The sequence below is a fragment of the Littorina saxatilis genome, linkage group LG1 (genome assembly GCF_037325665.1).
Source record: "Littorina saxatilis isolate snail1 linkage group LG1, US_GU_Lsax_2.0, whole genome shotgun sequence".
Classification (NCBI taxonomy): Eukaryota; Metazoa; Mollusca; class Gastropoda; order Littorinimorpha; family Littorinidae; genus Littorina; species Littorina saxatilis.
Genome location: NC_090245.1, coordinates 83,175,571 through 83,247,659, shown reverse-complemented (window position 1 = coordinate 83,247,659; position 72,089 = coordinate 83,175,571). Strand labels below are relative to the sequence as shown.

At 39.9% G+C, this 72,089-nt stretch overlaps 3 protein-coding genes across 4 annotated transcripts in view; 1 reads left to right on the top strand and 2 right to left on the bottom strand.

The window, feature by feature from the left end:
* Positions 1-10,772, top strand: part of LOC138981782 (small conductance calcium-activated potassium channel protein 1-like) — a gene marked incomplete in the record, with an annotated part of 255,085 nt that extends 244,313 nt beyond the window's left edge. Inside the window, 2 exon segments of the mRNA XM_070354861.1 lie at positions 4,936-5,037; positions 6,112-10,772. Of these exon segments, the coding sequence (XP_070210962.1) occupies positions 4,936-5,037; positions 6,112-6,423 (414 nt within the window).
* A 5,744-nt stretch (positions 10,773-16,516) lies between these two features.
* Positions 16,517-40,299, bottom strand: LOC138981766 (organic cation transporter-like protein). Of its 2 annotated transcripts, XM_070354851.1 has the most exons (13): positions 40,163-40,299; positions 39,488-39,760; positions 33,809-34,023; positions 31,694-31,797; positions 31,309-31,435; positions 30,536-30,738; positions 29,818-29,960; positions 29,203-29,392; positions 26,260-26,394; positions 25,328-25,413; positions 24,543-24,660; positions 19,988-20,060; positions 16,517-17,242 (listed from the first exon to the last, which is right to left on the bottom strand). In XM_070354851.1, exons 2-13 carry the CDS (start codon positions 39,627-39,629, stop codon positions 17,060-17,062), a joined length of 1,719 nt encoding a protein of 572 aa, XP_070210952.1. In that variant the 5' UTR covers positions 39,630-39,760; positions 40,163-40,299; the 3' UTR covers positions 16,517-17,059. The 2 variants fall into 2 exon arrangements, with proteins under 2 accessions (XP_070210952.1, XP_070210946.1); XM_070354845.1 differs by having other exon boundaries at positions 39,488-40,292.
* Positions 40,300-48,478: 8,179 nt separating this feature from the next.
* On the bottom strand, positions 48,479-65,699 carry LOC138981755 (BOS complex subunit NCLN-like). Its single transcript, XM_070354834.1, has 14 exons — positions 65,411-65,699; positions 64,874-65,064; positions 63,647-63,791; positions 62,573-62,751; positions 60,968-61,071; positions 60,612-60,700; positions 59,180-59,304; positions 58,118-58,308; positions 57,126-57,243; positions 56,710-56,873; positions 55,779-55,832; positions 53,967-54,045; positions 53,588-53,688; positions 48,479-50,983 (listed from the first exon to the last, which is right to left on the bottom strand). The coding sequence occupies exons 1-13, from the start codon at positions 65,583-65,585 to the stop codon at positions 53,620-53,622; spliced, it is 1,683 nt and encodes a 560-aa protein (XP_070210935.1). The 5' UTR covers positions 65,586-65,699; the 3' UTR covers positions 48,479-50,983; positions 53,588-53,619.
* Between the last annotated feature and the right edge of the window lie 6,390 nt (positions 65,700-72,089).

The window sequence follows — 72,089 nt, the reverse complement described above, 5'->3', positions numbered from 1 at the left end:
AGACACAAAATAAGGCTACCTTCAAAATTCTGTAGAGTGTTGCCAATTCGTTTCCAGTGATTTGCATTTGAAATGTTTAAATCATTTTTATATGGTGCAAGTTTAAAACGTTTCAAGGTTAGTTAAATTAGCTTTTTTGACTGGCTTGTGAGAAGTCCTACATTGGCGCAAACCTTTGGTGTTAAAAAGGACACTTCGTATTTGTCAGCACAGATTAAAGATGATAATTTTATAGAGGGTTCCAGCTTCAAGTTGCTGAAAGTCCAAAGCAACAGAATAAATAACAACAACAAAACTGGAAACAAAAGTATGTTGAACCTACAGATCAGTAATCATTATTACAGAAATAACATGGGGTTGTTGTTGGATTTTCATGTTTCTTCAACCTATTTGGCGCTTTGGGACCAATTCAATTTAGTTCCTTTCTTGGCAGAAGTTATGTATACAGCAAAAAAACCATCTGCAGGTGGAAATAGAATCTGAAAAAAAAATATTTTGATTTTGAAGTTTAAAACGTTTTAGCAAAAGCTACCAAACTTCAACACCAATGATATATATACCAAGAAAAAAAACATCAACTATTCGAATGTACTGAGAAATAACTTGACATCAACACACGTTAACAGCAATTATATGTATCCATACACATGCTGGGAATGCAGCTGACAGTAAAAGCCACAGATTTTGTTTGAGTACAAAAGGAAGACAGTTTATGCAGAAGCTACTTGACATGAACCAAAGTCAGCATAGCATAAACAACACCAAAACATCCACAGGTTGAAATAGAAGCTGACCAGACAACACGTCGTTTCCTTTCCTTTTTGTAGAACATGGGGATGGCGGGTTTGCACCGGATGCCCAGTGTATACATCTCCATACCACACGTGGTGTACCAACAGGTACCCCCCGCTCCACGCCCGCCAGAAGCTACAGCGTTATATGTCACACCTCTTCCTCTTTCCTTTGCTTCCATTCGTTTCCATCCCTCCAGTTTTTGTCTCTGATTGGTTCTTGCTGACAACCGATTTGCATAGCGTATGTAAATTATTGTTATAGCACACTTAGGATCGTATAAGGCTTGCGTGCTATTCCTGTCCAACAGAAAAGTCTAATGTAGACAGTTGCAAAAAAAACTAAAAATCCCAGAGTAAGAGATTATGGCTATACTCCACGAACACATTTTAGTGTGATACAAAATGCATGTTGAATCAGTTTTAATCCCTTTTAATCGAGATTTATTGTTACCCATTCGTAAGGGTAACTGTGGTTGCTCTAGCTGTATGCAAATCGGTTGTCTGTCGTGAGTAGAAGTGAATTTGCCGTTCAATGCATTAGTTCTGCTCCTGGTTCAGTCTCTCATTACTCACTCTGTGTCTGTTTGTTGGAAGTTTTCAGGCTGTGTAAACTCGGTAGTTTTGTGGTTAACATGCAACTTTGCATCATGCCTTTGCTATAACTTTTTTTCCCCAGTGTATGCTGAAAACTATCAGAATTCTTTTTGTAATTTGTGGCTGGACAAAGGCTTCTTGACATGATGCTCTGTTGCTACTGACGTCGATGGACGTCTACTTGCATGCTAGTGGCATTATGTCATGTCTAACATACTCACTCTTGTGTGTCTGGTAAATTATGTGGTAGCTTCTGTTGTAGCTGACCAGTGACTGTTGGTGATGTGATCTTTGTTGTCTTGTGAGCTTTTCTGTCCTTGATCATAGTCGCCAACGACACGGGCCTGGAAATTGAATTTCTCCTTGCTTTCTCGTGATGCTTTTGGGGATTTTAGGGTAAAAGGAAGATGTGTAACAAAACTAGTGTTTGTATTAACTTGGTACGATCGGTACAAAAGAAAAAGGTTTCGTCTGAGAAAGGGGACACAGTATAGCTGTGGGTGTGCACCACTCTAGCACAGTTGGAGTACATTTTATTGTCTTATTATCAGTTCAGTAGTAGAACCCGCTAGTGGTTTTAGTTTGCAGACAAGCAGAAAAATGTGCATTTAAAAAAAATCTTTCTCCGTCTGATGAGGAAAATATTGTTTAACTAAGTGAAAATCAGTGTTTCATCATTGTGCTTGACAAAAGGGATTTTTTTCTTATTTTTCTTTTTTTATGCAAATTCTTGATTTGAAAGTTGAAGTTTTGTCATAGCTAAAGAGATAAAAACCTGTTTTAAAAGCAACATTAAAAAGACTTTTTTAAAGCCCATTTTCTGCAAGCCAATGTATAGATTCAACTACGCTCTGTTTTAGTGTTTGTACCTTTGAATCTTACCTTTGATTGTCTTTAAATCCTTTGTAATTTTCAATTTCTGAATGCATCATTTTGTCAAAAACTACTTTTTGACGATGACTCCTTTTGCCTAATTAAAATACGAATGTTAATACTAGATTGTTTATGAAATAAGGCAAAGACATCAAAAAGCTATAATGTTGCCAGGCTTCCGGTCACTTCATAATCATCTTAAATGTTAGTTTCACTAGAATGTAACGCTGCTTAATCTAAATCTAACACTTGCTTCGCGTTACTAACCTTGTGCTTTTCCGTTTAAGTGATTCAGAGTTAAGAACTAAACTTAACAACAAAATCATATTAACATAGTCTTGTAGCTCAAATATTAGGTACTAAATGCATGCAAAACATTGTTGTGCCATAGAATGGGGCCGGCTGTTTGATGGTGTATTATTTTGAAATTGTGGGTTTCAAGTAGACGTGGTTTTGTGTTTTTTGTTAATATCGGACAGAAAGTTGCCTGTGCAGTTTTTGGTACTGAAAAGAATGCAATCAGATTTGTAAGAAATTGTGGTTTGTCATACCTCAATATATTTGAATGCTTAACTTCCCATTTGCATAAGTTTACAGTGATCACAAACTGTATTAGCGAACCTACAAACAATAACAAAGATATTGATACCTTTTGGTTTTATGTTTTAGGGTAGAAATATAATTTAGAGGAGCTTGCTTAGAGAATAGGTTACCATTTTATGTTGTTAGTTGAACCATGTAGGTTTAAGGTAGGTATTGGAAATGTCTGCTAGTGTACACAGAATGAATATTGTTGCAATTTAACTTCTCATTCTAACTTTCACACACACACACACACGAGCTCGCGCGCACAAACACACACACACACACACACACACACACACACACACACACACACACACACACACACACACACACACACACACACACACTCACTCACTCACTCACTCACTCACTCACTCACTCACTCACCCACCCACTCGCTCGCAGCCCGCATAAAATACATTTAATTTTGCGTTTTCGCTTCATTTTTATCTTCTACATGTTCACTTTCAAATTATCCCTTCTTTTTCTTGTCTAGATGACACCCTGACACCTTTCCACCCGAGAACAAATGCTGTCACACACTTCACCGCTTTAAGATTGTGTTAGCACTCGACCCTGGTATTTCGCATCCCTTCCCTGCTTTATTCACAACTGAAGTCTGACCATCAGACTATCCCGTTATATCCACATCCTAATTGGTATCATTGAACTTGGGACACCGTCAATTTAAATTATGTCTAAGGAATCTTCAGAAACTTTAAAAAATATAACTTTGCGAACAAGAATGCAATTTTCCTTTGAATTTCGTTGAAGTTGGAGAGTTGGCAATGTTTTTGTTCATTAATGTCTCCAGAAACAGTCATAGTTACAACCTACAGGTATTCAACACAAATTAATCCTAACTTGTGGAATATACTTTTGGTTGTAATGCAATCATTAATTGACAAATCAAAGCGAGAATTGGCTATGTCTGTCAATCCAAAAGAATACGAAAAATACACCGACAGTAGAAAACTTATTTGAGTAAACCTTCGTGTAAATTGTCACGGTCTGCTTCCTCCTGGAAAAAAATGTTATGCACGCACACGCTGGTTGTTCTCTGACTGCATAGTACTGAGTATAGTTACTGAATTGTTTTGTAATTTGGTATTACTTTTAGGAAATATCTAACAGCATCGAGGTAGGGTTTTTTTTTATTTCAAGAAAATTCAGGTTGTGTTCCTAACCGTATTACAAGCATGAAACTGACTTCTAAAATGTATACACTCAAGAAAAGAAAATAGGCAAACGACAAGCTAGACTCATATTTACGGTTGGGAATAGCTGATAGTTGACATACGCTGAACCTTTCAACCAAAAGGCTTTCGTCAGCAATTACATGGGGGGGGGGGGGGGGGGGGACAAGTAAAAAAGGAATAGAAAAGAAGAAATTGAAACCAAAAAACGATACACGAATCGAGACCTGGCGTAAAAATGAATAAAAGAAACAAGGCAAATGAGATGTACTCCTCTACTGTGCTTAGTTCAGTGTCCCAAGTTCGTGATTAGCGATATAAACCTTTAAATAAACACGCCTTCCTTCACTTAACTCTTCATCACACATTTGTATTTAAACCATCCCTCTTCCCTACCCTCACACAGTTAGCTTCTGAGTCGGGCGAGCTCATCAGAGGGCCATGACAATATTGCCTTTTCAGTTTTGACCGTGCTCGGAGGTCCGGCAATGACCTGCAAGATGACTGCTTTGTCTGTCTTTGAGTCCAGATGCTTTCTATGCTCTCGACAGGTCTCGGCTTCTGGCCTGCAAATGGTGACTGCATGAAGGCTGCAGTGGCTTCTGGCTGACAACCCTTACACTGCTCAGGCTCTGCTATCAGAAAAAGGACGACTTGTGGGGTGGCAGAATATGGGAGGGAACGTCTTTTTCACGGACTGGAACACATACTAATTTATTTAATTATTAGCGTAGGAGTGACTGTATTCTTCTGATATTGTACCGCATCATGGTAACTGGGATGGGTGTATTCTTCATGTGGGAATGACAGTGTTCTTCTGATATGGTACTGTATCAAAGGAACTGGGCTAGGCGAGTGTTTTGCTCATGTTTGTGTTCGTATTTCACGTGCAGACGCAAACCAACATCCAGGAGATGGTTACAGACATGCACAGCAACCAGACAGCACTGGAGAAACGGGTCAACAAAATCGAAGACAAGCTGGCCACGTTACAGGTACGCCACTAAAAGGAGAGAGAGAGAAAGAGTTTACGTTATTGCGTTCGTTTGAAATCCAAATGTAGTTGACAGGCAGGCTTAGATGTCCTAAAAACAAATTTCTATTTGGATGTATTTTCTATCTAAATGGATAGTAAATGTGTGTTATTGTTATCCAGTCACATCAGAAGAGAAACTTAACGGACATTTTCTGGTACACTTAGTATGTCCAAGTCATGCACAGGAGAAGCTGTTTGCTGGCACTATAAAAACATATATATGCGAAGTGTATCATTTAGAATTACTTGAAAGCAGCAACAGGTATATATACTTGCTGTTTTCTTTTATTCTTTTTGGTTTGTATAAATTGTTATGTTGAAAGGGAATTAAGATGCTTTAAAACTTTGTTGAAACATACATGTATTTATTAAATTCATTATCAGGTGACAACACAGCCATGAAACAGGTCAATCATTTGAGTCAGTTTCAAACATCAGGACTGCAGTTTTCTTTAAATGTCTGTAAAAATTCGAAAGCGGTCATAGTATTGCAATGGAAGATTTCCAGCGTTACACCTTCCAATGGCCGTATTTATTTATCTTCTTCTAACCTCCAGTTTCAAACGTTTTTGTAAGCATTGTAAGCAAAACTCAATTTTGAAGATGGAACAATTCCGGATGCATAAAGCCTAATGATTCAACTTTCTGATAGAATTTGAGGTGAAGATTTCATCATGTCATATCATAATTTTCTCGGCTTGTAGGCTGGATAAGCCTGTTGTCAACTATATGATTGCATCTGTAATTTGTTCATTTGTTCTAGGCTGGACGAGAAGGAACATGTTCATAGTCACGTCCACGGTCTTCATTTTTGTGACGCTGTTCCTTTGCCTTGATCATTTCTCTTTCTGCAGTTATATAAGAAGCAGCATCCAGAGAATTGTGACCATCTATCATCATCAATTTTTGTTGTGTATCTTGTTCCACCACTTTAAAGCCGGATAGGTCGAGGTTCTGGTGAATGTTACGTTTGGACTACAATTAAATGTTCTATAAACTCACCTGTGTACTTGTGTATGCCATCTGCGTTCAGATTCACCTAGATACATTGCCTGAGTTGATCGCGCGGGCACTGAGGTCCCAGCTGCAACCAGAGATGGAGTACCGGCCTAGCAGCGGTGGACACATCACACCCTCAGCCTCCAGCGGTCCCAGGCCTCTTTCCGAGTTCACCGGTTTGCGTCGCTTCCAAGGCTCAGGAGCGGCACGGCAACGCAGGCCTTTCCAAACGCAGGCGTCCTTCGGTGGCTTCAGCAATGTGGCTACCCACTACTACAACACCCCTGAAGGTGGTCCTAGCCCCAACCTGACGGGTCCCAATGTAGGCAGTGACAGCCAGTTATAGCAGACGGAATGTTAGGGGAAAACAAAACCTGGACAAGATTGTGCAGTTGTGGATTTTTTCGTAAACCTTGTTGCCTCCTTGCCTGTCAGAGCTGAGGACGATGTTCAAGCGATTTTCCCAACAAAATCGTTCAGCTATGACATGAAGTATTCACCCACCCGAATCCTACGCCCTCCACTGCTTGGGCTATCCGGGGAAGATCTGCTGCCACAACTATGCACCCGTTGTGAGAAAGCGATGCACAAGGCCAGCATACAAGTCTACATTACTAAGTATCACCCAAGATTCAAACGTGGAAGCTCTGTATAAGTTCCACGTCTATGGGCTCAAAAATCCACTACCTAATGCTCGAAACATGAGGATGAATTTCAGACAAGAAACTTTGAATTTGAGTGTAAAATACAGTTCCTCAAATAGGAGTTTTTGCTGGCGAAAAAGCTTTGTCCATCCGACTAAGTGTCTCGACATGCCAGTCTGCAATCATCATGACGCGAGCAATATCTCGCTAAACTGATAAATAGTTGTGCGGTCAAAAAGTTGCACAGAGCTCAAGGGTTTTCTGAAATGGTATATAGCCCTTGCAGGAGCAAAATTCAGCAGCAGCCGAAATCACCTGGCTCTGTTTTATGCTGGGGTAGAATGGCACGAAAATGACTCTGTGTAGACAAAGAAAACACTCCTTAATGAAAGTCACTTCTGGCTGCCAAGTTCTCAGGAAAGTACTGTTCACCAGGGACGCGGGCTGCCTTGTGCAGGCCAGCCTGCAATCTGTTGACGCGTCCTCTGCCCACCTCAAAGCTTGGGCTGGCCGAGAAGGAAAATTAAGCCGATCGTACAGACAGGTGGCGTGCTCGATCATAAGAAACACTTAACATGATGTTGTCAACAAGGTGTGGAATCTTCACTATCCGGGCATTATGATCTCGTGAATGTCTGGATGTTGACGCTTTCTGATTGTCAACGTTGCAATCAGAAGATGCCACACATAAGAAAACAACTCTCTGAAGACGTTGAAAATGGCAGTCTAAGGAATTTAGGTGTACAGTTTTGAGTGTGTGATAAACTCCAGTGTCAGGGTGTTCATGTAACTGCGTGATCAGGGAGGTAAGCGTGCGGTTTCCTCTCAGCAGAGACTCAAATGTGTTCTGGGTAAAACGGGAAGAACGGTTCCCAATGTGTGGCTATGTAACCCTTCAGATGTTCCATGAGTGCGTGTCTATGGTATATTGTTTCTTCACCACAACTCGATCCTGAAGGTCCTTAGACAAAGAGGGTTCGATCGTCATGTAATACGTATCAAATATTTTTACACCTATTGTTGTAGCTCTCAAACAATGTTCAACTTATTGCTAAGGACTAATTGTGTTTCAATAACTTATGTTTGATTTGTGAAAGCGTTTTATCGTAAGAACATTTGTAAAAGCTTTCACTACAAAGATTACGTGCGTTCGTGGTGATGCTTCCATCACAACCCATTTCGAGGTTAAATTTAGAAGGTGAAATATTAGGTTCAGGGAGTCGTTCAGTGGCTTTTAAGCTGAAATAATTACAGTAGTAGCCGTATTTTTGCCCTATTTAAAACCTGCATATGTTTGTTTTGTACTCGTATCAAGAAGCTTGAATAACGTAGCTTTAAAATCTGTAAACTCATAGCGGCTTCCGACTGCACTAATCTCAGTGGAAAAGAATATTAGTAGTTCTTTAAAAGCTGACATCAATTTGTTCTAGATGAAAACATGTCATCATGTCACTCGTTATGCAGGTTTGGTGCAGGATGTAATCAAATGTTGTAGTTTCCTTAATTTGTCAGAACTTTGATTCAGGTTGTGGCAATGGATTCCTGTCTGCTTCACACCAAGAAGATGATTTCCGTAACAATTAATATCAAGATGAAATTAATACATCAGACAAACTTTTTCTGAAAAGTTGCCGTAGGGAGAAACAGAAGGCCTGATGCGTCTTTGTACTGTTTTTATATGTTGCATGTTTGGTTATGACTTGAGCGAATTTTGATTACAATGCAAACGAATAATCATTTAAAGATGCATAGAAGATTGTTGGTCAAGCAGAAATTGAGTTGTATCGGATAGAATGCAGAAGGTGCCATACGTAATTACAGTAGCAACTACATTACCTTTTGTTGTTTTCGCTTGACGTCCTCAAACCAAAATTCGTTGCGGCGGCCATTTTCCTTTTCAGGCTAAGATCACCAAAGCGTGATTTGTGACGTGCTGTGAGTGTATCACGCGGACGAAAACAACAGATTATGGTTGCAACACCATGTTTAATGACTTTATGATTGGAACTTTAGTGTATAATAGAGAGAAAAAAACTGTACAAGCAATGCAGAATAATCCAAATATTTTTAGGAATACAGTGGACAGTACGGTTGAACCTGTTTTCTCAAGTATTTTCACCCTCCATTCCTTGGAACAAACCGTAAGAATGGAGTGATGTTTGGATTCATGTTTTAGAAAACGCGTATTGTGTTGGTAAATAGCAAAATCAAGGCGTTCAGCGTCACAGCTTGGTCTGTAGTCTGATTGTGATGTAGCTTATGTAAAATGTTAGGCCTGGCGCTCACCTATGTAACTTCAGCAGGACAGACGACGTACTGCCGATTATCCCAGCCCGCTACACGTTGCGTGAAAGGAAAACAGGCCAAGTACTCGTCATAATCCCTATCGCAGCATCAATAATATGCAGTGCGTCGTCTGTGCCGCTGAAACTGCGCAGGTATATTCTGCCCTTTATGATCATGTGGGATGATGGACACTGAGTCAAAGGAGTCGCCCCGTCTCCGCACAGCTAATGTATACAGTATTAGCAGTGCAGACGGTACGTGGTGATACTTGCAAGATGTACACACTGAGTAATTACCGGTTCAAAAACTGTCTTTGGCAGTACAACTGACAAGTGGAAGCTCTCCATCATGGCAAGGAAAGATACGCTGTTTCTTGTTCGTTCTCAGGCCAAAACATTGTGAATATTATGTGTGACACTAAAACCAAAGAATTTAGTATGAAACGAACGTTATAGGTTGAAACGAACGTTACAGGTTCAAAGGCCGACAACCTTTCCCAGACATAATTGAAAAGGTCAAACAGCCTGCCTGTTCCCTGGTGCAAAACTTAGATAATTATTTTGCATGTGCTGTACTGTAGCGATAAAACTTTTGATTTTACCGCTTTCAGGCAAACATTAATAAGATCAATATAATAACTCGAAAATGTTGTGTAGAGTACGACTGCAAGCACAGAGCAAAAGCATACAGGGTAAATTCGTGATTCCTGCACTACTATTACTCACACGTTGATTTTTTTTATTGATTTTTTTAACCAGTCAGTAAGCACAGTAAAATATAAATAGGTTCTTACTTAACTTATCCGATCAGTAGTGATTCTGTATCCATGGCATTTAACTTCAATGATCGATGACGATGAACCTCAGACACTTAAGGACTTGCGTTGTTCATCAGATGTGTTTGATGTCATGTGCAATTTTCAGTCACGTGGCCGAACGAAAAGCGTCAAAGATGATTGGACGAGTGTTAGGAGAGTGTTGCGGGCGATGAAGTGTTTGAGTTCAATAAGAGCGTGAATAAGGCTTGAGCCTAAGCCTGCAAGCAGAGTCGCTTGTTGGCATCTGTAGGCACATGTAATACACCGCAAGGAGTTGAAATGCATATAAAGTTGTACATAGTCCTTCTTCTGTCCGTGTCCACGACGTTCGTTTTCCTGTGTATATTGCGAACTCTGTGATATGATGTGATTCTTTCTGAAATGACGTGATTCTTTCTGATGTGATGTGATTCTGTCTGTGACGTTTGGGCTGAAAGTGTGGTTCAATCCTGTCCAAAGCCCACTTCAAGTCTTCGGCGATGAAACGCTTCAAGACCTGTGTGTGTTTGTGTGTGTGTGTGTGTGCGTGTGTGCGTTTGTGTGTGTGTGTGTGTGTGTGTGTGTGTGTGTGTGTGTGTGTGTGTGTGTGTGTGTGTGTTGATACGTGTACGTGTGTTCCCGTTTCTTTGAAAAACCTGTTTCCAGAACGTTGTGGGTCTGTCCACATTTTCCAATCCATCTTGTATCTGTTTACATATTAATTGATTATATATACACTTTAACATGTCGGAATGTTGTTTGAAGGAGGAAAGTGTTTTTCTCGTGTTCATGGTTATCCAACAATTCGTACGTCTTTCATTATAGTTATCGTTTTTGATCTAAATCATTAATTGGTGTGCGAGGGAAATGTGCGGGAAATTATCACTTTTTAAAAACAATGAGGTAAATTGATTTGCATGACAGAGACTGATCTTGTAATGATGTATTAACGATGTCCATGTTCCATGCCTTTACAACACATGCACATGTATACGCAAGAACTTATAATTATCCACTTTAGTTTAATTGTTTTTTTATTATCCTCATTATCCGTGGTAGGTTTAGTCCGAGAATTGTCCTTAGTAATAAAGCAATCACACGCGTCCAAAAGAAACGTACCCACACAACAAAAGCTGTTTGCTCTGTTATTGTCGATGCAATTTTATTTTCGAGCTAGTTGATATTACGGTTTAGTCATCGTAGATATAGGGTCAACGAAAGTCAAGAAATAAAGAAAGAGAAACACTCTGGGTTGTTTACAATAGTCAACAAACATATAAGCAGTTAAAACGAATTAAAAGTGGTACCGTTTCTTTTGGACGCAGTGGCAAACTCCTCAAAAGTCACATTCCTTCTCGTTTACACGTTGATGTGCAGTACCTCAGATCTAAGAAGGCGTATATAAGGAATAAGAACATCCCTCCAGGGCTAACACCTTTCCGGTTCTCGCCGGAAATCTGGTTTTTGAAAACTTTTAAAACCGGAAAATCCGGTTTCTTAAAGTAAAACTTTGTTCTTTGTCCCTACAAGATAATACCACCAAAAAAAAGCCTCCGCTTCTGGGGGGGGGACGCCGCCGTGGACCCTGGCCTTTCAGGTTTTTCACTTTTTGGGGGTGTTAGCCCTGTCCCTCAGCTAGAACCCATTCCAAAAATTGTACAGCCTGGCTGCTTTTTGTGCACACACAAAAAAATCACATTGACAAAGGTGTCAGTGAAGAAATTACTTCAGCAAAAAAAAAGTCCGCTCCGCACAGAATGCAGCAGGACTGTGGATTGTTGGTATGTTTCCAGGTGGAAGGAAACTCTTATTCCTTGGCGCGTGGAGATGTATAAGCTATATACGGGAAGGAATATACCTATACACCACACTTTGAAAAGACGTTACGGTGGGCATTGTTGGAATATGTGTTGAAATGCAAAGGCATGAACAATGCACCGTGATGACGTTCCACGTATAGGAAATATAATGTGGACATTCTTTCTTAAATGGCCTTTCTTTTGCACTTCTCTGGAATCAGATTTATAATCCATGCCAAAAACCACAGCTAACACCTCTAAACATTCCGCATTTTCTGTACGTTATCCCATGTAAAGATGTTTTTTTGTTCCACACACAAATAATGGTATGTTTTTGGTTTTTTTACTAGTTTAGATATTAAGAAAAAATCGCGTACATAATAGCTGCTGCAGGATAGTAAATAAACAGTATATATCAACGTCCTTTCTTGAAGGCTAGAAAAGACACAAGCTGTAAGATAAGTTATAGTGTTAAATAATATAGCTAAAATGTTTGTGATAACAAGACAAGAAAACTTTGATAATGTCTATAACTATTACTGTATCAAAATTACATGTACTCAATATCACCGTCTTCGTATCAGTTAATTTTCCTTTCTAAACCTGAAATACTGGTCGTAAGCTAGCTTTACAAAATTTGATTTTGTAAATAACTTACATATTGACCAAAGCGATTAAAACGATTCTGAATTCTCTGAGTGACCTACTTTTTGTGCCAATGCAAATCTTAAGCTCATAATCAGTCTACACTGAGACGGGAAAAAAATGACTTGTTCTTGCATGTCACTGAAAAAGTCCGAGTCTTGTGATAAGTACCTCTCTACTGCAGAGTCAAAAGCGCAATATAACCTAGAGGGTAAAGTCACCACTAGCGTAGTATTTCATGATAATTGTAATGATCGGACGTTTGTATATAGCGGCGGCGTATGAATAAACCAAGATAACGTGTAGAGATGAAAGCGATGGGAAAATATTCACTCAGCTCTTGTACGGTGTCGGTCTCGCCAAAGCAATAGAAAGCGATTGGTAAATTTGATTGAGTATCGCCCGAAAACGAGATCGTCCCATGAATTTTGCATTACCTAATTCTGTAATGGTTGCTTTCTATTTACCATTATACCTGACCTATCAGAGAGAGAGAGAGAGAAGGGGGGGCGGCAGAAAGGTTTAGATAGGTATGTTCGTGTGTGTGTGTTTGTGGGGGGGGGGGGGATTGGGAGAGTGTGAGACTGTGTGTGCGCGCCGCGAGGAGGTGGCGAAAATAGAGTGCGTGTCTGTGTATGTGCATGTATTGGTGAACTGCAGCATGCCTAATATATACACATATGAATACTAATTAACAACAACACATTTCTATATCAAAGAGTAATTTGATATCTTTCAGAAATACTCCCAATGGGAGTTCTTTGAGAGTTTTATCAGCGGTTGTCACACGCACCATTACCCCCATCCCCATCTGTTTTCCTCACAAATTTTAAGTTTTAAAGTGATTGTTAAGGTAGCATAAAATCATTACTGGACATGTGTCTTATGGCTGCGGTGAGTATGTGCGTATGTGTAACATAATTATAGGATAAAGCTGTGGGCTGAGAGGGGAGGAGGGGCCAGTTGCAGTAAGAGCGAGGGATAGCAAGAGAGAGTGAAAGACAACATGAGGGAAAAGATAGATACACTTCCGTTCTGTCATATCTATCTAACGTCTGTAGCCTTCTTTCGACATCAGCATTGTCAGTTATTTCCCTTAATCGGAATGTTTTTTTGTTTTGTTGTTTCGCAATCTATCGCGTAAACAGTGTGTCTTGGTTTCCTTTGTGTTAGTTTTGGTTAATGTTGTGTGTGGTCATGCAGAATACCTCGTGCTTCGTTTGTGATTATTTGTTGTTGTTAGTTTTTTTTTCTAATTTCTTTTTGCTGCTGTTTGCAGTTAGCTATACCGGCAACATATTCAAGCATTTGTTAAAAAAATCAACGTACAAGTGTGTTCTCTTTTTAGATATTAGCAAGTCCGAAGAATCTTACAAAATTTTATACGAATAAGGGTTGGGTTCCCTGTTATTCTGCTGAGTTTAAATACCACACCAGAATAAGATTTTGTTTTCGTTGAGATCATTTGTTGTTTAATCAGTAACGCATATTGTTTCCTATTTTCTCGATGGTCTATGTCATTTCCATGATAGGCAAACAAATTAGCGTTATCACCCAGAGTTTGCATTAGTAGGGGAAGGTTGCCTGGTATGGACCACCTCCGGTTCTGACAAACTAACGGTGCTAGAGCGCTCAAAATAATTTCATTCTCCATATTTACCCTCTGTGTATAGCTTGCACGTGTCAAAAAAAGTTGCGGGGGCACAAACCACAAAACCGTTAGGCTTTTTCACTTTTGTACACTTCTGGCAGCGTTCACTTTAAATTTGACGCTTATATTGTACAATTGTGAATGTTTCTGTTTCTAATATTTGCTGAATGTTAATCAAAGCTAATTCGCTCTAATTAGGCCCGACGATTTGCTAAAGAGAGAACACCTACCAAGCACAAAATGAAACTTCTTCGCTGCAAGAAAACAAACTAGTTATCAGCATAAAACAACCTTCCCCTAAGCCAATTCTTTTAAGTGCAACTAGGTTGCAATAGATGGGTGTCAAAACACTTGATGTGTATTAATCCAGTGTGAAATATGATAAAATTTATAATTGTTTCAAAAGGTATCTTGCTCATTAAGATGACACATCATTGCATGTGGCGCAATACCAATCATTCCTGTTGATGACATAATTATGTAGCTTACGTCACAATCCTTGTCGTGGAATTACAGAAGGTGCAGTTTCACAAATCGGTCTTGAATTTTGGCACGGCTGCTTCGCGCATTCAAACAGAATCATGTTCAAAGCGTATACGAAAACTTGGTGAGCTCTGTTTTTTTGCACGCTAGCTTATACGAGATAGAAGGCATCTCAAAAGGAAAATTAATAATTATATGGAACGCGGTGATTAACGAGCTTCAGCGTGCGACATCCTCGGTGCTAGCTGTCAGTTTCTTCTGGATAAGGTTTTCCATCAGAAAACTTGGAAGAATATCAATGTAAAAGACTCTTTGAATAAAAGTGACATCCTATACAAAGCTGAAACCCGTCAGAAGCTGTCACCGTAGTATCCACTTAGGTCATGTCACTTTTAAGGGGAATAAATTCCAATTGGTTTTGGTGTTAGTTATTTTTGAATATGTCATACGGCTTCAAATAGTTTTGGCATGGATCCCTCCCAATGTCGGAATCCAGGGTAATGAAACATGTGGAACAAAATATGTTAATGCTTCGTAGCTGCTGCTAAAATCTAAATGAATTTGTGAGACTGCAGTTGTGTAAAACCATGGCCAGGGGTTATGGTCTTATTTGCATTTTTCAAGTACAGTTCTTTCTATTGAATCCATCATATATCTTGGCTGGTCGTCAACTTCAAAGCTGTCATGATCTTTTTTTTTATCTTACTGTTCATAGTTGTCTCTTCGGCCACGAATTAGAAGTATTTTCAAAATCTACAGGAAGTTTTCTGTTTCTCTAAATTTCACGCCACACGATTATGAAACATGTATTACTTTCTGATGACGATGAAAACATTCATTCAATTTCTTCTTTTCTTTTTTTATTCAATCAAAACCTGCCAACGACTCACTGCATGTTAAACTTTGAGGTCAGTGTATTCGAAATTCTAATACCTTCGAAAAAACACATGTCGTTTATTTTAATCCTTTTAAAAGTTTTAAAAAAAACTTGCAGTGTTTGCATATCCTGTACTGTCGTTTATTCTTGGTTGTTTTGAGTGACCTTTGCTTTTTCACAAGGACTGCAGAGATGTACAGTAAATAATAACTATTATTCTTACCTTACTGAAAGTTTTTCACCTGTTATTACTGAAAGTTTCGTACCTTTTGATACTGCTTATTTTCGTTCCTGCTTGTTGAAAATTGCTTGATCAAAAACTTGAAAACGTGTGGCTGCGGTTATTCCCGTTTCTTTCATTCAAAAAAGAAATTTACTTCCATCCTCTCTTCTTGTGTACAGTACCTCCGTTATTTGTATATACCGCCAACTTCAAACTGTCTCACGTTGAAAATAAACTCAGACAGAAAGAACAGAGAGACTTGTGATTATTTCTGTTCATGCTTGTGTCCGTCTTTCTGGATGTCTGTTTTTCTGTGTGTGTGTGTGTGTGTGTGTGTGTGTGTGTGTGTGTGTGTGTGTGTGTGCCTGTGTGTGTGTGAGTGAGCCTGTGTGTGTGTGAGCCTGTGTGTCTGTGTGTGTGAGGGTGTGTGTGACTTGTGATTATTTGTGACCCTCCACCACGAAATGAGTCGCATGTCACCTCGCGCGGTTCTGCGCTAGGCTTAATAGTCCGGGGAGTGTCTGGTAACAGTGTGAGGGTCACCTTAGTCACAGGCTTATGACTCAAACAGTTTTCGCTCTTTTCTAAAACGGTTTTCACCACTGGATAGAGCATAAAAAACTCTGTAGGAAAATGTACAAATATGAAAATCATGCAAAGGTGACATGCGACTCATTCTGTTGTGGAGGGTCACATTTCTGTTGATGTTTGTGTCCGTCTTTCTGGATGTCTGTTTTTCTGTCTGTGTCTGAGCCTCTGTGTGTGTGTGTGTGTGTGTGTGTGTGTATGTGTGTGTGTGTGTGTGTGTGTGCCAGCGTGCGTGTGTGTGCCAGCGTGCGTGTGTGACGGTGGGTTTGTGTTTGTGTGTGTCTGTGTGCTGCCTATGTTCTTGGTTGTTATTATTTGCTTTAATGCCAAATGTGTTCTCACAGAAAACATACAAACGTCTATTGCTCACTCAACACATTTCACATTCGCACACAAACCAATAGTTGATTAAAGAAGTACAGATTTATCAGTTTTAAAGATGCCAGCTTCGCACAAACAAACACACATAAACACGCACGAACGCACGCTCACACACACACACACACACACACACACACACACACACACACACACACACACACACACACACATTTAGAATAAGATAACCATGCCAACATTTAGAAACGTTCATGTAAGCCGGCTTACTATAAACACAAGATAAACAGTACTTCGACTTCAAGTTGATTTGTTTTCCATTGAAGAAAATTCTAAAGAATTGAAATGAGACGCTGTAAATAATTGCAGTAAAGATAAAGCAAACAATATCTGGATATCAAATAATGACTATTTTAACTGAGTGGAATTTGCACAGGGTTTTTTCTCGCCATAGCAAGGGACAAAACTCATGAGAAAATTCTGGTTAATGGAGAGTGATGTTCACTCAGTTATTCCCCATCAATACTCGTTCCAACACGCTTTGAACCTAACCAAAACTGTTTTGGGTGGTTTTTAATTTCACACGTTCATAATAGGCTTATATACGTGCATCGGACAACAGTAACACTTCTTTCCTTGCCTCAAAAGACGACATTATTTTGTCACTGTTGAATTTCCATCACCTTTCTCTTCCTCCGCTTGATACCAAAGTTCGATGTCTTCTACTGTGTTGGGCAGTTCTCTCCCTTTGGTTTCCGGTAAGAAGGAAATGACGACAACAACGAGAAAGCACAGACTGCTTATCAGAGCGCCGGGAGCCCACACCGCTATGTCAGCCTGCGTAAACAAAAACAAGTAGTCAGAAACCAAAAGCTGAAACGTATTAACATAGACAGTGATCTCTCTCTCTCTCTCTCTCTCTCTCTCTCTCTCTCTCTCTCTCTCTCTCTCTCTCTCTCTCTCTCTCTCTCACGTAAAAGACGGACTGAATACACACACACACACACACACACACACACACACACACACACACACACACACACACACACACACATATATATATATAGAGAGAGAGAGAGTGAGAGTTCACACACACAAAATCGCTATCACCTCAGATTGAACCTACTCTGGTTGCAGAAATGTCAAAGAACTAGCACTAGCAAATAAAATAAAAAATCGGAAAAAAAATCAGTTGCAAAGTTCTTAGTTGAAAAACCATTGCAATTGTAACAATACATCAAACTTGGTCATTAAATTTTGACGTCATGTTCAGGGTCATGTCAATGCAAAAAGGAGTAAATGATTCATTTTAACTCTTGAATTTGTCATCCGATCTTTGGCCTTTAAAACCAAACTTACAAACCGAACGTCAATGTAGGCCTAAAATCGGAATGAGAAGAATTAGAATCTTCTGAAATCGCATACTTTCTGCCAAATCTTAAAAAAATCTTAGACTGGTAAGGCCAACAAAAAAAAAATTGTCTGTTTCTGGTAACATGGCTAAACAAAATAGGGTAGGTAGGTAGGTATTTTTTTTTTTATTATTTTTTTTTTTACCTCAAATGTAGACCAATAAAACTAACTTTAAAAATGGCGCAAAGAGACTGGATTCACTATACATAGAGACAAGACACTCAACACATTTACAAATCTGTGACAAAGACTGAAAGAGTATGACATGTTTTTCTTTGTTTACCTGGTCTGATATTTCCATGATGAAACAGAAAAGAAGAATTGAGACATCTTACATCTTGAGTTTGGAAAAAAAAAGTTTAGGGTTGGCGCCGAAATTTAGGGTCGGTCGGGTGACCAGAAATAGACCTTTTTTTTTTTTTGGCCTAAGGTTCTCGTACACTCTAAACTGAGGTGTTACACTTTTGAACACACTTTCTGTAACGCATTGAACACATTGTGACATAGTACATAGTTCTAGTCACAAAAGAAGCACGCATGGTAAACACTAGTGGTTACAGAACGTGTACTCAAAAGTGGAACACGCACTTCAGTTTAGAGGGTAATTACTGCAAGCTATTATACGTATAAGTTACAGCTCCGTCCATCCATGGTATCGCCTGATATTTTGTCGAGACTGGGTCAATGAATATGATGACGTCATTATATTCTTTCACCCCGTCGAGACAAAATATCACGCGATACCATGGATGGACGGAGCTGTAACGTGTATATGGCATGACCAAAGTAAAGAGAATTTGTCATGGGATGTGGAAACAAATCATTGGAAATTCACCATGGGCAATCAACCCAAGCCTAGAAGTTGTAGAACTATATTTTGTTTCAGGCCAGTTTTGTCCAGTTCCGGAAAAGACATCATGAATTCATTCACCCTGCCGAGATGAAAAAAAATTTATGGATGAAAACGTATAAGCTTATATCCCGTGACGCATCAAAGCTAAATTTTGTTTTGAAATGTCTTCACAGCGTACAGATAACTTATAACGACATAATCGCCTTCACAAGACAGGAAAAACGCACACTTTGTTTTTCGTCTGCTACAAATCTAATCTTGTTGGTTGACGGAGAGAATAAAGCTTCAATCGTACCTTCATCAACAGGAATAAATGCTCAATCCGCTGTCAGTTCGCAACTGAACCTTTTTTTTTCTGTAACTTTTTGGTTAACATTGAAACGGCAATCCAAAAGAGTGTTTCAGCTGTTTCAAGACACAGGCTTAGCTCCTTCTTTTGAGTTGCTTTTCAGTCTAAAATGACACCGGAAGCGAACAAATTGTCGCGTATACTGTCGTCACAAAAAGACGTCATGACAAAGTTACACGCAAAGCGAAAGAGACTTTGACGTCATTTACTTTTGTTCGGAATTTTCCGTCTGTTCCTAGCTTGTCAGTGAAGACCTGACGTGAGTAAGCTTACCCAAAACGTCTTTGTTCTCTATTCACATTGCAGCTGTGAAATAATCAGTCTTGTGTCTCGGTCGTGTAGGTACAGAGTTTGCTTCTGCAATCATTGTGTTCGTGTTGATGACGGCTTCATAAGACAAATCAGCGAATCTATCGTGAGGAAGACGTTTATGTACAAATCACCGAACCCAACCCATTTTGTGTGTGCATTTTTCTGAAGAATAAACTGCATGTGGTTAATTTCATCCGTTTAATGCTTGTCGAAACGAGCCATAAGGCTTTAGAATAAAAGATTTCACGCATTGCTTGGCCATCTGATCACAGATGAGGTCGCAGTTTGTAGGTTGAATCTATGAATCGGCCAGAGATAGATCTGCATTTCTGGTACGACCTTCCAGATTATCAACAGCGGGTTCATGGTCGGAATCAAGAGGTCAAATTTGCGTGGCTCCCAATCATTTCATAAAAGATTTCCATTTTCTTGTTTCTGCGGCTGCGCAAGTTATTTTGCCTAGGTCATGGCCGAACTTTAGGCCTACGGAGAAATATCGCTGGATATTTTCTCCCTAGATTAACAGAGACAAAGAAGGGAAGTCATGCTGTATAAGTGGTTAAAGCACCCTTGGCTAAAGGCGTCTTCCCCGAAATCAAAGTGACAAAAGAGAAGGCCATTAGAATAATTATGATAAATTGTTGGGTCTACTCACCAGATTATTCATGAAAGGGGCTATCATGCCACCGCATCTGCCAGCAAGCGACGCCACTCCAAGCGCTTGGGTCCTTCGATCAAAGCGCAAAAGTATTTTATGGTATATACACACCCTGTTAGCTATGGTACTGGAGTTCTGGTCCTTGATCCTTTTCTAAACTTCCGGTGCGGCACGACGCGATAAGTTTTCTGCTTTTTTCTCAAAGTATACTCTGTTTTACACCCTGTAAGCCTTCGATGCAGTTGTAGACATATGTCAGGTAATACCTCACCAAGTTGTATGGTGTCTGAGGCTGTCGTTGTGGCACAAACTTGCAATGAAATCTTCGATCGGGAGGTAACGTCCCAGGTCTTCTTAGATTTGATGTGGTAATGTCCTTGATGTTTACCTTTCGGGAGCATTATCGTCCGTTTTCTATACATATTTTACAGTCTAACACATTCACGCATTAAGTCAGCTGCTCTTCCCACCTTTCTTATCAACAGAAGGTCCATGCTCCGTGCTCAGACGTCAGTAGTCACTCCATTCATTGTCCTATGTATTCATGGGTAACGTCCTTGTCTTTTTCGCCAAGCAAGGCACAAAAGATAACGTCTTTGTTCACTTTTTGAAAGAACAATTGCAACACTGTTTTGGCCAGTTTACAGTTGATATATGTGTTCTAAAATCTCTCAAGCGTTGAATTGCTTCTAGGGGTACTACAAGTGTTTCCTCAAGTCTACTAACGTGTTTTGGGGTGTTTTCGCATTTCATCATGAAGCCAACAGTTCAAAGGGTGGCATTCAAACTGAATACCCCTTCCCCTACAATACACAATAGCATGAGTATTTCTCTGTTATGAATTCGTTGTTCCTTGTTTCAGCTGATGGACTTCAGGTGTTATCACTGTGAAGCTAAATTTGACTCACTCCGCGCCACTAAAGAGCACCTTGAGTCAACGCATTCTGACAAACCACTCAAGTTCCGTCAGTTAACAATTGATCATGCTACAGGAAAACAAGTGCTAGTAAGCAAGTTATTCCAACATGAAACCGCAGGACCCAGAGAAAAAGAAGAAGAAGAAGAAGAAGAAGAAGAAGAAGAAGAAGAAGAAGAAGAAGAAGAAGAAGAAGAAGAAGAAGAAGAAGAAGAAAAACAATTTCTACAGGCTGCAGCTGCAGCTGCAGCCCGTCTAAAACAACACGGTCTGTTGTCACACTGGATCACCCTTTACGAAATTATTGCAAATGGCATATTGCCAATGGATAATATTGCGCTCCTTCTCTTTCTATATGTTGTGACTTTCTATTCTACAAAGGAAACATGTGCAATGAGATACGCAAGTCAGACCAAAACGTTTTGGCAAACAGCTTACAAGCTTTTTGGTGGGAAGCTTCTCAGATTTATGGGTGGCCCAAAAGGATTAGGTCAAGTTGTTGAAGGGTCTGCTGAATCTTCAGGTAGATGCCTCTCATCTGAGGCAAAGGTAAATTTCATTGTACCGTCACTTAAATGCTTGGAAACACAGAATGTCGGAGAGGCAAACCCTGGGATTATGCAGCAGTGTATAGAAACCCTCTCACAAACAACCAGCACTGTGAAGATTTCGTTTGATTCCAAGAAGATCAATTCGTGTTTGAGCGACAGTCATGGAGACGAGGAAGTCTGGGCCCTGCGGTTTCATGTTTGAATAACTTGCTTACTAGCACTTGTTTTCCTGTAGCATGATCAATTGTTAACTGACGGAACTTGAGTGGTTTGTCAGAATGCGTTGACTCAAGGTGCTCTTTAGTGGCGCGGAGTGAGTCAAATTTAGCTTCACAGTGATAACACCTGAAGTCCATCAGCTGAAACAAGGAACAACGAATTCATAACAGAGAAATACTCATGCTATTGTGTATTGTAGGGGAAGGGGTATTCAGTTTGAATGCCACCCTTTGAACTGTTGGCTTCATGATGAAATGCGAAAACACCCCAAAACACGTTAGTAGACTTGAGGAAACACTTGTAGTACCCCTAGAAGCAATTCAACGCTTGAGAGATTTTAGAACACATATATCAACTGTAAACTGGCCAAAACAGTGTTGCAATTGTTCTTTCAAAAAGTGAACAAAGACGTTATCTTTTGTGCCTTGCTTGGCGAAAAAGACAAGGACGTTACCCATGAATACATAGGACAATGAATGGAGTGACTACTGACGTCTGAGCACGGAGCATGGACCTTCTGTTGATAAGAAAGGTGGGAAGAGCAGCTGACTTAATGCGTGAATGTGTTAGACTGTAAAATATGTATAGAAAACGGACGATAATGCTCCCGAAAGGTAAACATCAAGGACATTACCACATCAAATCTAAGAAGACCTGGGACGTTACCTCCCGATCGAAGATTTCATTGCAAGTTTGTGCCACAACGACAGCCTCAGACACCATACAACTTGGTGAGGTATTACCTGACATATGTCTACAACTGCATCGAAGGCTTACAGGGTGTAAAACAGAGTATACTTTGAGAAAAAAGCAGAAAACTTATCGCGTCGTGCCGCACCGGAAGTTTAGAAAAGGATCAAGGACCAGAACTCCAGTACCATAGCTAACAGGGTGTGATATATGTCTAGAGAACTGTCCCCGTGCTTTTGGGCTAATAGATGAACTCCGGAAATAACTCCGTCGGGTTTGTATAGGTTGTGAAAGAGTGAATAGTACTGCCTTTTGTTGGGGTAAACTTTCCACGCGTGCTCCTTGTCCACGTGTTTTAGACACACCCCTCGCTAGTGACTGGGTTAAAATGCCACGTGTTTTAGACACACCCCTCGCTAGTGACTGGGTTAAAATGCCACGTGTTTTAGACACACCCCTCGCTAGTGACTGGGTTATAATGCCACGTGTTTTAGACACACCCCTCGCTAGTGACTGGGTTAAAATGCCACGTGTTTTAGACACACCCCTCGCTAGTGACTGGGTTATAATGCCACGTGTTTTAGACACACCCCTCGCTAGTGACTGGGTTAAAATGCCACGTGTTTTAGACACACCCCTCACTAGTGACTGGGTTATAATGCCACGTGTTTTAGACACATCCCTCACTAGTGACTGGGTTATAATGCCACGTGCTTTAGACACACCCCTCGCTAGTGACTGGGTTATAATGCCACGTGTTTTAGACACACCCCTCGCTAGTGACTGGGTTATAATGCCACGTGGGAACATTTGCCTAAAGAAAAGCAAGAGTATTCACTCTTTTTCAACCAATAGAAACCCGACAGAGTTATTTCCGAACATTGTCTATTCTACCTGAGCAAAGGTAAAGATACCCAATGCTTATTTTCTATGCAACTAAGGCATCGTGTCTCTAAGACTCCACTTTTGCTCCATACTTGGGAATTTTTACCAAGCGCATGCGCATACGCTGAGAGTCCATGGACATTGACAAAGAGTCTGCAACAATAAGTTTGTCCAAAGAAAAGATACTCCCCTGTATATATACAAAATATGAATATCCCGTAAAAAGTAAATCACCGCCTGTCTTTTGTAAAAAAAAAAACAAGTCGCGTAAGGCGAAAATACAACATTTAGTCAAGCTCAGTCGAACTCACAGAATGAAACTGAACGCACTGCATTTTTTCCGCAAGACCGTATACTCGTAGCATCATCTGTCCACCGCTTGTTCTGAGCGTGTTTTTAATCCAAACATATCATATCTATATGTTTTTGGAATCAGGAACCGACAAGGAATAAGATGAAATTGTTTTTAAATCGATTTCGGAAATTTAATTTTAATCATAATTTTTATATTTTTAATTTTCAAAGCTTGTTTTTAATCCGAATATAACATATTTATATGTTTTTGGAATCAGCAAATAATGACAAATAAGATGAAATTGTTTTTGGATCGTTTTATAAAAAAATAATTTTAATTACAATTTTCAGATTTTTAATGACCAAAATTATCAATTAATTTTTAAGCCTCTAAGCTGAAATGCAATACCAAAGTCCGGCCTTCGTCGAACATTGCTTGGCCAAAATTTCAATCAATTTTATTAAAAAATGAGGGTGTGACAGTGCCGCCTCAACTTTTACAAAAAGCCGGATATGACGTCATCAAAGACATTTATCGAAAAAATGAAGAAAACATCTGGGGATATCATGCCCAGGAACTCTCATGTAAAATTTCATAAAGATCGGTCCAGTAGTTTACTCTGAATCGCTCTACACACACACACACACAGACACACATACACACATACACCACGACCCTCGTTTCGATTCCCCCTCTATGTTAAAACATTTAGTCAAAACTTGACTAAATGTAAAAAGAATGGTTTTATAATTCAAAAACAAAACAAAACTATAACAGAGAGAAAATAAAATACCAAAAATCAAACCTACAACAACATTATATATACTCACCTAAATATGATTTGTGAGACCGACATGCCTATATTATACATATATATGTATACACATGACAAAATTCGAAACCTCATCTAGTGTGTAGCTTGTAAGAGACCTTTATACCCAAATATGCTACAACATGTTCGACATAATACAAATCTGGGCAATTGCACATTCTCACCTCATATTGGTTGGGAAGAGCTCTGGCGTGAAAAAGAAAATGGCGCCGAACATTCCAGATGCTCCTACCATTCCCAGCATAGCCGACACTACTGACAGTGTCCTCATCGCTGTGTTTTCTGCCAGGCAAGGTCAGTATGTTATTTGCTCACTATGCATAGTTGTACTTGGCTTATACAAAGTAAATGGTAGTCATAAAGATTATTAATATTCATCAGTGTTATCATTATCATGATCATCTTTTTCTTCCTCCTCATCTTCCTCCTTGTTCTCCTCATCCTTATCATTAACATCATTGTTGTCACAAGGTAACATTCTAAGCCAAAGTTGTGGCTTGAGATAAAAATAAAAATAAAATATATATATATATATCAAGTCCTTGATATAATATATATCTGGAGCAGCCATATCGTAACTAAGGAGTTATTTCGGAATAATTATTGTTTCATATGTACACATGAACATCATACCAGTCTTGCAGCAGCAGCAGAATAGCTCGAATAAACAGGAACGTACTAACATTTACATTGAATATTGACCGAGTTGTATGTATAAATATTGCACAAGCCATGAATTGAAACAAAACAAATAACACAAATAGTAGTCAAACAAAAATCACATACAGTAATGTGATAACCAAAACCAGAAAAGAGTACAATGAAATACTAATCGTGCGACAAGCTATAATGCACATGCACACACGTACTGCATATAATCTGAAAATCCCACTGCACAATTTCACAATGAAATACGAATCGTGCGACAAGCTAATGCACATGCACACACCTGCATACATTCTGAAGATCCCACTGCACAGCAGGCCCAGCCCTGCCAAGGCGAAAAAAGGTCTCGTGGCCCATTTCCTCCCGACTCTGAGACACAATTTTAAATGTAAAGATACACTCCTTCTTCTGTAAGCGATCATTACACTACAACAGATCTTCCTAGGATTGTAAATGTGATAATAGCATCCATCTATTTAGACGCATACCAAAACCAGCAGCTTAGCTGCTCCTGTGCAGCGTGTGAGTTATTTCATTCCTTAATGTCGCAGATTACCGAAGGTGTCATAAAACTATTCAGGAACAGTTCCAGTTCTGCACAGAAAGCAGTCACAGAGTTGCTTTATGTGTATTTCTTCTGCTTCTTCTGCGTTCGTGGGCTGAAACTCCCACGTACACTCGTGTGTTTTTTGCACGAGTGGAATTTTACGTGTATGACCGTTTTTTACCCCGCCATATAGGCAGCCATACGCCGTTTTCGGAGGACGATGTGTATTTGAGGAAGGATGTTCTTATTACGTACATGTATAATCATGAACAGTTCTGTGGCGGTGTAAATGTTCGCTTTAACGACAAGGAAAATGAGAGATCTTACAGGTACATTGCGCAAAGTGTTGTTTGTGTGTTTGTTTGTTTATTTGTTTGTTTGATTTTTGTTCACGCATTTGGAAGTTGTCTTGGTTTTTGTCAACTACAATATATACATAGCCTATAAAAAATGTCCAACCATACTTTCATAATGGTGATAAACAATAGTAACTAAGAACTCAAAAACTTTCAACAAAAGCCCAAATATGAGCCTATTTAGCACAGCATTGTGGCAAAAGTCGGTCAGGTAAGGAAATAACATTATTTTCCTTAATAGTTAGCAATGTGATGCGACCAAGACTTGTAGGAGCTAGGTCATCAAAAAGTATACACAAATTGATAATCTACCTGTCGACGACCAGGTAGAAAAGGATGCTGGGTGGCAGTTCCATGAGGGCGGTCAGGAAGTAGTTGAGGAAACGGTCACCATGGAGACTGGTGGACATCATGTACAGGGCGAAGAAGGTGAAGGCGCACGTGAACCTGGGAACACAGCAAATTACACAATTATCACATGTAATGCAAATGCACATGAAGATGAAACTCCGACCAAGAATCTGGCAATGAGAATGGTTTATGTCAGGTGGGTGCCAAAACGTCTGCCTGTAAAAGACCACAAGCGCCAGAGAACTGGTACAGGATGTTGCTGATCAAGGGTATGTCGTTGGTTTTGTTTACCTGTGTGCGTGTGTCTGTGTGTGTGTGTGTGTGTGTGTGTGTGTGTGTGTGTGTGTGTGTGTGTGTGTGTGTGTGTGTGTGTGTGTGTGTGCGTGCGTGCGTGCGTGCGCGTATGTGTGTGTGTGTGTGTGTGCGTACATGCGTGCGCGCGCGCGTGTGTGTGTGTGTGTGTGTGTGTGTGTGTGTGTGTGCGTACATGCGTGCGCGCGCGTGTGTGTGTGTGTGTGTGTGTGTGTGTGTGTGTGTGTGTGTGTGTGTGTGTGTGTGTGTTTTAGTATGCGTGTGCGTGTGTGTGTTTAGCTTTTGTTTTTTGTTTGTGCGTGAATAATATATCACCATGGGCGAGACATGGTATGGGTGCACCATTTCCAACAGGAGAGAAACAAGCAGCCAAAGCAGCGGAACCACATACATCGCCTCCCCCAAAGACGGAAAAGGTTGTTCGGTGGGGTAAAAAGGTCATGGCGTGCATTTTCTAGAATGCCAAAGGAGTTATACGTTCGACATATCTGGAAATTAGTCTCCGGGGAGGTCTATTAGATAATAATAATAATTGTCAGTAAGTACTGGTGTCACATGACTGATGTGAACCAGTTGATTGGCTAATGGCGATGCGCTTAAATCTGTTAGCGCACTCTTGGAGTGTGATAACTTTTCCACAGAGCGTATTCTTACACCCTTTGCCAAAGCGAGACTGTACTCTCATCCTCAGAATTAATTATTGACATGTAGCTTATATTCTCCACAATACCAATGATTATGACCATAAATTTCCTGCTTTCCAATTAAAGCAGAAGTGGGGTTTTTTCTGACAGATTGCATGCGCCTGTGCCAACAGTTGCCACTGATCTAAAAATAGAACCCGTTGTGTCTAATTTTTCAGTTTCGACTTGCGAAGATTCCTCTCATAATTATGCCATGTTAGTGGCATGTAGCTTATTATCCACATTACCAAATGATGAGTTAGTATACAATTCCCAGCAGCTAACAGAAAACACAAGTGTTATTCCGATAACGTAGCAGCTAGATCAGCACGTAGCAGACTACACTGAAATACGACTGCATCTGTTCAGTAAATGAATGTTTTCCGAATTATTATTTCAAGGCAAGAACAATCGGAATCGAAAACGTGTAGGGTTTAGAACGTTCTTACCATATTTAAGACTTATTACCAGCCTGCCTCATGCGTGCAGACAAATTTTTGTTTTTGAAATGAGACTCAGTGCCATAGCCTAGCAGACGACATAAATCCCGCTCAGCAAATTAACATGTTAGGCAAATGTGAACGATAAAACGATGGGGATATAATACGTGTAGGGTTCAGAGCATTCTTACTGTTCATATTTAGTACCAGACTCCCCGATGAGTGAAGATACCACACGAGAAACATGCCACATTTATTTTGAAAATGTGCTTACCGTCGACCTTGGGGGTTAACCAATTCAAGGGGCAACACTCTGCACAGTCAATCTGTCGAAGCTCGATGAAGGTTTCGAATCGCAAATAACTAAGAGCACAGTCCTTTCTCCGAGTTTAAATGAGGTCTCTATGAAAGATCATCACTTTTTAGCTCAACGCTACACTGGAATTTACCAACAGAAATTAAAACAAGAGTTTGCGTGTGACGAAAGCACGACACACTTGAGACAGCCCACACAAAAGTAGATCTGACACAAAACCTGACCACACAGTTACGCCTATCCAAATGCGCGTTGCAAAATGTGCGTTTTGAATCTTCGTTTTTTATCTGGCGGTACTGACAATATCGTTATTGAAACAATCCCAGTGCACTAAGGGATTTATAGAGCAAATCTCGAAAATAATTATTGAACTCAGCGCTATGCGCTTCGTTCAATAATGAATTTTCTCGATTTGCTCTATAAATCCCTTAGTGCACTGGGATGTCTCAATAACTTAAATAATAATAATAATAATAATAATAATAATAATAATAATAATAATAATAATAATAATAATAATAATAATAATAATAATAATAATAAATGAGCATTTATATAGCGCAACATCATAACTTTACAATTATGCTCTTTGCATACTGAGACAGCTCTGATGCAACATCAATATCAAACGCAGAGAAAAACTGGAGTTCTGTCCCATTTGACAATGGCCCAGCGGACATGGCTGCATTGACCGTGACAACTCTGCGTGACTGTGGCTTAATCCCCCGAATTCATCTGATCTGCCACCGCCCGACTGATCTTTTGCCAAAACTTAAAAAAAAAAAAAAAAACTTTAAAAACTGGTTGTGAGACACTGTTTGGGGAATCATGAGGTCATCGCTGCTATGGATGACTTATTTCGGCGTCAAGATGCGACCTTATTCCACGAACGCGTCTTGGGGCTGCAGTGGCGCTGGAAAAAGCGTAATGGGTTGGACGGTGCATGACTGTGTGGGAAAAAAGAAGCAACCGGGTTGTCCTTACATGTATCATTCGTGGTAAGGGCCCCGAACTTTCTGAACGCCCCTCGTGCAGCACACAAGTTTTTAATAAGTTGTTGGCCCCAGGGGGCTAAGAAACCACACAGTAACACAAATAATCCAATATCAAACACGCATGCAGGATTTCACATTCGCGATTCAGCCTTACTCACCAAGCAAACCACATGAGAGCCGCGTTGCGAAGAAGCCGCCTGTTTCGGAAGAGGTCCAGCAGGGTCAGCTTCTTGGTCTGTTTTTCCTCCAGCGTGTGCAGAAGTTCTTCGTCGACTTCGGGGATGGAGGTCACTTGAGTGGGCAGGTCTTTGTCCTGGTGTTGATCTCCGTTGGTCAGTGTCTCCATTTCTGTCAGGAAAAAAAGTGTTCTGGTTTTTGTTCATTGTTTTTTCCTTTGGTTTGGTTTGTTTTGGTTTGGTTTGGTGTTATTTGTATTGGTAATTACCCTTGTTTTCCGATTCATGGCTTCAATTAATGCCTAATCCGACATATATACATACTTCTCAGAATTATTATTCGATCAAATTGCTTTGGGTTCTCTTGTACTCATCATTTGTTTTGCACAGTCAAATATCTTATGTAGCAAAATGTTTCGAAGCATGTATGTCTCACATTTTAAAGAATGTGAAATGGTTCCATACCTATCCCCTGACACAAATCAATTAAGCAGTGCAGTCATGACAGGTAAAAGCTAACTGATCAACGACAACGTCAATGTTTCCCTGATGAATCAACAAATTTTCCGTACAAGAAAAGCTTATTGCCAACTGTACCTTCATGGGTGGTTGAGGCCTCCAGAGTCTTGATGACGTGATCAAGGTCTACACGGTTGGTACGTGCCGCTCGCTTCAAAACTTTGAGCGTAGCCTCCTTTTTGCCGTTAGCCACCAGCCAGCGTAGCGACTCGTCCACGTACCTGTAGTCACGTACAAAAAGCTAAGCTATGAATGTTGTTCTTGTCGTGATATTAAATAAAAGAAAGCTCTTGGGTTCACTCGCATTTCAAACAAGTAGATTGTGGTAAGTTTAGTGGTCAGAGATATGTCCTCTTTGGGCGTACACCTACTTGGGTTCACTCGCATTTCAAACAAGTAGATTGTGGTAAGTTTAGTGGTCAGAGATATGTCCTCTTTGGGCGTACACCTACTTGGGTTTGTTTTTTGTCTCATTCTTTCCTTTTTATCTGTCTTTCTGTATTGCTTTCTCGGTGTATAAATTCATGCGATGTCCACGTTATGTTGCTGTAAATGGGTATCTAGATCTGTAAATGATTTGGGGAGGCGAAGACATCGAAGGTGAGAAGAAGGACATCGCCATCTTAAAGCTGGTCCCGACAGAAGCTGAAATCGCTCGCATCTCCCTCCCCAACGACAAATAGCGGTCATAAATACCTGTACGACAACACCCCCCCCCCCCCCCAAAAAAAAAAAAAAAAAAAAAAAGACAAAAAAAAAAGACAAACCCAGGCAAAAGAAAAACATCACCACCTACCACCACTGTCCGACAGCGACAAGGGACATAGCGGAGAGAAGGAACTGCAGGTGTCTCCAGTTGTAGTCCTGCATGAGGTAAGCCAGCAGCGCCAGGGACGCGCTGCACACTCCCCAAAACGTGGACCCTATCAGAGTCTTGAGGGAACGATACTCTGCTGGGAACATCTCCAAGGACATTGTAACGCTTGTAGTCACTACTCCCTGCGGCACATGCAATACAATGCTTTTTTTCTTGTACTTGTGTGAAAGAAACACTGGTAAGCGCACACACACACACACACACACACACACACACACACACACACACACACACACACACACACAATTCTTGGTGACTGCTGCAAATGTGACGTTACCATTGACAGTCTTTTTTTTTTTTTTGCTGAAGCCTTCTTGCAAGATTATGTTTTACAAAAGTGTATATAGAGCTTTCTTTCTTTCTTTCTTTCTTTCTTTCTTTCTTTATTTGGTGTTTAACGTCGTTTTCAACCGTTCAAGGTTATATCGCGACGGCTGTATATAGATGAAAAAGTTAGTTTTTTCTCATTCAAATTAAGATTGACAAAATTGAATAAATGAATGAATGAAAGGTACACAATTATTGCTGTAAGAGAGCAACTTGGAATTCAGAGACAGACAGACAGACAAACAAACAAACAGACACACAGACACACAGACACACAGACAGACGGACAGGCAGACATAGAGACAAGAAAATGTAATTGCAATAATATAGAATATATATACATGTATATAATGCTCCCTGTTTACCTGCTGTAACGCTCCCAGCATAAACTTGAGGACAGCCAGCACAGAAAAGGAAGGGGCAAAGCCAACAGCCACTCCAAATGTGAGCAGCCCCAGCTGCGACAAGACCAGCACCATCTTCCGACCAAACCTATCGGCAAGAATATAAGAGTTCAAGGGTATTGCTTGGCAAGGTAAGAACGATGTCAACATGCTCTGTGGAACAGTTCGCTTAATGGCGGGGTACTCGTTACGAAAACATCGGCGGACGCCACCCATGCAACGGATCGGACGATTAAATCGCTAGGTCAAGGTGTGACCCGGGCTTCACATGAGAGTGTCCAAATACTGCCAAAGAGGACTTGAAGAAAAAGAGACCTCTTTTAAAGTGGAAAGAATATGGGGTTACCTGTCAGAAAACGCTGAGGCAATGACTGCTCCAATCCCCTGTCCCATGATGACAAAGGTCTGCGCAAGTCCTCCCAGAAGCTTCCGGTCGCATACCAAGTCAAACTGTTAGATGAACAAGAAGAATTAACAAGTCGCGTAAGGCGAAAATACAACATTTAGTCAAGTAGCTGTCGAACTCACAGAATGAAACTGAACGCAATGCCATTTTTCAGCAAAACCGTATACTCGTACTATCGTCAGTCCACCGCTCATGGCAAAGGCAGTGAAATTGACAAGAAGAGCGGGGTAGTAGTTGCACTAAGAAGGATAGCACGCTTTTCTGTACCTCTCTTTGTTTTAACTTTCTGAGCGTGTTTTTAATCCAAACATATCATATCTAAATGTTTTTGGAATCAGGAACCGACAAGGAATAAGATGAAAGTGTTTTTAAATTGATTTCGACAATTTAATTTTGATAATAATTTTTATATATTTAATTTTCAGAGCTTGTTTTTAATCCAAATATAACATATTTATATGTTTTTGGATTCAGAAAATGATGGAGAATAAGATGAACGTAAATCTGGATCGTTTTATAATTTTTTATTTTTTTTTACAATTTTCCGATTTTTAATGACCAAAGTCATTAATTAATTTTTAAGCCACCAAGCTGAAATACCTAAGTCCGGGCTTTGTCGAAGATTACTTGACCAAAATTTCAACCAATTTGGTTGAAAAATGAGAGCGTGACAGTGCCGCCTCAACTTTCACGAAAAGCCGGATATGACGTCATCAAAGACATTTATCAAAAAAATGAAAAAAAACGTTCGGGGATTTCCTACCCAGGAACTCTCATGTCAAATTTCATAAAGATCGGTCCAGTAGTTTAGTCTGAATCGCTCTACACACACACACAGACACACACACGCACATACACCACGACCCTCGTCTCGATTCCCCCCTCTACGTTAAAACATTTAGTCAAAACTTGACATCAAAGACATTTACCAAAGTCATTAATTAATTCTTAAGCCACCAAGCTGAAATGCAATACCTAAGTCCGGGCTTTGTCGAAGATTACTTGACCAAATTTCAACCAATTTGGTTGAAAAATGAGAGCGTGACAGTGCCGCCTCAACTTTCACGAAAAGCCGGATATGACGTCATCAAAGACATTTATCAAAGAAATGAAAAAAACGTCTGGAGATATCATACTCAGGATCTCTCATGTCAAGTTTCATGAAGATCGGTCCAGTAGTTTTCTCTGAATCGCTCTACACACACACACAGACACACACACAGACACACACACACACACACACACACACACACACACACACACACACACACACACACACATACACCACGACCCTCGTCTCGATTCCCCACTCAACGTTAAAACATTTGGTCAAAACTTGACTAAATGTAAAAAGTGTAAGAGACAAGGCAGACAGCTTACTTGTGACCATTTTCCTACCCTGTTTTGATTGTTTGCTTACAAATTTAACATTTGGCATTGAGGGCAAGAAGACAGTGAATCAATATTTTCCCAGCTTTGTGGTTGACAGTTTAAGGTCCTCCTTTCCCCCTTCTGTCTCTGTCTGTTTGTCTGTCTGCCTGTCTGTACTTCCTTCTGCCTGTCTGTACTTCCGTCTGCCTCTCTCTCTCTCTCTCTCTCTCTCTCTCTCTCTCTCTCTCTCTCTCTCTCTCTCTCCACTCTCTCTCTCTCTCTCTCTCTCTCTCTCTCTCTCTCTCTCTCTCTCTCTCATGTTCTCTTCTTCTCCAAGAGTCTTATCCTCTTCGTTTCTGTTCTCTGAAATCTTCAGGATAGCAGAGAAAGAGACAAAGACAGAAGGTGAAAAGATATCAACTTTCATAACCATTTCATGTGCAAGGGTTGGGAGATAGTTCAGTCGAGATTTAATTCACAGAGTCAAGTTAGTAAAGACTCTTCTCGGTGTCCAAACACCCCGATGTGCACGCATACGCACGATACAGATCCCAAGTTCACAACAAAAATCTCAGGGTTTGGAAACGCATGCAGGTTAAAAACAAACAAAAATGGTAGCAGCCCAAATGCCCATGAAGTAACGATATGATACTCATTCTAATACTAATACCAAAAGATCTTCACCTCAGTCCGAAAAGACAAATCTCTCCGAAATTCATAGTCGTAGCCATACACACAAGGGTATTGTTGAGCGTCTGAAGAAAAATTGTCGTTGGAGACGGTAATTTCACACTGTCCGTAGGTCACGTGACTGCTGTTGAAGATGAGTGCGCTCAGCTCAGTAGCTTGTGAACTGTCGTTGCCTGGTCCCGCGCACTGGTATGACGTCACATGACGACCTGGGAAAACAGACAATGTCATTACATGTAAATGAACATTTTAAGCTGCTGCAACTAATGGGGTGGTACTCACGCCGCAAAAGAGTGAGTATAGTAGCTTATTCTTTGTAGTTTTTGTTGTATTCATTAATAAAAAGAAATCCTTGTTATGAAGGCCAAAGTAGGCCTGATGTATGTGTTACGTTTTGCTTGTCTTCGTGTTGTGTGTCCTTATTCAAGAAAAACAGGCAAACTTCCGACTCGGAATTCATTCTCAGGAAAAAAGCATTCAAAGTTTATACACACTGAAAGATTGGCATGTCAGGTTTGACCATAGCATCAGTAAATGTCCTGGGCCTGGGTAATTATCCGAATAGACGTGACGTATTTCAATACCTAAGACAGAAACAATGTTCTATCTACTTTTTACAAGATACCCACTTTGAAAGCAAACTTGAGACACAGATTAGAATGGAGTGGGGGTATGAGTGCTGTTTCGCCTCATACACATCTCAGTCAAGGGGAGTTGCGATTCTTTTCAATAATAATTTTGATTTTAAAATAAAGAAAATAGTAAAAGATAAGCAAGGGAATTATATTATCATGATAATAAAGACTATGGATCAAGAAATCACGCTAGTCAATATTTATGGTCCAAATAATGATAATCCACAGTTTTATTTGACACTTCAAGAAAAAATAGCGCAATTGCAAAATTCTAAAATCATTATTGGAGGCGACTGGAATCTTGTTTTGAATCCTTCACTAGATTATCACAATTATAAACATAATAACAATGTGAACGCTCAAAAACAAGTTATTGAAATGTTGGATCAGTTAGAACTGATCGATGTGTGGAGAGAAATTAACCCAGAGACTCTGAGATATTCTTGGAGAAGGCAGACTCCTCCACAACAAGCCAGGCTCGATTTTTTCAACAGAAAACTTGATAACTTACGTGAACGACTCAGATATATTACTCAGTTACAGAAGTGACCATTCTCCTATTATAATGAAACTTGAGTTTTCAAGAGAAAGAAAAAGCAGAAGCTTTTGGAAATTTAATTCATTATTATTGAAAGAATTGAAATATGTGGAAGAGGTAAATGGAGTAATAAAGAAAGTGAAAGAGCAATATGCAGCGTTAGTTTATGAAAGAGACAAAATAGAATGCATTCCAATAGAACAATTACATTATTACAATTTCCGACCAACTGTTTTTGGATACTTTGATTATGTAAATAAGGAAAAAAACGATGGAATATAGTTCAAAAAAGAAAAAAGAAGATATTTGGAAGGAAAACCAATTGGAAAAAGAATTATTAAATTTACAAGAGAAAACAACTCACTCAGAAAAGGAAAAACAAGAGATGCAAGAAAAAAAGAACAAGTCGCGTAAGGCGAAAATACAATATTTAGTCAAGTAGCTGCCATTTTTCAGCAAGACCGTATACTCGTAGCATCGTCAGTCCACCGCTCATGGCAAAGGCAGTGAAATTGACAAGAAGAGCGGGGTAGTAGTTGCGCTAAGAAGGATAGCACGCTTTTCTGTACCTCTCTTTGTTTTAACTTTCTGAGCGTGTTTTTAATCCAAACATATCATATCTATATGTTTTTGGAATCAGGAACCGACAAGGAATAAGATGAAAGTGTTTTTAAATTGATTTGGACAATTTAATTTTGATAATAATTTTTATATATTTAATTTTCAGAGCTTGTTTTTAATCCGAATATAACATATTTATATGTTTTTGGAATCAGCAAATGATGGAGAATAAGATAAACGTAAATTTGGATCGTTTTATAAATTTTTATTTTTTTTTACAATTTTCAGATTTTTAATGACCAAAGTCATTGATTAATTTTTAAGCCACCAAGCTGAAATGCAATACCGAACCCCAGGCTTCGTCGAAGATTACTTGACCAAAATTTCAACCAATTTGGTTGAAAAATGAGGGCGTGACAGTGCCGCCTCAACTTTCACGAAAAGCCGGATATGACGTCATCAAAGACATTTATCAAAAAAATGAAAAAAACGTTCGGGGATTTCATACCCAGGAACTCTCATGTCAAATTTCATAAAGATCGGTCCAGTAGTTTAGTCTGAATCGCTCTACACACACACACAGACACACACACACACACACACACACACATACACCACGACCCTCGTCTCGATTCCCCCCTCTACGTTAAAATATTTAGTCAAAACTTGACTAAATATAAAAATGAACGGTGTATTAATTCGAAGTAAAGCAAGATGGGCATAATAAAGTGTTTAATTTTGTAAATTGGACTGAAAATGGTATACAATATGTCAAAGATTTATGAAAAGAGAATGGAGAGTTTCTAAGTTTTAACGAATTTAAAGAAAAAATACAAGTTGAGACATCCTTTCTGGTGTATTATGGTTGTATCAGCACAATCAAAAGTTATATGCGGAAAAATAAAATTGTTATTGAATCAGCAAAATCAAATAACAATAATACGGCATTTTCTCTTTTTTTATCTGGTGGAAAAGGAGCAAAAATATTTTACGATCATCTTATTCGAAAGGCTGTTAAAAGTATCCCAAAGGCATGTAAAAGTTGGGAAAACCTCCTTGGTACTGAAATTAACTGGGATAAAATTTTCCATAAAACAAAGTAAATACAAGATGTGAAATATCAATGGTTCCAAATTAAAATAAATAATAGGGTTCTCGTGAATAATTCAATATTGAAGGACATGGGTGTAGTCACAAGTAATGTGTGCAATTTTTGTGAACTGGAAAAAGATACAGTTTACCACTACTTGTGGCAATGTGAACATGTCCAGGTTTTTACATTTAGTCAAGTTATGACTAAATGTTTTAACATCGAGGGGGGAATCGAGACGAGGGTCGTGGTGTATGTGTGTGTGTATGTGTGTGTGTATGTGTGTGTGTGTGTGTGTGTGTGTGTGTGTGTGTGTGTGTGTGTGTGTGTGTGTGTGTGTGTGTGTGCGTGCGTGTAGAGCGATTTAGACCAAACTACTGGACCGATCTTTATGAAATTTGACATGAAAATTCCTGGGTATTATATCCTTATACGTTTTTTTTCATTTTTTTGATAAATGTCTTTGATGACGTCATATCCGGCTTTTCGTGAAAGTTGAGGCGGCACTGTCACGCCCTCATTTTTCAACCAAATTGGTTGAAATTTTGGTCAAGTATTGTTCGACAAAGCCCGGACTTCGGTATTGCATTTCAGCGTGGTGGTTAAAAAATTAATTAATGACTTTGGTCATTAAAAATCTGAAAATTGTAAAAAAAATATTTCTTTTATAAAACGATCCAAATTTACGTTTATCTTATTCTCCATCATTTGTTGATTCCAAAAACATATAAATATGTTATATTTGGATTAAAAACAAGCTCTGAAAATTAAATATATAAAAATTATTATCAAAATTAAATTGTCGAAATCAATTTAAAAACACTTTCATCTTATTTCTTGTCGGTTCCTGATTCCAAAAACATATAGATATGATATGTTTGGATTAAAAACACGCTCAGAAAGTTAAAACGAAGAGAGGTACAGAAAAGCGTGCTATCGTTCTCAGCGCAACTACTACCCCGCTCTTCTTGTCAATTTCACTGCCTTTGCCGTGAGCGGTGGACTGACGATGCTACGAGTATACGGTCTTGCTGCGTTGCATTGCGTTCAGTTTCATTCTGTGAGTTCGACAGCTACTTGACTAAATGTTGTATTTTCGCCTTACGCGACTTGTTTGGTCTGAGTTTGAAAAATGTCTGAAAGAAAAATGTGACAGACTCAGACTAACACCAACACTGATATTATTGAACCATGAAAACCACATTAAAACAGACGCTGGTTTTGACAATATTTTATTAACAGCAAAGTTTTTTGTATACAAATGTAGAATTAACAAAATTCGTCCTCGCATGCAAATGTTTTTGAGAGAACTATGTAACTTATATCAAATTGATAAATATGCTCACAATATCCTCATGAAACAAATTCAGTTTATTACAAAATGGAACCCGTACCAACAGCTAATAACAGTTTGATGACGACTGGTGATGTTGTGATTTGCTATTACAATAGCCGTTAAGCATTTCTGATTTCGGGATATGTATGCTTTGAACATATAACAATACCAAATGCCATGTACCTTGTCATATGTGTTTAACTCTGTTACTGCTGCAATTTACTATCAGTATAAGTATCAATGCTTTTAATTTGTCATTGTAAATCTGTGTTTGCCTGAATAAAAAATATAAAAAAATAACAAGTCGCGCAAGGCGAAAATACAATATTTAGTCAAGTAGCTGTCGAACTCACAGAATGAAACTGAACGCAGCAAGACCGTATACTCGTAGCATCGTCACTCCACCGCCCGTGGCAAAGGCAGTGCCCGTGGAATTGACAAGAAGAGCGGGGTATTCGTTGCGCTAAGAAGGATAGCACGCTTTTCTGTACCTCTCTTCGTTTTAACTTTCTGAGCGTGTTTTTAATCCAAACATATCATATCTATATATTTTTGGAATCAGGAACCGACAAGGAATACGATGAAAGTGTTTTTAAATTGATTTCGAAAAAAAAAATTTGATAATAATTTTTATATATTTAATTTTCAGAGCTTGTTTTTAATCCAAATATAACATATTGATATGTTTTTGGAATCAGCAAATGATGGAGAATAAGATAAACGTAAATTTGGATCGTTTTATAAATTTTTAATTTTTTTTACAATTTTCAGATTTTTAATGACCAAAGTCATTAATTAATTTTTAAGCCACCAAGCTGAAATGCAATACCGAACCCCGGGCTTCGTCGAAGAGTACTTGACCAAAATTTCAACCAATTTGGTTGAAAAATGAGGGCGTGACAGTGCCGCCTCAACTTTCACGAAAAGCCGGATATGACGTCATCAAAGACATTTATCAAAAAAATGAAAAAAACGTTCGGGGATTTCATACCCAGGAACTCTCATGTCAAATTTCATAAAGATCGGTCCAGTAGTTTAGTCTGAATCGCTCTACACACACACACACACACACAGACACACACACAGACACACACACACACGCACACACGCACATACACCACGACCCTCGTTTCGATTCCCCCTCGATGTTAAAATATTTAGTCAAAACTTGACTAAATATAAAAAGAAATCCGATCTTTCAATTATATAACAAATATTGACGCTGTCTGGTGTGTTAAAGAAAATGTTCCATTTTTTGGTCATACTTCACGGACAATAAAGTGTTGTTATTGTTATTGTTATTGTTATTGTCTAAAAACTGGACAAGATATCTACACAACCATAACTGTTTATCAACAAGTGTAAAACGTGAGCACTGAAATAAAATTGACAAACAATTGCACTCAACAATCTATCAGAATTCTCCTCGAAGTCAAACAGACAAGCACGCCGAGTAGCAATCATTACACACACGGTGACGAAAAAAAACAGAAGAAAAAAACAATACACTTACCAATAAAGATGTTACCAAGAAGCTGGTAAGCTGAACCGATGGTGCTCAAGGATATGATTGCGATCTGCATCATCTGGTAACGACCCAGACTCCCCAAAGCTCGCAGAGTCGGGTCGATATTTCCATTGTCTTGGCGACCCATGTTTTTTCTTGATTTGAAACGAGATTTGACCCCAAATGAGATGGGTGTGGATCGTTCACGTTTCAGAGAAAGAAAGTCCAATAGAGTATTTGGTAGCTGAATAATTCGACGTACTCAGTCACCCGGTGTAGCTGGAGAAAAGACAAAATATGCACGTTGGCTGCATTCTACTTAAAAGTCTTCTTCGCCTGATGACTGTGTACACTTCAAATTTTGAAGGAAGGCCTAAATCCTTGTTTTAGACCGAAAACATGCTAAAATTCCAAACATGAATATGTGCTTTCAAATAATTGCATGAACACTTGTTTTCTATGAGTTTTGTTGGTTAAAATGAAAACAAAGTTAATGTGTTATAACCGAAAATGTTCGGTATCGTACTAGTTGAAATTAAAAGATTTTAGAAGCAAAGTCGTCATCAGAGTCATCGTAAGCAGTTCATCATGCTTCTTTCTGGCTATATTTCGATATGTATAATTATGTAGATGTCAGTCTGCGTGCTTTTAACCCTATACCGGCATGTTAAATGGCTTTACCAATCACTGGTTTCAACACTCAAGGAAAATCCCACTGGTCATCTAACAAGCCTTTCAAGAACACTCTTCGGTGTTTGCCAATATTGCATCCAGCAAAATGTCTTATACACACAACTGCTTCGCTGGCTGTGTCATAGGCGCAAATGATGTTGAACGTGCAAATTAAATTAAGTTGTTCATACGTATGAATTCTAATGAAGTGCATGATGATGAGAGTGACTCGGCAATCAGTCTTGACGACCTCCTCAAAGGTTGGAAATGTATGTTAATGTATAGTCACGTACACTTTACAACGTAAGACAGGATAAAACAGGGAGATTTTGGCAACTCAGGTACGGCCATAACCACACACACGCATGCACACACACACACACACGCATACACGCGCGCACACGCGCGCACGCAGGCACGCACACACGCACACACACACACTCACACACACACACACACATATACACACACACACACGCACGCAGCCACGCACGCACGCACGCGCACACACACACATCCACACACACATACTATATTATATGTGTGTGTGTGTGTGTGTGTGTGTGTGTGTGTGTGTGTGTGTGTGTGAATTTGTGTGTGTGTGTGTGTATATATGTTTGTGTTTGTATGCCAGTGTGTTTGTCAGCGTGTGTGTGTGTGTGTGTGTGTATGTGTGTGTGTGTGTGTTAGTGAGTGTGTGTAAGTGTGTTTTTCAATATGTATGTCATTGTGTGTTTGCGTGTGCGTGTGTGTGTGTGTGTGCGTGTGCGTGAGTGCGCGCGCGTGTGTTGTGTATGCACGTGTGTGCACGATGTTGTAGGGGGGGGGGGGGGGGGGGGGGGTATGCGCACGTACGTTTTGAATTCTTTTGATATCCCAACCCCTGTCCAGGCCAGTAGCCTAGAATAATCAACTCATGGGCCGGACACGGTCATACGCAACACAGCACTGTTTTATCAGCAAGGTACACACACTGACGCGTGTCGTCTCACTGGACAGCGGTCAGCGGTCAGCGATCAAATCTTCTTCTTCTCGGTCGCTCAGACAGGGACTCTGGAACTTCTGATGAAGTTTGCAGTACAGCGAAGACTCCGCAGGGTGCCGAAGATCTTCTCCTGAACTGGTGTGTCCGCAGGCCATGTTTCTGCTCGTAGTTTCTGGTGGATTGGACAGTGTTGGAGGAGGTGTTCCACTGTCATGTCTGCGATGCCACAGTGGCATACAGGCGTGTCCCCAATGTGGAATTTTGAGAACATGTGCAAATGAAGCGGAGGGGTGGCCAGCTGCACAGTGCGGCGCATTGGCTGCCCTCAGTTTCCCAAAAACACATCAGACACTACCAAACATGTCCTAAATCTTTGCTTGATGTGTGCATTTTTCTTCTCATGACAGTTTACCAGAGTCTAAAAAAGCTGAATCGTCGTGCTATCACGTTTCTCAAACCAAAACACTTTTCATACATGAAGTTTATGGAAGAAAAAAACACCTGCATGAAGTGCACTTCAGGAAAAATGTTGGGGAAACTACAGTTTCTGGGGAAACTCTACATAGGCCTAAGTCGAGTTTTTATACTTTATATAACTCGTGTTTCGACGCGCCGTTTGATACTTACTGTACTGTCGCGTCAAATGCATCATTACGTCATGTTTTAAACAAAGGGAGACGTATATAATTATAGGGGAAAGGCTCCTAATATGGACCGGCTCCTAATATGGACCACCTTCTGTTCTGACAAACTAACGGCGCTAGAGCCTGCGCTCAAAAAAGTTTTATTCGCTGTATTCACCCTCTCTGGATAACTTGCACATGTCAAAAGAGTTGCAGAAACAGAAATCTCAAAACCGTTAGTTTTTTTCTTTTTTTTTTCATTTTTGGCAGCGTTCACTCTGAATTTGCCGCCTAAAACGGACTCGTTTCTGTCTACAGCCAAAGCTTTTATCACACAAAAATTGCTATATATGACAGCTAAAACCGTATTTGTTACATTTTAGCAGTGTTGACCCCGAGTTTCTACTGCAAACAAAACATAATAGCAAAATCTTAACGTATGTGCGAGTCCCCTAATATGGACCACCTTCAACAAATCGAAGAAAATAATAGCTAAAGGCTATTTTCATTAATTCATTAAGAAGCTTGCTGGAAATAACCTATAACTAGCCCTCGAGATTTAAAAAAATGCAACAAAAAGTCTTCTTTTCGTGGAAGTTGACAATTTCACTTATTTTCACTCTGTTTTTGATAAGCTTCTTTAGTTTCCTGGTGTGCTTCAAATAATGCTCTCATCAACCCGAAACAGATAAATCTAGAGCATATTTTAATTAGGCTGACTTGTACACTAAGTTGTATCATGTTATTTTGAAATATAGGGGGCTTTTTACAGTGATTCGTGAAGGCCGCTTCACTGGTCCATATTAGGCGCCCAGGCTCCTAATATGGACCCTTTGTGATTTTTTCTGTATTTAATTTTTGCTGAATGTCTATCAAAGCTATTTCACTCTAATTAGGCCTAACGGTTAACCTAAGAGAGAAGGACTACCAAACACAAAATGAAACTTCTTCGCAAGAAAACAAGCTAGTTATCAGCATGAAACAAAAAGTGGTCCATATTAGGAGCCCTTCCCCTAATTGCTTCTCGTTTTTTCCTCATCTGAAAGTGATTGGGAATCTTAGTGTCGTTGTCTCTGCGGTAAGAAATATTCGGGAAGGGTGAAAAAAGTTGCCCACGTGGTTTAGAATGTTAAAATAGTATGCGAGGACGTTTCACTGAAGATTTACTTGTTCAAAGTGAGTGGCTGCAGCTGGATTACGGTGTACAATACAATACAATACAATACAATACAATAACTTTATTAATCTCTAAAAGAGAAATTACATTGCTGAGCGTTTGTGTCCGTAATAATAACATACATAAAACATTCAAAATAAACATTTGTTCTTTGTCCTGAGAAAATATAGCACATTGGTTATCACATAAGAAAGTATATTAAAAAATAAATTAACATGCATTCACCATCAACAATGCACAAAAGAAAGTCAGCACCTTGCCGGTTATCACATATTGTCTAAGATTAAGAGAGTAGAATGCAAAACAAAATCAACAATACTGAAACAATACAGAACACTGACCCCGTGCATCAGAGCGACAACACCAGCATCTACCGCCCCACCTGAGAATTGAAGATGTGAATTGCAGATGGAATGAACGAATTTCTGTAGCGTGTGGATCTTGCGGTTGGTTGTCTGAATCTGTTGCTCCTGTCTGTCCGTCTACTGTCAAATTCCGGTCTGAGTGGGTGCGAGTCGTCAGCCAAAATCTTCTGTACCTTGTCAGTCAGTCGTCGTTCATGTGTTGATGTGAAATTGTCCTGCTTCCTCCCAACCACCCCACTTGCTTTCCTGATGAATTTATCTAATCTATCCCTGTCTTGCTTGTTGATGTTGCCACCCCAACACACGGAGCCAAAGTACAACACACTATTGCACGTTGAAGTGTAAAACATCTGAAGGATTTCTTGTCTGATGTTAAAAGACCTGAGTTTTCTCAAAAAGTACAGGCGAGAGTGGAGTTTCTTCACAAGGGCATCAGAGTTTGGTTTCCATGTCAACTTATTGTCTATAATCACCCCCAAATACTTATACTGCTCTACCTTCTCTACGACCTCCCCCTTGATCACTATCTCCCTGTGTACATGTTCCCCCCTCCTGTTGTCCATTATCATTTCCTTTGTCTTCCCCACATTAAGCTCTAAATAGTTGTTTTCACACCACCCCACAAACCTATCTACCTCCTGCCTGTAGTCAGAGTCGTCGTCAACAGTCAGCAGTCCGGTCAGTCCAGTGTCTATGGAAAGCCGTTTGGCTCATAACCATTACACGCGTAATAAAAAATAAATACACGCGTAATAAATGATTAATACGCGTGTAATAAATGATTAATGCGCGTGTAATTTATCTTTTTTCTTATGCTATGGAATAGCATAATGATTAAATACACGTGTAATAAATATTTCATACGCGTGTAAGAAATGATTATTACGCGTGTATTAATTATTTCTTACACGCGCATGAAATATTTATTACGCGTGTATTAAATATTTTTTACACGCGCATGAAATGATTATTACGCGTGTATTAATTATTTCTTACACGCGCATAAAATATTTATTACGCGTGTATTAAATATTTCTTACACGCGCATGAAATATTTATTACGCGTGTATTTAATCATTTCGTACACGTGTATGACATTTTTATTCCACGTGCATTTAATCATTTCTTACACGCGTATAAACTATTTCCTGCATGTGTATTTAATCATTTCTTACACGTGCATGAAATATTTATTACACGCGTATTTAATCATTTCTTACACGCGCATGAAATAGTTATTACACGCGTATTTAATCATTTCTTACACGCGTAAAAAATGATTATTACACGCGCATTAATCATTTATTACACGCGTATTAATCATTTATTACGCGTGTATTTATTTTTTATTACGCGTGTAATGGTTATGAGCCAAACGGCTTTCCATAAGTGTCGTCAGCAAACTTGGTTATGGGGCAGGAGTCACTAGAACTTCTGAAATCTGCTGTGTAGAGAGAAAAAAGAAAAGGTGAGAGTACTGTGCCTTGTGGTGCCCCTGTGTTTGTGCAGATTGTGTCTGAAACTGATTGCCCCCCCACCCTAACATACTGTGGCCTGTTTGTCAGGTAGTCCATAACCCAGAGGATGGTGGCTGCTGGGACATTCATGCTAAAAAGCTTCTCCGCCATTAAATGAGGCTGTATAGTATTAAAAGCGCTGGAAAAATCAAAGAACATCAAGCGAATATAAGAGCCAGGCTTTTCTAAATGAGAGTAGATCTTGTTTAAAACATTCAACACAGCATCATCAACACTCCTGTTTTTCCTGTATGCAAACTGACATGGATCAATAAAATCTTTCACACAATCACTCAATTTGAACAAAACAACTCTCTCAAAGACTTTCATACAAACAGAAGTAAGTGCCACAGGTCTCAGGTCATTCATGGTTATCACAGTCTTTTTCTTTGGCACAGGAACAATGCATGAAGTTTTCCATAGGGCCGGTACCCTGCTAGCACCAAGCGACATGTTAAAAATGACTGAAAAAATATAACTAAGTTGCTCTGCACATAGTTTTAAAACTTTGGGCATCATCCCATCTGGTCCCCCCGCCTTGCTAGCATTAACATTCTTCAGCCCCCTCTCCACCTCTTCTTCCGTCACCAGGTGTTCTGTGTGCTGATCAGTCTTTCAAAGCAATCCATGTTGTGGTCAAGTTTCCACGCGTTTCTCTGTTTTCTATCCATATGGCCTTCACATAGGGTCTGTTAATTATATGCTGGGTCACGGGGTCCTGCAAGTCTCGAATAGAAAGACGAAGCAAAACTGTGATACGTGAGCTTACATTTCTCCGTTAACATTACGTTACATTATGCGAGACAGGGAGCAGATTTAGGTTGAATAGTTTTACACAAAGTGAATTTATTAAATTTCCTTGGTCTGAAAGCATGTCAAACTTATATAATGTAGAGGGGACTTGTTAGATATGGATAGGTAAAGCGATAAAGGTGCTACGTGTCCTTACATTTCTCCGTTTATTACAGGAAGTGCCATTAAAGGCCCAGTAAGCCTCCCGTAAACCATCACAGATACGGTCAGGCTTTTACACACAGTACAAACACCCTTTCATTTAAACACTCACCGATTGAGAACATCCTAGGTGCCCTCCGTAAAGAGCGAACAATTTTCAAATAATTTATTTTTGCGTGGTTTATCTTACCCCTGAGCCATCGTGAACCCGTGTGATCCAGTTTCCCTTTTTCACAATGTAGTCGTCAGTTAGTCATTTGAATGCGACTCGATGTGAGCTTATCTACAATAGCACGTTTTTATGCACGAAACAAACGGCTGTGGTTCACAAGAACTCCAGCGATGGCTTTTGACTGTTGAGAGGAACGGCGATATGCATAAACCGTCGTCTGCTACGACCCTTGCGTGACCCTGCTTCCGGGCTTTTCTTTTTTCAAACTTTCACAACTTCGAATTGTACTGATCTTGTCTTGATGAAAAAAGAATTATTTTATGATTAAAGAATGTTTGTGTAACAAGCTGTCAATTTATTATTTAGATTTTAAAAGTTAGGTCTAGCGCAAAAACGCACCACGGTCCAAAAACATTCTGATAATCATCGATCCACGGCTATGGCCAGTTTACATCGATAGAATGAGACCCGAAGGGAAGTAACTCGTTTTTGACCTGAGTTCAGGATGGGTCCAAAAAGTGTTCGAGACAATCTGCAAAATTAATTCTTTAAAAAATTGCTCGCTCTTTACGTAGGGCACCTAGGATGTTCCCGTTTGGTGAGCGTTCAAATGGAAGGGTGTTTGTACTGTGTGTAAAAGCCTGACAGTATCTGTGATGGTTTACGGGAGGTTTACTGTCCGGGCGTGATTTCCGGTATTGAATATTCATAACAGCCGTCCAGCACCAAAACGAGGCGCCATTGTTGTAGAGAAGCAAGTCCACGAAAATAAATTCTTTGAAAATTTCTCACGCTCGACAGAAAGCAGCCAGGATGTTCCCGTTCTGTGAGCGTTCAAATGGAAGTATGCTTGTACTGTATGTAGACGCTCGGGGAGCTCTTTGATGGTTTACGGGAGGCTTACTGTGCCTTTAATATGAACCACTTTTTTTCATGCTGATAACGAGCTTCTTTTCTTTCCAAAAAAAATCATTTTGTGTTTGTAGTTTGCCATTATCTTCAAACTCGAATACCTATTCGAATACCTTTTCTGTGTACCTATGAGCCTGTGTACCTTTGAGTCTGCATGTTTGCTTGTTCGTGTGCGTGTGTGTGTGTGAGGCGAGTGTATGTGTGAGAGTGTGTGTGTGTGTCTGTGCATGACACATGCCAACATTATCCTCCTTTGATACTTTTTTTTATATAATTTTTAATAAAACATATAAATGATTTCATTTCTTATACCGTCAAAATTTTAGAAAAGTGGGTTTTGAAGGTACATGTATAAGAACTTGATTGAAGTCATTTATATTTTAAAACACCTCCGGCATTGTTTAGCCTCAAACACGGATTCTAATTCGGGTCAGTATGTCAGTGTGAACCATCCTGAACTCAAAATGAGTTCGGCTCATTCTATCCCTGACAGGATGCCTAGGTTTTCCTTGTCTGGCGAGGAAATCGATTTTTTACATATTTAGATCTTTTCGTAATGTGTTATGGATGTAAGCAGATTCGCGATCGTCGATAATGATTTTTCATGGTGTTGTGTAATTTTTAAATTACAAAGGAATTGATATGTAAGACAGTTTCAAGCGAGCTATTTTTCGCGGCTGTATTTACTGTGCAAACAACTCTAAATATGGCAAAAGTGTCACGTGATAATCAACCGTTTGGTTTCCGCGCTCGCTGGAGCAAACGATTTTTTGACAGTGATGCAACCATATATTACGGTCTCCTTCCGGCAGCAGTGCCAAAATGTCGACTTGTTTTGACCTTAGAACGATGTCTTTATCATAACTGTGAAGAACAGAACGGAGATCACTGACGAAGTCGGCCAATCTGCAATCATTTTCGTCTCGCGAACACTGCGGCTCACGAACAACAAATGGGAGATAACTCTGTATTTTTTTGATAGATTCGCGTAGGACTTTAGCGTCCGGTCAGAGGGACTAAAGCGATAGTGTAGAGCGATGATGATTAGAATGAGTGTGAACATGAAAAAATCTTCGAATTAAGCATGCGTCATAACTCATTTGCATTGACACCAACCCTTTGGCCTATGTGACGGTATAACCTTCATAACAAATTAGTAATCTCAAGCGTGCACACAGGCCCTCAGTCTATAAACACACGTACGCCCACACACACACCTACATACTGCACACATATTCAATCACTCACTTACACACAAAGTACACATGAAAACACACACACACACGAACGCACGCACTCGCATACCTCATAATAATCTCAATGCCCGTGTTTAGGATTGTATTGGACGTGCGTGCATCGTTGCGTGTGTGTGCGGGCTTGCGTGTGACATGCTGGAGTCTGTGTACCCATGAGCCTGTGTACCTTTGAGTCTGCATGTTTGCTTGTTCGTGTGCGTGTGCGTGTCACTGTGTGTAAGGCGAGTGTATGTGCGAGAGTGTGTGTGTGTCTGTGCATGACACATGCCAACATTATCCTCCTTTGTTGAATAAATATGCTTGTTGTTCTACCTTGAACACAAGTTTGCAATCTTCAATCCACTCACACACACACACACACACATTTTGTTCACTGTTAACACTTGTTTTATCAAACACTCTACACATCTGCATACATTTCATACAATCTTCCTTACAAACACAGAATGAGATATAAAAAATGATTTTGGTTTTGATGTAAATTGAAGCTGAAGAAAAAAAAAACTTTCAAAAAAATTGAAAATAAACTGGAAGAACACAATAGTAATCTATTGGCTTCCTTGTCGGATTTGCTTCCTGCGTGGGTAGAAATAAACAATAATAGTTTTTTTCAGAAAACATTCTTTAAAAGATAAGTCAAGGTGGGTGATTTTAGTCTGCAAGAAATGAAGCATCCCTGCAACACACAAATACAATAGTTGCTCCTTCTTTGTGGCAAGTACTTTTGAGAAACGATACTTCACAATTGCATGTTGCCTGTGTACCAGTTAGTATGCTCATGGAGCTATTTCCTGCCAAGTTCAATGAGGTCCCATTTCAGTCATACTGTTTAACATAAAGTATAGGCAATCTTTGCTAAGACTTTTTACCGAAAACTCAGTGCTAAAGCTTCGTGCGGCCAGCTTCGCGAAGTATACTTCGCATAGTCGACTTCGCCCAGTTCTTTCTTTCTTGATTTGGTGTTTAACGTCGTTTTCAACCACGAAGGTTATATCGCGACGGGGAAAGGGGGGAGATGGGATAGAGCCACTTGTCAATTGTTTCTTGTTCACAAAAGCACTAATCAAAAATTTGCTCCAGGGGCTTGCAACGTAGTACAATGTATTACCTTACTGGGAGAATGCAAGTTTCCAGTACAAAGGACTTAACATTTCTTACATACTGCTTGACTAAAATCTTTACAAAAATTGACTATATTCTATACAAGAAACACTTAACAAGGGTAAAAAGAGAAACAGCCTCTTACGACATGCTGGGGAGCATCGGGTAAATTCTTCCCCCTAACCCGCGGGGGGTCTTCGCCCAGTTAAAGACAAGCTTATGATCTGGAAAAACAAACACCTCGCACATCAGATCAACAGTTTTGAGAATTCCCAAGCGCTAAGACCTTGCTTGTACAGCCTTTTTTTTTGTTCCTTTCCTCTGTACGTGTAAAATGACCCCTGTTTTAAGGCTCCCTCCTTTTAGGACATGATTCTCATATATGGTGTGGTCTTAAAAGGGGCATGGGGCATGGGGCGACCTGTACTGACTTCACGCTTCATGTTGCACATTTCAACAAAAATTAAATGCAACTCTTTCATTTCCTTTTACAATCTAACCACAAAGAGCATCTGATAAGATTTTACTCTATCCAAACTGAACTGAGATCCAATTGGCAGTGAACCATGCAACAGATAAAATTGGCATAATCAATTCTTTTTTTCTCCAAACACACATTGCCTTCGAGTTGGCAGCATCTTGCTTATTGATTAAGAACAATGGGCTGCTGCATACACACTTGCTGAGTGCTCTAATAGAAAAACATACAACTGCACAAAGCACATAACATGAACATCTTCATACTCCGCCCAATTCAACAAGGATTCAATGCTAATTCTCACAGTTACACTGATATGTGGCCAATCTTGCAATGCATACATGCCACAACACTCTGTACAAGAAAAAAGGATAATGCCGGTATCAGTAGAATCAACAACTTGCAGTCATACTGACATCCCACCATCTAACATTCACACATCCTTATCAAAAACAGACCAAAACTGGTAGAAAATGTAAGGTAGGAAATGGTTCCCTCTTCATTAGTCTGTTAAAACAATCAAGCATGGGAATTGTCTGCCCAAAAATGCAAATTTCTGTGGCAGTAAAATCGATTTTCCATAAAAATGAAATAGAATCCACACACACAACAAATCAGTGACTAAGTGACCCAAGAACTTCCAAAGAAGCATTTATCTGGTAAGCATTGTGTGTAATGTGTGTGCGTGCATGCGTCGTCTGTCTGTGTGCCCTTAGGTTGTTTAATTTCTGATTTTTTAAACCCTAAGAAATATCTTCATCTACCCCCAGAATCAGGGAAGTATCCTGGACTACCCTTGCTTTCAGAGCTTTTTTTTCTTTCAGTCAATTCCCATGCCCGAAAGATTTCTTCCACAATATGAGAAGGAATCTACAACAATCAGAATAGCCATCCTCAAATTATACTTTCTTCTCAAACTGGTAGAGGGATTTCAACACCACAAGTCAGTGTGAACTAGTTCAACTTCAAGCTGGGGATAAATATATCCCAAGACTAGTATACAAAATCGACAAAACTGGATTGCATACACACACAAAACGTCAACATAATCGTTATCTGTGGAATTTTTTAGAAAGCATAAGCACAACATACACTGGTTTTGCTAGGGGAACAGTAAAAATGTACACGATTTTGCTGCATCAGTTTAAGTTACAAAGGTAACAATGGTAACAGCGTCCAGCAAAATGCAGCAATGCCATGCCACGAACGGAGAATTGCTGATACAATGTCACCATCACAGTCTTGTTCTTATCTTGGGACGAGGACAGCTCGGAAAGCCCTGGCAAAATCCTGCCAAAATACACAGAAAATATTGAGGATTGTGAGAATCACTGTCAGACTGAAAGAATTTAAAAATGGTTCACTCTTCTCTCAGAAAAAGATAATGGATAAGGATAAGACTTTATATAATCATGTGAGTGTGAGGTTACCCTCATAGAAATTCGTGTTGCTTTATCTCTTGGGAAAGCGAGCTTTCATACAGTACGACGCAACCCTATTTTTTTCCCCTTTTTCCTGCATGCGTATACTTATGTTTCCAAGCCCTCATACTTTCACTGTGAATTTGGGTTCTTTATCGTCAGCATGCGTGTACTTATGTTTCCAAGCCCTCATACTTTCACTGTGAATTTGGGTTCTTTATCATCAGCATGCGTGTACTTATGTTTCCAAGCCCTCATACTTTCACTGTGAATTTGGGTTCTTTATCGTCAGCATGCGTGTACTTATGTTTCCAAGCCCTCATACTTTCACTGTGAATTTGGGTTCTTTATCGTCAGCATGCGTGCACACGCGGGTGTTCGGACACCACGGAGAGTCTGCACAAAGTTGTCTCTGGAAAATAAACCCCTCAGCGAACGTGGGGATCGAACCCATGCGGATAGTGACAACTGGGTTTGAAGCCAGCGCCGCTAACAACTGACCTATTTCCCCGCCCCAGTATGTAATATCACTTCCACAGGGCCAATACTAGTTTATGCTAAAAAAGTAATGCAACAATTTAACAAAGGAACGATACAATTTAACAAACTGCCAGTGCGTAACTCACCCTAGTTTATTTATGGTTCCTGTACGACAACTTTAATGCTACCTCTCTGATGTTATAGACGAAGTTCGGAAATAACTCCAGGGCTCCCCATGGCCACTCATCCTAGAGGGTCCCTGGACCCCCAACTTTAATTTCTAGGAGGTCCACAGACCCCTTCAGTGGAACTGTAGAGGGTCCAAAGACAATAAGGTTCACATACTTGCTTTTGGAAGGCACATTCCTCATCGACACACATCCCCCTCTGGAGCGCTTGACACACACAAATACTGACTTTTTGACATTCTGAGCCCTTTACAAAAACATTATGGTCATATAGGTAAGATTACCCCCTTAACACTATTGTGACTAGCACTGCCACGGCGTTTACGTCCTGCCTGCCCAAGCTTGCCACCAAGAAACTTCCCAAAAATCAGTAACTGTAAAGAAATCTGTCTAGCAAGCTTGAATTAAGTCCAATCACCACCAAATTTTGTGTACTAATTCAAAAATGGATGCCCAGTTCAGTCGTGCTATTTATAAGTTTGTCACGCAATTTGTTTTAGCAAAGGGGGGTGAAAGGGGGGTGAAAGGGGCATAATTTGTGTTTTTATCGTTTTTTTGTGTGTGTTTTATTTTCTACTGCTTTTTTTAAAAGTTATTTTTTAACAGAAAGTATTATAAATAATGTTATAACCAAACAAGGTGTAAAACCTATGAATTAGCTGAAATATTGTTAACATTGTACACAGAAATAAGGAGACAGTACAAAGAAAAAAACAAGCAAATCACGCATTCACTCACAGCATCCTGACTCAAATGAAACAAAACTGTAGATCTAACACTCACCAAATGATGTCTAGGTAATCCATATTGAATATAAGTCACATTTTCACAACAAAGTACCAACTGTACACCTATGAACAATTCCAAAAGGATTTGAAGGCTCCAGCCATCCATTGTTATCAGTGCTGCCACGCCCCCATAGCTCCTGCACGATTCCGAGATACATGTTCGTCTAGCAGTATCACCGCCAACCACGTGTAGTTTGCCGACTCGTACTAGCAACAACGGGACTGTTTCTTCCTCACTTTCACTGCTTGTATCGCTTTCGTGAGGCGAAAACGATACGTCCGAATCATGCTCTACGGGATCCTCTAGGTCCAACATCCGGAGAATCTCCTCCCGAGACAAGGCTCGCCTTTGATTCATTTTTTTTCCTCAAAAACGCACACAAATCAGGCGGATTTGCAAATGGCAGAAGGGGACGCCAAGTGTATCAAGGGAAACAACTCAATTTATTTGCAAGCTTCAAAAACCGGGAAGCAATCACGAGTCGTGTACCCTCTATGGCTGGTACTGAAAAATGCGCTTCCCGTCCATGGGAGTGTCAGCGCTGGTACTGATTTATCAGTGTCCCGTCGCGAAAGTGTTAAGCTTGCAATGGTACACATGATAACAGATTTGTGTGTCTGTTCTTTTCAGTTTTAGTGCGTCATGGGACCCCCTCCATGTATTTCTAGTGTGTGTTTTCAGCTTCTAGTGCGTAAAGGACGCAGCGACTGACAGGTTGGGGACCCGTGTAACTCTTTCCGGTTTGTGTGGGGTGGAAAAGAGTGAATACTCTTGCTTTTATTGAAGCAAACTTTCCCTCGTGACATATTAGGCCAGTCACTAGTGAGAAGTATATCTGAAACACATGGAAAAGGAGCATGTGGGAAAGTTTGCCTCACTAAAAGCAAGATTATTCACTCTATCACAACCCATACAAACCCGACAGTGTTTTTTCTGGAATACGTCAATTGGATTAAACAAACGAGTCTGCAGGCACCTATGCCTCGAACAGTCAAAACAATCTTTCCTGAACTTACCCTCTTGTTTTAATAATATCAAAGCCTTGCTTCTAGGTGCTCTTTTCCTTGGGTTGGCTGACCATGATTTTTCTCAGCCCAGTGTAGACGATGTGGAAGTTCTGTGAAGAAAAGTCATATGTTACTGTATTGTAGAATGGCACAATGAAAAGAATGACAACAATATCATCAAGTCTTATTTCAAATATAAAACAGTGCAACATTTGCCATGTCAAAAATGGCTAATGGATAGCATCTGACACCACCTGCATTTAACATTGGATGCCAATAATGTCAGTTTAAAATTACAACTACAATCTTTTTTTTTATCTTCTCTTTTTTTGGCCTGAAGAACTCATTATCTCTATACATTGATGATACCACACTAAACACTATTTACCGTTGCGCACAGGTACATGACAGCCAGATAGGCAGCAATTCCCAGGGCAAGGAAGAGATCAAATACTGCAGGCTTTACACTGTAACAGAAAGAACAATGAATAAAAGACTAAAACTCAGCTCAGGTCAAAGCATAATTGAAGTCATTAAACAGTGTCCAGCAGCATTTCAACAATGCAAACAACAGAAATGTCTAATGTATGTTCATGTGATGAGTCTGCCAGCAAAAGGTTTATGTTTGCAAGAACACAATTAAAAACAAATAAGGATTGGGGTTTTTGTTTTTTCAGAAAATAATAGCTGATGATGCCCTTCTCAGCAGAAGACAGTATCCAGAGAAAAGGGGTCAAATATAGTTAACCCTCATCGTGTTTTCTGGGTCGTGGATGACCCAGCTCCTCACCAAAGTGTCTGTATCTCTGTAACTATTGGCAGTTTTTGATTAAAAATTCATGTAATTCTCAAACAACATACGAGTTTACGACCCTCCCATCAAACACTTTCTGAAGGATTACCTTTGTAAACAAACAAATGAACTATGACATAATTTGAACTGGGCAGTCCGGATGATGTGGGTCGTAGACGACCCCGTATGGAATTAAAGAAGGAATTTTCTATGTTTATCCCATATTCGGATGGCGTGGGAAGTGTACGACACATACTTTTTTGTTGTTGAATCCTTCTTTAAAAGTATGGGTTGTTTACATCAGCCGGACTGTGTAATCCAAAGCATGATCCGGTGAAGGTTAAACAAGTCGCGTAAGGCGAAAATACAACATTTAGTCAAGCTGTCGAACTCACAGAATGAAACTGAACGCACTGCAATTTTTCAGCAAGACCGTATACTCGTAGCATCGTCAGTCGACCGCTCGTGACAAAGGCGGTGAAATTGACAAGAAGAGTGGGGTAATAGTTGCGCTGAGAAGGATAGCACGCTTTTCTGTACCTCTCTTCGTTTTAACTTTCTGAGCGTGTTTTTAATCCAAACATATCATATCTATATGTTTTTGGAATCAGGAACCGACAAGGAATAAGATGAAAGTGTTTTTAAATCGATTTCGGAAATTTGATTTTGATAATAATTTTTATATTTTTAATTTTCAGACCTTGTTTTTAATCCGAATATAACATATTTATATGTTTTTGGAATCAGAAAATGATGAAGAATAAGATGAACGTAAATTTGGATCGTTTTATAAAAAAATAATTTTAATTACAATTTTCAGATTTTTAATGACCAAAGTCATTAATTAATTTTTAAGCCACCAAGCTGAAATGCAATACCGAAGTCCGGCCTTCGTCGAAGATTGCTTGGCCAAAATTTCAATCAATTTGATTGAAAAATGAGGGATATGACGTCATCAAAGACATTTATCGAAAAAATGAATAAAACGTCCGGGGATGTCATACCCAGGAACTCTCATGTTAAATTTCATAAAGATCGGTTCAGTAGTTTACTCTCAATCGCTCTACACACACACACGCACACACACACACACATACACCACACCCTCGTCTCGATTCCCCCCTCTATGTTAAAACATTTAGTCAAAACTTGACTAAATGTAAAAAAACCATATACCACCAGTGGTAATGAAAACAGAAATATAGTGCTATTATTCCGATTCTCTTCAATAAGAATTGCAATTAACATCTTCTCAGGATCATCAGACAGGTGAGGCTAGTATGCTACAAGAAACAGCAAGGCTGTTGATTAGTGGCGATTATTAACGTGGAAAGCAGCTCATTGTGAATGTACAGGCCTAGAAACAGGAAAGAGCATATTTTTAAAGACACACAGCTCAAGACTCACTTGAAAGCATTCATTGTGTAGACGGCTCCAGTGTAGAAAACAAACTCTGGGTCCCTGAAACACAAAATGTCACCTCTTTAGTATAACTTCATTTCATTTCATTTACTTCATCATCCCAATGCTGGGAAATTAGGGTCGCTTTTTCCCAGAGGAAAGCTAGCAGCAACAAGATTCACACACCCAGGTGTTTGCGTGTTTAGGTGTAATCAGCCACCTGCATTTATGGCAGAATGACTAAGGTCTTTTACGTGCCACTGTGGTGACACAGGGGTGGGACATGGATGCCGTCTCTGAGTCTGCACATTAAAGGCTGCCATATTCGTAGAGTTCATTAATTAATTCATATTGTTTACATGTGCCAATAATGTTAAAAAAATGTACCTAAGGGGATATAATAACGATTGGCTGTAGCTTTCGAACACAGAAAAAATTATTTCAGTATTGCAAAGTGGTGTTGATAGTGTCGAATGTAAACAGAACAGTTTCAAACGCCATCTTTGGTGACGTCAACGGTCTAAAAATAGCCCAAGTCCTGGAGAACTGTTGCTTAACTAAAACAATGCAATAAAGAATTAATTATTTCTCGTAATTGGAAAGGACTTCAAACCTAAAACTTTGCAGGAAGCTTAATCTATACATCCCCGCAACGATGGGAAAAGCCCTGGAAGTAATTAAACTAATTAAATAGGACTATGTCAGCCTTTAAGTTGACCCGTGCACTTGTTCTTGTACTTACAAGTACACACATAGGGGGATAAGGCACTAGCACAGTAGCAGGTCTGCACAAAACTTGACCTGGAACCAGAAAAATCTCCACCTCTGTCCCACCAGACGCAAGCAGGATTCGAACCCTGGACCCTCAACACAGTTATTGGTCATTGTCTTAACCTCTAGGCTATTGCACAGGACTAGTACATACATCAACCCTTACCTTTTGTCTGCCTTGAAGGTTGTTCGCCGCACATCCTTGAGGTAACGTGACAATGTGTTCTCCAGTGTTCCCAGCAGGACGTGTTCCGGTGGCACCAGCTGAGCTGCTCGCGGCTGTGACGTCAAAAACTCCATCCATGCTGACTCTGCTTCTTCTTGTGTGTCCTGAAGAAAAAGAAATGCCACAGTGACTAAGATCCGGCAAAGGAGTTTTATTAAGACAAAATAAAGTAATGAGCTGAAATAGATATGTACTTCATTTCATTTTAGTTCTCAGGTCTGAATAAGGCTTACATGTGAGCTTTACAGCCTGAAAAATACACCACCTTTCTCATAAACAAAACCACATAATATCTGTCTAATCGACAAATAAAAGATACACACACTTAATTTAAACGGGCGAACAGTCACACTAACCATAGCTTCTTTGAAGAGGCTGAAGTCCCCCTGTGAGGTGAGGTTATAGACATGACGAGCCAGAGCCTCTGCTACCACACGGATGTTGGTGGCCAGTGTCTCCTCGTTAACCCTTTCCCTGCAACACATAACATCATCAACTCATGCTACATCTGTGAAAGCATAACATTCTGGTGGACAATAGTCAAAAATTCCTGAAAAATATATGGAATGGTAATGCTAAACTTAAACACAAGTTCTGCACAGACTTATACAACTTTGTCTTAAATGCAGCAGCAGCAGCAGCAGCAAGAAAGAAATATCATAAACAGTGTTGTTCCCAGGCCCTCGTCTTTTGTCTTTTACGCATACTTTTTTTTCTAATTGACGCATTTTTCTGACCCCAGATCGGTCAAATGTCCAATAGTTTTGACATACGGATGTCTTTTGACTCGACAATTGTCTGCAGCCAGGAAATTTTTCTGACCTCAGATCGGTCAAATGTCCAATAGTTTTGACATACGGATGACTTTTGACTCGACAATTGTCTGCAGCCAGGAAATTTTTCTGACCTCAGATCGGTCAAATGTCCAATAGTTTTGACATACGGATGACTTTTGACTCGACAATTGTCTGCAGCCAGGAAATTTTTCTGACCTCAGATCGGTCAAATGTCCAATAGTTTTGACATACGGATGTCTTTTGACTCGACAATTGTCTGCAGCCAGGACATTTTACTGATACATATATTCCAAATCCAGGCCCAACTGAACTATTGTCTTCTGTGTCTTGAAACAATACTGCATCAAAGAACTAAATGGGAACTATCCATTTCAAAGTTTCTGCAGAAAGTAATGGATGACAGATTACTTAAGCGTCTCATGCATATTTTTTCACAAACATTTTAAGAGAAAGCATACGCACAAACACACTAACTACAAAGAAACAATCAAAGAAAAAAGTGATCTCATATTTTGTTGTTTCCCTTTGAATCTGATCCCACAGACTATTACCTGCTGTCCAGAATGGTGGTTCTGTCGAGGTCTCTTGTGGTGTTGAAGCGCGAGAGGGTGAAGGCTAGGAGACGCTTTATGCTGAAGCGCTCGTGCTCCCAGGCCAGCATCTCGTCAGCCAGGTTGATCTTCTTGTGCACCATGGAGAACTTGGCTGGAGGTGTCTGTGCCTCTGCTGCTGTCTCCAGGTTCTGGAGGGACAGAGAATCAATTCATGGCTAAAGGACACTCAAAAATACTTTGGCAGCAGATTCTATCATCCTAAGAAAAGGGTCTGACTGAGCGAGTTATCCTATATTATGTAAACATAATTTCTTTTGCTTTCAATGATGGAAGAACATCAGGGGAAAGGATTCGCGGGGCACGTGAACACATGTGTGATAGTGATAGTAGATTCAGGGCATGTACCCTGAAGTTAATATGGATTTAAAGTAGATTCATTAGGACAGTTACTTCCCCTGCATCAGGTCTTTGGTACATTAGGACAGTTACTTCCCCTGCATCAGGTCACCACACAGAAAGTGCAAGCACTATAAAGGATTGTCCTCCTCTTGGCAAAGCAAGTAGCTCTAGTTCTTTATCCTGAGCCTCGACATGGCATATTATCCACCAGCAGCGAAGGGACATCAGACCTGCCAGCCGTTGGTGTAACAATTTGGATTTTACGGGAGGGGGGGATTTTCAACGCAGAAAATGGTGTTTAATGTAGCATTGTCTCAAATGTAATCACACATCCGCATTCAGGCTATTCTCTCAAGAATATATGCATTTTTAAATACTTTTTTTTAGAGAGCAGGAACATTATAATGCCCATTAGAGAGTGTCTGCAGTGCAATTTTTCAAGAGTGGACAATGTTTTCTGACGTATATTCTGACCGCTACATTGAGTGAGAAGCAGAAATAAGTACCAGGACTAATTTGAGCGTAGCGGTTTTTAGGTTGGTAAAACAGTGTAGCAATTTCTGTTACAAATTAGCATGCTGCGCTGAAAGTGTAACAGCAGCTCTGGGACATGCACATGTTTGCATACATGCTGACCAGTAAACATACACATATTCTGACCCTCAAAAAGACTCCTCCATCGCTGTCCTCCCTGGGTGGTTTTGAGACGTGCAAGTGAAGGGTCTCCCCCGTCCCGAGACTGTCCAGGCACAGCACAAAGGCCACGTCCGCCAGCAGGTTGGAGTCTGAACCAACCACAGAACAACACATCAGATGTACAGGGGTGATAGTACAAAAGAGTTCCGAAACCTGAACCAAACAATTTCCAGAACCCAAAACCAATCTATAAAATAAGTTCAAAATTCTTGTAAACCGGAAAATGAACAAAATTAATAGATTCATCACTTACTATTGCTGAATCTGGTACCAGACTATAGTACAGGCACATGAAGTCTTGAATAATGAAAGATTTCAGTACTGTCTTAATACATGTCCAAGGATAAATCTTGCAAGGGAAGGAAATTCTCATCAAACTCCTTGAACATATGGTACTTGTGCTTGTGTGAATCAAATGGATATTTTCCCCACCATTGTCAAGAAGATTCTCATTTCCAGTCTTCTTGCTTTTGATCAAAGCCTCTACTCCAACCTTCTTCCCCCTCATTGTGTTGCAATTGTCCATCAAGCAAGAAACAACTTGAGCCCAGTCGAGTTTTCTTTCTAGAATGTCAGACACTGCACTGAAGATATTTTCCGCTGTGGCAACATTTACTTCTCTTGACCCAAAGTGCTCTGCCATAACTTTTTCCAGTTCCACATCATAATACTGAACAAGTACATTCACGATCTTGTCATTACTATTATTTGTAGCTTCGTCAATATTCAAAGAGAAGTGTCTGTCCGACAGCTTTGCACTCAGTTCTTTCTTCATTGCATGTGCTACTCCATGTACGGTGGTGTAAGTTGTACTACCACGAGAAAGAGAGAGAGAACCAAGTGCTTTCTCATCACTCGCTAACCTCTTGGCAAGCGCAAGCTCAACAAGATCTCCCCCCAAAGAAAAAGGCAGACAATGTTCAGCAATAAATGCACAAACAACTGCTTTGAGTTCTGCTTTCCTATCTCCCATACCATCTCGCGTGACGGTAGTTGCGGAAGCTCCATCAAGCTTTGTAGACTGGCGGAATATTCCGGAAAATTAGCACCCCTAGATGTAGTAATAACACCCAACTGACCACCATTTATGTGTCATCAGACTGTTCGTGAGACAACACAAAACTCACGAGACAACTAATCGAACAGAACCAATTAATAATTACCATGTCAACAGGAATGCATTAGAGAAACTTTGTGTGAATGTCACCGTACTTGGACGTTTTACTTTCTCACACAACTGCGCAGACTACAGCACACAAAAAAAACCACAAGCAGGGATCATCAAAATTATCTCCTACAGATAAACTAAGCAACCCTCCCTCCACCCCACCCCCCACCCACAACTCCCCCCCCCCCCCCCCTCCACCCCCCACCCCTACATTGTAATACTGATTACCTGCGGACTCCATGTTGTCTTCTATCCATCGCTTGGTGCCCTGGTAATTAAACTTGCCTGCCCCCGACACCAGGAACACCAGGTTGAATCGTGCCACAGTCAAGGAGGATTAATCCTATTTTTTCTTCATATTTCGATATCAAAGATTTTACAGACAGAATGAACACTTCGAGCACATGACAAAGCTTGTTTTTCTTTCCAGCTTGCACATCTATGCATGCCCTTTACTTCTGTTAATGTTGGAAATGAATGCACACAGACAACAATATGACAGGATTCTACGCTCAGAGTATAAATTAGGATGGGAGCTGAAATATGTGATTTGCAAACCTTGGTCACAACATTTAAAAGGATACTTTGCATGTGTTCTGGAGTTTGTGTACAGCTTGGAGAACAGCCTGGCCAGTTCCAACAGGGCGACCACGCCACTCCCATTGGAATCAGCACCATACGCCAACCCCTGAAACCAAAATAGTACCATACATCAATCAATATCAATTTGTGTTCTAAGCTGGCTCAGTTTTTGTTTAGCGTTTTCTTTAATACTAACAGAGTATTTCAGTTTCATCTGAACCTACTTCTCAAGTCCATACTTGAGGAGGTATACTTTTTAGCGCCATCAAACATCTAGTGACGTTAACTCACCACAACCATCAAAGTCCTGTAAATAGGATATAAATGTGAACAACTTGACATTTGACTTGAAAGTTGTAAAATGGCATTCAGAATCAACATAAATGAATATGTTTGTGCTGTTAACTAACAGCTCTCTCTATATATAGTAATCTATTATGGAGTTTTGTTCTGGTATTTACTATTACATACTTTTGTTTGTTTGTTTTGTTTGAATGCGGATCTACATGTTTTCGTGATAAATCGCAGTGAGCTCTAGTGAGAATGCGGCAATTCACAAGTGAAGTTATTATTGTTGTTATTATTACAATGGAACCCTCCTTTAAAGACCACTCGATTGAAGACTATGTTTTCTCAGATTTTCTGTTGATAACCTCTGTAACTTGACCCCCCTTTTAAGACCTGATGTTTTTTGAAGGTCTTGAAAAAAGGGGTGTTTCAGTGTACCACAAATTGCAAACAAGTCGCGTAAGGCGAAATAACAACATTTAGTCAAGCTGTCGAACTCACAGAATGAAACTGAACACACTGCTTTTTTCACCAAGACCACATACTCGTCGTTTCGTCAGTCCACCGCTCGTGGCAAAGGCAGTGAAATCGACAAGCCATGCAGAATAGTGCAGTAGTGGTCGCGCTGAGCAGGATAACACGCTTTTCTGTATGTCTATTCTTTTTAGCTTACTGAGTTTGTTTTTAATCCAAACATATCATATCTATATGTTTTTGGAATCAGGGACCGACAAGGAATAAGATGAAATTGTTTTTAAATCGATTTCGGAAAATTAATTTTAATAATAATTTTCATATTTTTAATTTTCAGAGCTTGTTTGTAATCCAAATATAACATATGTATATGTTTTTGGAATCAGAAAATGACGAAGAATAAGATGAAATTATTTTTGGATCGTTTAATAAAAAAATAATTTTAATTACAAGTTTCCGATTTTTAATGACCAAACTCATTCATTAGTTTTTAAGCCACCAAGCTGAAATGCAATACCAAAGTCCGGCCTTCGTCGAAGATTGCTTGGCCAAAATTTCAATCAATTTGATTGAAAAATGAGGGTGTGACAGTGCCGCCTCAACTTTTACAAAAAGCCGGATATGACGTCATCAAAGGTATTTATCGAAAAAATGAAAAAAACGTCCGGGGATATCCTTCCCAGGAACTCTTATGTCAAATGTCATAAAGATCGGTCCAGTAGTTTAATCTGAATCGCTCTACACACACACACACGCACACACACCACGACCCTTGTCTCGATTCCCCCTCTATGTTAAAACATTTAGTCAAAACTTGACTAAAATGTAAAAAGAGTAAGACTTACTGGAGCAACCCCAGTGGCGTCATAATGCGCAGTGATGACAATGGTGGGCAGTTGTTCCTCAATGCCATGTCCAGACAGACGGCCCTGGATGTTGGTCACCTGGAAGTCTGGCAGCGCCTTGGCTTGGGCACCGCTTACCACCATCTGGAAACCATTGGCGGTGGCTGAGCTCAGCAGAGCTGCAAATACCATGGATAGAAAAGTTAATGATTATGACTGTATCACAAATCAAACAACTCTGAACCTGTGATACTTACTCAATTTGACAGACACAATAATCAAAATCTGTCTCATCACACATACCACGTGTTCGGGACTGTTAGTGTTAAACACTTCCTTGTAAAAAGGTGCAACCCTCACTTTTAAGGTTAAAATGAGAAAATTTCACACAACAAATGTGTCCGGGGTATTAAGCTAAAAACCCAAACAAAATACAGAGTGGAAATATATATTCATTCCCAGATGTGCAGCAAGATCAAAGCTACTGCACTCTTAATAGCTGATTGACCTTGTGGCCGGGGGTCAATGACCGATATTTTCAGCAGAGACCAGCCGCCTGCCCGTGTTTTCAGACACCAATCTTCTGACCTCAGGTCACTGACTGAGTTTTCAACTATGAGTATGAGACTGATGCCTTTGATGTCTGAGAGGACACTTTGTCAAGGTCACAGTAGCAGAAACATGCAAGGAGGGGAGTGTTATGTTTCTTTGTACAGTGATGACTTTTCTCTTGTCATACACAAGGTGATATAGAGCAACGACCAAAAACAATGTTTCTGATCATAAAACAAACTTTTTTAGGGTCAGTTGTTTTTCTTTTTCAAGTTTGTTTTTTATTTACACTGGGCATGTACTGATGTAGCTTTTTATTGGTCAGAAATTGTGCGAGCTGTGTCCCTTGGAAGTTGGAAAAGAGTAATTTTCCTTGTAAAGCCTGTCATTTTCAATTTTTTTGAAGGGTAAAAAAAATAATAGGGTCCGTTAGGGAATCTGTAACACCTGATATTTTTCTCTTGGCCTAGTATTCTCATATTTTTTTAGGTTTTAAGATGGAGTGACCATTGCATAACTCACCTTCCCAGGCACTGACAGCCTGATCACCAGCTACCCCATGCTCCAGGTCTTGGTAAATTTCTTGCAACTCCTCCGTCTCAGGGGAGAAGTAGACAGGAAGAGATGTCTCTTCCTGCATCAAGTCTCGCTCCAGACTCTGCAGGTGCTGAAATAATAATAATGGCAGCTTGTATTTTTGATATCTTCTTGTCCTTGGGGCCACACCAGTGCAGGACAAGCTCTACGGCCCTGTGGAGACCCTTCGATGGATAGCAGCATTTGTCAGGAGGACCGGAGTACCTGTCTGAGCAAACAAAGGCGAAGAAGAGGTCCTTGGGGAATTGCCTAAAGGAAAGTCAGGTTGCTCTCCCTGGGGTTAGCATGCAGCTACAGAATAGCGCTACCTTATCATTTTCTCTCCTGCATGCGTGTAATTGTGTTTTCCCAGCCCTGAGATTTTTGTTGTGAGCTTGGGATCTTCATTGTGGGCATGTGTGCACACAGGGGTGTCCAGACACCAAGAAGAGTCTGTACAAAGTGGACTTTGGAAAATAATTCCCTCGCCTAACATGGGAATCGAACCCATCCCGAAAGCGACAACTGGTTTTAAGACAGCGCCGCTACCGACTGGGCTTTCTTCCCGTCGCAAACCACAGAGAACTGTGCTCTCTATGCTTTACATATTAACTATGGGCTACCAAAAATTAAAAATAATTACAGAATGTTAACCGACACTCTGCTTCCTTAATCCTAGTATTGCTACTCAAACCAAAATGTAATAGTACTCACTACTATTTACCTCTTAGGCCAAAAAAAAAAATAGGTGTGGTTACGGTAACATAGCCAACAAAATTAGGGTAGGAAGGTAGGCAATCACTTTTTTTTTTTTAACTTTTTTTTTCTAATGTGTACAAATTAAACCTACTTGACAGGGAAATAAGTGTGCGACTCAGGCGCTTTCGCTTTCATGGCGTTTTCTGCACTCGGGTTTTTTTTGTTTTTTTTTTTGTTTTTTTGACAAATGTAATAAAAAGTTATAGGATCGGCCCCTAAAAATAGGGTAGGTCGGGTTACCGTAACCACACCTATTTTTTTTTTAGGCCTTACATGAACTGGCTGTCAGTGTCATATGACACTTCGACGTTATTTGTCAGTTTCCAAGTTGCATATTTACTTTTTTAAATTGACAGTGAACTATAGTCAAAGAATGTTGGAATCTGATACAAATTTTAATTTTGTAATGTTTACCTCTCTCTCTTCTGCAGAGAGCTTAGATAAGTCTTGTGGCAGAAGCACAAGCAGGGCCCCTGCATTGTTCGTCACCAAATCACGAAACTTTGGCATGGTGACATCTCGCAATCTTGCCACCACACAGCGACGAGTCAGCATTTTGGAGTCAATGGGGCGAGCTTCCATGTTGACCAGAGCATTTTTGCATCCTGTTGAAAGAAAGTAAATATTTCAGAACTCCAAATGTCTACCCAAACTCAGTGTCAGTGCACAATATTGATACAAAACACCACTGCAAGTATTGAGTGACATCTGATTGACAAATGATAACCAAGGCATACATCTGAAGAGCTTCAGTCACAGTTTGCACAATGTTACTGTTAGTACAGTAAAGCCACCGTTGTGGATTATGGCCGATTATAAATACTCTTCTGTGTGTTCAGCGCTGCATTCGACGATCACCGTAAAGGTAAAACTGCAAATGGGAGACTATTTTCGTCAGTGCCATTCATCAGATGATGTTCAGAACGACCGGCAATATTAAGTTGCTCTTACCATAGGATGACCCTTGAAGATCGAACTGCTGCATCCGATAGACATTAAACTCTTGGGCTGCGTAGACGGGACTAACCGGTGAAATCAGAATAATAATTGGGACAAAGAATAGAAAAGATAGCGGAAAGCTATTGCGGAACATTTCCACGATCTCTCCGGCTTCTGAAAACCACATCTTGGCGAGGGACAAATGCGTAATCAATTGATGTACAACACAGTAGAAAATCGTCCTCCGAGTAAAGCTCCTTTGCCCACACGCGATGTCAGTACGGACAAGTGTGCTTCCGGTTTGTTCAAAGCGAGGCTATCAAGGGAGGTGTTAGTTTTTCCGTGTCGACATGAATCTACGGCGAACATAATCATACAACAAACGCGACAGGCTGCTTTTATGCTCACTATCGTTGTCCGAATACAAGAAGCTATCCGTGTAACGTGGGGGAGAAGAAAAAAATCGTATTTTTGTTTTGTTACTGTTCGCCTACTCATTTATTACTGAAGTGTATCACTGATCATCTTGATGATCCACTTGTGTTACTACCACAGGTCCGTGGTTACTACTGAATATTATATTGCTATTTCATATGTTACGTGGATTTCCATTGGTCAATTGGGCAAAACTGAGCTCAGTGCAAAAGTGATATCGACGACATTTCCGTCGATATCAGTTTTGATATCGACGACCTCTTTATTGCTTCCCCACTTCAAAACTGAACAAAAACACCTAAATTTGAAAACAAACAAATATATATGAAAATGTAATGATCCCAGAATTTAGTTGAGCAAGTGACTAAAGACTTTTTGAAAGAAAAGACATTTGAAAATACTGAAAAGTACAAGAAAAGAGTGAACAAAAAGAAATAATAATCAGAGGGAGGGGTATATGGAACAGCCAAAACTGAGACAAATACTTTTGTAATTTCTTTACAGTAAATACAACATGTCCAGAGAATTAGCAATATATCTAACATTGACTGACTGTGTGATGATTATCTTCTGCTATTTATTGGTCTGTTTCGACAGTGATATCAAAATCGAGACCGGAGGTCGAGATTTTGATATCTGACTGTCTCAACAGACCATAGCAGAAGATATCGTCACACTGACAGTCCGTCAATATTGGGTAATGTGAGTGGCACTCGCAAGAATATATATTTATTCCCCCCTCTGCTTCTTTACCTCTGTAAACTTGTAGGGGTAGTTATTTTTCGATAATGACCCAGCAACCAAACAAATAACGACCCAGCAACAGCCTGAATCCTCGATAGTGCAATGGGTTGAGAAGTTGTTCTGTTTCGGTACTACTTTTTGCGACTGAAAAGTTCCGAACGCTCTAACGTACGAAGTATACATCTCTGGAGCAAACAATACAAACATACCGCATTTAAATTAACAACTACAGGCCTGAACACATGAATCTTCATATAAAATCCATGAGTTCGGTTGTTTTCTGAATCTAGATTTGCCGTGCTCAAACGTTCATCACAAGCAATTTCCCGCAAGGCAAGTAACTCATACTTTGTCTAGCGACAAGAGTAGTTCCCCTTCTTTTCACTCAGTTTCTTCGACAACAGACTGCAATCCGACGGTCAGTTTTCAACAATATTTCATTTAATAAACAGATCACACGCAACCAAATGCACACATCTCATCAATTTAAACAACATAAAGCGGTTTCATACACTATTTTCCCCAGAAAACTGAACTTCATACAGTTTTTAAAGTTGGAACACGGGTGCAAAAGTTCGTCTGCTAGTCCCATTTGACGAAAGAACATTATCCTAAGCGATACCAAAACATATACAGAACACACAATATCTGCCTTTGCCGCCACAGCAGAATAACAGCATATCTGTGTACTTGATTTTAGCCCAAAATAGGAAAACTGACAAGAAGTGTTAACAGAATGGAATGATTTGCACGGAACTATACAACCGCGCATTAATCGATCGCCTGCGCAGGTTGACTGGTTGAGTGAATAGGATTCGATCAAACTTTCGCAAAAAAACTCCTCTTTTCTTTGAATAACTGAAGAAAGGAGGAATAAAGAGGTTACACACCTCGTCTCAGTGATTATAAAAAATAATGGTCTCAGTTCGCGGTCATGAAAAAGCTCGCTAAAGCTCGCATTTTTCATGATCCGCTAACTTCGACCATTATTGTGTGTGCAGTCACGCCGCGAACCAATAGCACTGACGACTGAGAAGAACTTGGAGCGATGTAAGCCACAAAACAAATAGCACAGCTGGTGCAACTGAGCGAACGAAAAACAGATTATTTAGGGCCTACGGAGGAGAGAGACTCAGTGAGACTGAGGTTGTTGTAATTGTTGTTATCCTGTGCCAATCATTATATCACTGACTCAACCGCAACGTGACGTGACGGCGGCCGTACACCCGCGCGCGCACAGTGACTCTCTCTTTCCCTCTCTCTCAGTCTCTCTCTCACACACACACACTCACACTTCCCACACATCATCACACACATACACTATACACACTGACCGGCGCACACACACACACACTGACACACACACGGCAAACACACTGATACACACACGCGCGCACGCGCCGCCGGCACCGGGCCAAACACTGACCGACATGCACCAAAGACAGAGACTCTCGAAAAATACATTATCTAAACAAGTCGCGTAAGGCGAAAATACAATATTTAGTCAAGTAGCTGTCGAACTCACAGAATGAAACTGAACGCAATGCCATTTTACTCGTAGCATCGTCAGGCCACCGCTCATGGCAAAGGCAGTGAAATTGACAAGAAGAGCGGGGTAGTAGTTGCGCTAAGAAGGATAGCACGCTTTTCTGTACCTCTCTTTGTTTTAACTTTCTGAGCGTGTTTTTAATCCAAACATATCATATCTATATGTTTTTGGAATCAGGAACCGACAAGGAATAAGATGAAAGTGTTTTTAAATTGATTTCGACAATTTAATTTTGATAATAATTTTTATATATTTAATTTTCAGAGCTTGTTTTTAATCCGAATATAACATATTTATATGTTTTTGGAATCAGCAAATGATGGAGAATAAGATAAACGTCAATTTGGATCGTTTTATAAATTTTTATTTTTTTTTACAATTTTCCGATTTTTAATGACCAAAGTCATTAATTAATTTTTAAGCCACCACGCTGAAATGCAATACCGAAGTCCGGGCTTCGTCGAAGATTACTTGACCAAAATTTCAACCAATTTGGTTGAAAAATGAGGGCGTGACAGTGCCGCCTCAACTTTCACGAAAAGCCGGATATGACGTCATCAAAGACATTTATCAAAAAAATGAAAAAAACGTATGGGGATTTCATACCCAGGAACTCTCATGTCAAATTTCATAAAGATCGCTCTAGTAGTTTAGTCTGAATCACACACACACACACACACACACACACGCACACACGCACGCACGCACATACACCACGACCCTCGTTTCGATTCCCCCTCGATGTTAAAATATTTAGTCAAGTTTTGACTAAATATAAAAATGATGAATCACTGCAAGGCATGCGCCTATGACTATGTCTGTTTTATCAGAAGAAAGTGGTCCGACCGCCGGTTCAACAGACAAGTGGCAAATCCAGGAGACTTTCAGATTTACTGGTGATGTGCGTGTGTTTGCTGCTCATCAAGTTCTCAGCCTAGTTTCCCTTGTACAATGTTCGCGAAGAAAAGGTTGACATGCACATTACTCTGACTATAGAATCACAGTTTCTAGATCAATCATTGATAGAGTTATCCTGTAGAATTGGGATTGTTTCTCAGCCAGCGGCGGCGCCGAAGTCCGCATGCAGAAGTGAAGGAGAGTTGTGTACGTTTAAGACCAGAGCTGTTTGTGTGAGTTTAGAAGTGCCAGATGTCCTGTTCGTCGGCTTCAAGCATGAAGTAAGTAAATTATAAGAGAGAGAGAGAGAGAGAGAGAGAGACAGAGACAGAGAGAGAGACAGAGAGAGAGAGACAGAGCTCACTGGCCGTATACAATGCATATAATGCAGCTTTTGGGGGAGGGAGGAAGGGGGAGCGAACCGAGGCAGATTTGTTTTGTTACTGTTGTATTACTAGTTTCGGGGCAGGGAGGGAGCGGGGATCCATATGTAATGTCTCTGTCGGTTTAACGTTAAAAGCATGCTGGCTATCCTTTTAGTTCTGTTTTTTATTATAAGTGGAAATCAACATTGATCGAGAAGGACAATAAATCCTCTTGATTTTATTTTTTATTTTTTTAAGCATACCCCCTGTGTAACGGATGCCGCCGAGCAAACGACACGCAAGGGTAGACTTCAGTTCTACTTGATTTTTACCTTGACCATAATTAATTATTCAATAATTCTTCGCATACAGCTGAACAGGAAAGGCTTCGTGACACACACAATCTAACACATTTTCATCAATGTATGTGAATTATGGACAACAACACAATAAACTATCCAAGCCAAGCGAACAATTCTGTTAGATAATAGCCTACTACACACACACACACACAAACACACACCGTCACACACATACACGCACACACACGCACGCCGCACCCACGCACGCACGCACGCACGCACATACACACACACACACGGCACACACACACACAAACACACGCACGCACGCACACGCACGCACGCACGTACGCACGCATGCACGCACGCACGCACACACACACACACTCACAAAGACACACAAAAAACACACACACACACACAGACACACTTTTTCCTAGTGGAGTCCTCTCTTTTTCTCTGTACTGCACGGTGCGAAATAATGATTGCGTTAGTCACGGCAGCAGATCGTTAGATTTATTGAACCGTGATAATATGGATGAGCGCCCATGAAGTCCTTGAAGTAGGTACATGTGCGAGCAATTTTCTAATGTACTTGCAGGAAGGTAAACATTAATGTTGGCACACTATTTTCTTGTCACCAGAAACACGCACACGAACATTACTGTGAACTGGCAAGGTCACACAAACAACATACAGTGACTTGACGCGTAAAGCAGGGACAGACCGACAGACACTGAGACAGACAGACAGACAGACAAATAGACAGACAGACAGACAGACAACAACAACAACATAAACAACAACATAAACAACATGAACATAAACAACAACAACAACATAAACAAAAACACATAAACAACAGCAAGCAAAATATCGAATTAAGACACTTAGTCAAATAATACACAACTGATTGCGCACGCAGCTTCAGCAGAATGAACGCTTTGACCGTATATCAAATTATCTGAATTATTGACCAAAACTATCGGGTCACAGTCCAAATATGCTGTCTCAGCTGTCTTTAAAAGATGATAAACTTTGACCCCGACACACATGTTCACATGTGTTTACAATTTGATAAGGACCTGCTGACTTTTTTTTAACGGAATGAATACACTAAATGCGCAAAATCAATTAAGAAAACACAGGCGGTAGAGCTGAGCGTGAAACAATAATTAGGATGAATACTACAAATTAGTTTAAACTAACACTAGCGATGCTGGCTGTTAAAATGAAAGACCACGCGTGAGAAAACATCAGCAATATGTTATTGTGTTACTGTTAGTCGCGACTGTTGAAACGCTCAGGCTTTTTTATATTGTAATGGGGTTGCATAATCCAAAGAAAACAAATACATTAGTAATATCACACGATTATACTTTGAATTGTGATGGGAGGGAAAATAAGAACAGGGAACGAGAGATGAGCGTGCAGAGTGGAGCGTTGCTTTCGAATTTCACAACTGGAGTTATTCTTCAAAACGAGCATGCGTTGCTTTTACACCTAAAAATGCCCGAGAAAATCAGCTTGCGTTGCTTTTATAACTTAGATGCCCTTGAACATCAGCACGCTTCGCTTTTATAACCGAAAATGCATTTGAACACCAATATGCTTTGCTTTTTCAACTGAAGATTCCCTTCAGGACCAGCGTGCTTTGCTTTTTCAACTGAAGATGCCCTGGGAAATCAACATGCTTTGTTTGTTTTTGTCGTCGCAGGGCAGTGTAAATGATCTCATAAATTGGACGGAATATAACCACATGAATCTTCACCCCCAAAACACCAAATCCATGTTAATTACAACAATGCAAAAAAGACACAACACAAGGAATAATCCACATTTCATATTAACTGGCAACGACGCAATAGAGGAGGCAGGAGATCACTAAGTTTTGGGGGTAAATATCGATGATAATGTGTCTTGGGCCAATCATGTTCGATCGTTGTGTAAAACCGTGTCGAGGACAGAGTTGAACAGAATTAAACACTTTCTCGATCAGCGCTCAACGTTATTTTTTGTCAACGCATATTGACAAACCATTACGGACTATTGTTCGACGATGTGGGACTCGACTCTGCCAGTCAGTGCTAATATTTTAAAACCATTGTATAGTTTACACAGACTAGCGTTGAAACTTATTTTATTGAAACATTCCTGTCTGGTATTTGACGATTATAAAAAAAATTAGATTCTGCCATTGAAAGAAAGATTTAGATAAACTAAAGGCGTGCTCCTTCACAAAATTCTTTCCGGCCGTGCACCACGTGCTTTCATTGCAAAATGTCAAGTCAAACCAAACCAAAAGTTTAATGTCCCCATTCCAAAGATAGATCCCTTTATGTCAAGTTTAGCTTATTCTGGCAGCGTCGTGTGGGCTTCCCTACCATAATTTGTTCGAG

What these genes read in the sequence shown, in the direction of transcription:
- LOC138981766 (XM_070354851.1), bottom strand. Translation starts at nt 39,629, where the DNA reads ATGGGTCGCCAAGACAATGGAAATATCGACCCGACTCTGCGAGCTTTG. An exon ending in TCTTGGTAACATCTTTATTG is followed by an intron (nt 34,024 to 39,487) that starts GTAAGTGTATTG and finishes CTGTTTTCCCAG; the next exon opens with GTCGTCATGTGACGTCATAC. An exon ending in GCTCTCATGTGGTTTGCTTG is followed by an intron (nt 26,395 to 29,202) that starts GTGAGTAAGGCT and finishes CTGTGTTCCCAG; the next exon opens with GTTCACGTGCGCCTTCACCT.
- LOC138981755 (XM_070354834.1), bottom strand. Translation starts at nt 65,585, where the DNA reads ATGTGGTTTTCAGAAGCCGGAGAGATCGTGGAAATGTTCCGCAATAGC. An exon ending in TCTCTGCAGAAGAGAGAGAG is followed by an intron (nt 63,792 to 64,873) that starts GTAAACATTACA and finishes TTATTATTTCAG; the next exon opens with CACCTGCAGAGTCTGGAGCG. An exon ending in GGCTGTCAGTGCCTGGGAAG is followed by an intron (nt 62,752 to 63,646) that starts GTGAGTTATGCA and finishes TGGTATTTGCAG; the next exon opens with CTCTGCTGAGCTCAGCCACC.